This window comes from Buceros rhinoceros, unplaced genomic scaffold (assembly GCF_000710305.1).
Source record: "Buceros rhinoceros silvestris isolate BGI_N320 unplaced genomic scaffold, ASM71030v1 scaffold589, whole genome shotgun sequence".
Classification (NCBI taxonomy): Eukaryota; Metazoa; Chordata; class Aves; order Bucerotiformes; family Bucerotidae; genus Buceros; species Buceros rhinoceros.
Window position 1 is genome coordinate 3,759 of NW_010430735.1, and position 72,089 is coordinate 75,847.

At 41.2% G+C, this 72,089-nt stretch overlaps 1 protein-coding gene across 1 annotated transcript; it reads right to left on the reverse strand.

Annotated features, from left to right (window-relative positions):
* Nucleotides 1–2,001: 2,001 nt before the first annotated feature.
* ESR2 (estrogen receptor 2 (ER beta)) lies at nucleotides 2,002–45,019 on the reverse strand. Its single transcript, XM_010143122.1, has 9 exons — nucleotides 44,883–45,019; nucleotides 34,214–34,686; nucleotides 26,738–26,913; nucleotides 23,869–23,985; nucleotides 13,689–13,988; nucleotides 8,618–8,756; nucleotides 6,202–6,335; nucleotides 4,353–4,527; nucleotides 2,002–2,191 (listed from the first exon to the last, which is right to left on the reverse strand). Exons 2-9 carry the CDS (start codon nucleotides 34,645–34,647, stop codon nucleotides 2,002–2,004), a joined length of 1,665 nt encoding a protein of 554 aa, XP_010141424.1. The 5' UTR covers nucleotides 34,648–34,686; nucleotides 44,883–45,019.
* Between the last annotated feature and the right edge of the window lie 27,070 nt (nucleotides 45,020–72,089).

Consider the following 72,089-nt stretch of genomic DNA (forward strand, 5'->3'; position numbering starts at 1 on the left):
TTGCACATAAATTCAGCAGTTCTAAAGCAAAACGAATTAAAAAAATGACTTAAACATTTCTTTGAAAAACCATATTAGACAAGAAGATTACACGGGAAAATCAGAGCAAGAACAATACAACAGGCACTGAGGCCAGAACGTGATCAAGCCCGAGCAACACGGAAACGCGTCTGCTCCAAAACCTCCCTCAAAATGGAAGTACCAATGACTCCCAGACCGTGCTCACGTTCTTTCCCTCTGCTGTGGTAAGGAAAGGAGCACGCTTTTTTAGACGGGCACTGCTGTACGACAGTCTCTTAAAAACAATGAAAAGGTAGCTAGGAAAAAGTTAGACCATCAGCAGCAGCATCCGGTATAGTACAAGATCAGAACAAGACAAGAGAGTTGTGTAACTCACTGAAAACTCTTTATGCTCCTCCTATAAAAAGGACTTTTCATGGCTTCAAAAAACCACCAAGCTCAAAGGTTTGTCTAATATTCCAAGTATGCAAATGACAAACTAATCAAAGTCCCTAATCCAAAAGACCTGCTGGCTCAGGGCAGCTTTGTGGTGTGATCCCAATTCCATATCACCGTGCCTGAACCGCCCAGAACACGCACATTTTATGTATTTAGACAAATCCATTTGGAGCGATGGCAAGTCTAGCTCTCACAAAGTGCGACACGGGCAGCTGCCGGAACGAATGATGCCATCCTGCTCCTTGCTGAGGTCATCGCCAGGCTACTTCCTCAGGTTTCGGGGTTTTTTTTTTGCTTACAGCAGCTTAAACGCATGCAGAAATCAGCACAACGGGGGGTTAAACCTGCGTCTTCGGTGAAATTCAGACAAGCCATCGCAGGAAGCGCCAGGCCCACCAGCGCACCCTGCTCTTCGAGAGGTCCCCCACAAGATACAAAAACCACAGCATAAGGTGCCATGCGCTTGGAAAACAGGTAAGCAGCAAACCTGAGGGCAGCAGGTGAAAGCAGGTCCCAGCTGAGGTGCCGGCCCACCGCCTCGCCCCCTGCAAGATGCTGCAGGAGGTTTCAGGTGGGCAGGAGGTAATTCCACACCAGCCAAAAGGGGAGGGAAGATGCTGGTTTCACAAGCCCTGATCAGCAGATCGGATACAAATGCAAACAGTTAATGTTCACAGAGCAACCTCTTGTACCCAAATATTAGAATAGATTTAACATCATTAATAAATATATAAAACAACATGTTAGTCTCACAGACAAAACACATTTTGAAGGTCAGGGATGGCTGAAATACCCAGGCAGTTTGGTCATCGGTTAAAGCACTGAAGAATTAATTATACACAGAGAATAACGTGAGTGTTGAGAACAGGCTCACAAAATACAAACTTCAGCTCAGTTTAACGTTTCTGAAGAGGCTCTGAACTAGCCCTAGAAACTTTTCCGAGCAGCCTTCAGATGCCGGCCCTCGCAGCCGTTGCATATTTAAGGACAGAAGCAGCTCCTTTACACCGTTCACCTCTCGGCACTGTCCCTCCATCAGCTGCCAGGCTGGTATTCCCCAGGGACCAGCACACACAGGGAAGCGGATCTGTCCCAAACGACACGTTTCACACCAGCTCACACTGCAAAAGGGGATTGGCTAGTCAGTGCCTAAAAGCCTTTGTCTGGGAGACAGACACTCACTCCCAGCCCTGACACAGGCTTCTTCTGTCGTCTTAAACCAGTCCCTTTATCCCTCTGCCTCTGTCCAGCTGCCTCTGGAGAGGAGAGGCAGCAATCCCCCGTCTCGCAGTACTGTTCTGAGGCTTGATTTCGTAAGGTGCTTTTGAAGCATCTCAGAAAAGGCACTACGAAAGTGCGGCTATTTTAGTGTCAGAAACACAGACAGAGGTGTGCGTCCCACAAGCCTTTCCCAAGGTACCCACACGCAGATCTAGAAGAGCCAAGGCCTCTCGTTCGGTCATGCTTCAGCAGTCCCGTCACAGTAGCTTTGTTTCCTCACATACCTTTGAACAAGCTTCACATTTCCAGGTTTCCACAGAATCACTGGGCTGCCCCATTTCGCAGACTGTCTCCAGTCTCCATTTGTTCTAACGGGCCAAATTCCGGATGCGTGACCGGGGACTTCCTCTGCCCTCGGAGAGTGTGTGCGTTCAGCATCTCCAGCAGCAAGTCATACACTGGGACCACGTTTTTACACTTCATGCTGAGAAGATGCTCCATCCCCTTGTTACTGTGAAGGAGGACAAAAACCAAGTCAGTGATCTGGGTCCGATAATGCAAAGAAGGAAAACATGCTCATGGCTTCGAGAGAGTCCTTTCTTTATCAGGAGGTGCTGCTCTAGTCCCTGCGATCACCTACCACCGTCTACAGTCACCCCAATGCTTTAAAGCTGAGTGTTTCACTATTTAGAGAACCAGGATTAGCTTTATGCTGCACAGACAGACTTCAGAAAATAATGCAGATGTATCAACCCTATTGAAATGAAAAAGAAATGATGCTGTAAGCCTGGGAGGCTCACACACGAGAAGGGGAGTTTACAGTGTGCAGCTCTAGTGACTACCTGCCTCTCCTACCTCGGCAGACCAAACCATCCTGGCTAACTTCAGGCAGTTTGTTTCGTCTCTGCGTGTCCAGTGTCAGATCCTGCAGATAGCTACAGGCTTTAAAAGCAGGTTTTTTGTGGTTTTTTTGGTTTTGGTTATGCAGTAAGATGCAATGACACTTTGTTAGCTTGAGCACTCTGTGGCTGTATCACGATTTGGACTAACAGGAGATGTATGTGCACCTGCGATGTCCACAGCCACGTACTTCAGCTGCACTCAACATTCTGGAGCTGAAATCTGAGTGTGCTTGCTCAGCACCAAATTTATCACAGTGGAAACAGCAGCAGCCAGCCAGCAAAAAGGTGATCTGACTGGATTGAGATGGGGACAATGCTTCCAGAAAAATGAGGTTTTGCAGTGATTCAAGAGTTATAAATATGTAAATGACAAAGAAGAAGTTGCGACCCCCCTCCTACATGCAGCTCTTGAGAGTCCCGCCCGCACCATTTGGTAATCAAGGCTGAGAGCATCAATTATTTTTCAGAACAAGGTGTAATTGACTGACCAGTGCTAAGCAACATAAAGGAGACAGGTCACAACAAGTAGCCTCCAGACTTCGAGTGAGGCAGCACAGCAAAAATCCTCTTGTTTTAATAAGAAAATATAAAAAATTTGCAAAGATTCACATTTATTCACGCCATGCCAGAAGAAGAGCTCCTGCAACGCTCTGATGTGGTGTCACACCACAGTGAGCAACCCAGCTGACAGCAGTGCATCAGAGCTGTGAGCTGGGTTCAGCTCTGGCTGGCGCTGTAGCTTCTGGAGGACCAGCTCTCAAACTCACCCCCAGTTCACAGACCGGCTGTTAAAAGCTGCCTTTCAGCACAGTCTGGTCCCTGCTGCTGCCACCTGCTCTCCCAGGAAGCCTTTCCCAAGGGCGCCTGTCCCTCTTCCAGTGTCCCTACACAAAGCCCGATGTGCTCATCCCTCCTTTGCATGCTCCAGCCTGGTCCCAGGACCATCTTCCCTGCACACACAGTTCAAAGCCAAGTCATAAGACAGCTTTGTGAATAGCTGGTCACCGAGTAATAATTTAAAATGACCAACAGCCTGAAAATTAAAGCATCTGTCTGTAGGACCCTGTGTTTGAGTCTGCTGCGCTCCATCTTCCCTGCACACACAGTTCAAAGCCAAGTCATAAGACAGCTTTGTGAATAGCTGGTCACCGAGTAATAATTTAAAATGACCAACAGCCTGAAAATTAAAGCATCTGTCTGTAGGACCCTGTGCAAGCAGAGACGAGCAGCTCCAGGAAGTCCAGGAACCAGCAGGGAGCAGAGAAGCCGCTTCCCACAGGGAAAGCAGGAGTGTGGCACGCCTGTAGTGCAAGTCACCTGGCAAAAATCCTGTGGTTGCGAATCAAAGACCAAGATTCGGCCTGGGACAAACATGGCGCCCAAAGTACACTTTCCTCCAGCAAATCCCAGCCTGCAGATCAGCTTTGAAAGAAACTTTATTTTGGACAGAAGAGTTCTGGAGACGGTGGGGTTGCTTTGGAAAGGCTGAATTTGTGTGGTTATTGTTAAACATCCGGGGCAGATACATCCTGAACAGTCCAATGTAATAGGGTTAGGACAGCATTTTCATATCAACACCACATTTCTGAGTGCCATCAAGCACTTGACTCTGCTGTCTGCTCAGCCGCGCCAGGGAGGGAAGCCTAACGACGAACAGCGATGAAGAGCAGCACCAGGAGTCTCTCAGGAGTGCTCTGGAGTTCAAGCCTGCCTTTGTCGCTGTAATAAACACGAACACCTTAGGAGCTACACGCATTCTGTAAAATTTACCTCGCGTGTCTGACATGAGAGAGGAGCATCAACAAATTAGCCAGACGAGTTGTCTGCTGCTGTGACGGGATTCCGCTCTTCGCAATAACCCACACCAGAGCATCCGTGACTATGTTAAGCAGGTGGTGCAGTTTCCTGTTGCTTTCAGGTTCTTCTGCTGACAGGGGAAACATGCCTAGCCAGAGAAGAGAAAGAAATACTCCCTGCTCATGAGGAAGAAAAAAAAAGCTACAACTGTGGATTTTTTGGTGATATATTGTTTCAATAGGATTAGAAAAGATACACTTCCTGACACCCCCCCCAAGACTGTACAAATGGTGCTCCATGTGCCAAACCAAGCTCTCACACTCCTTTGCCAAAATTTGACAGCCACGTCATTTGTAAACTGAGTAACTCTCCCAAATCCTCCCAAGACAATGTGTTGAACATAGACCCTTTAGTCCAGAAAATGGATGTGCTCTCCATTCTTCAGGGTTTTTTTCCTTTGAATCACTCTGTACCTCATAGTTTCTCCTAGTTTAGTAACTGTTATGAATTACAGCATTGTGCTCGCCTGAATCCCTTCTTGCTGAAAAAACCCTTTTTCTCTGAGTATATCCTGAGGAGGGGAGGAGAACATGGTGAGGGACATTGCTCATGGACCCAGCCTGCCATGATCTCCCTCCAGCTCACTCAGGGTGCCGCGATACAGTGTTTGCCTACAGTGCGAGTTAGCAAAAACAGAGTTAGCCAAAACAGAGAAAGGGGGTGGGGATATGGGGAGGGAAGAGGAGAAATCACCACTGGAAAGGTCTGGAGCCACACATATACATTATTGATAGAGCAGAAGAGACCCGGGGGAGGAGAAATCTTCCCAAAGATACTTACAGAAGGACAGAGCTCCAGAACACATTGAAAACTAGGAGTAAAAGATTAAATTTGACAGGAAAAAAAGAGCAGGGAGAGGTGAAAGGAGAGGTGAGTCTTTGAAGAAAAGTGGGTGATGAACATGGGGTTTTTGTTGGGTTTTTGTTGGGTTTTTTGGATGTTTTGTTGGTTGTTGTGGATTTGTTTCGGTTTGGTTTTTTTTTTTTTAAGAAAAAAAAAAGAATCGCTTTTGTTGTCTGCTGAAATAATGGTATCCATCTATCAAAAAGTGGGATACCAGCTGGACTATTCCCCTGCAGAACTGGGCTGTGATCACGCAGCAGCTCCTTGCTAAAAACAGTACATGTAAAGAGCTGTTATCTTGTTGTTGGATTCTTTTGACAACGTTAACCACAAAATGTTCTGGGGAATAAAAACATTTTACTGCAGATTAAGCTAGCAAACACTCATTCCTCTAGCAAACACTCACTCCAGTTTGCCTCATGTAAAAGGATGCAAAGCAAAGCTCCTACCCTGAAATTCATCTTCAGAATTGTTGAGTACTCTCAGTCATTTCTACCAATTAATTACCATTTAATAGGAACATTTCAGGCCTATTAATCATCACTTGGATGAGTAACTAGTTTTACCAGGTCTAAGCGTTAAGGACAGCGTTAATTCATAGAGCAATTTTTACACATGACCAGGATCCACAGAGAGATGAGCAGAAGTTCTCACTGAAAAGGACATACCCCCCACCCTGTAAGAAGCTTTCAGACTTTGTTCTTACAACAGGACATAGACCCTAAATCTAGCAAATTATACAGCCCAGAAGTTTCCTGAGCAAAATCCTTACCACCTGACAGGGAGAAGTCCTTTCCATTGTTCTCTTTCAATGGGTTTATCTCATTTGGTATTTCTGTCATTTTTAGAGGCTGATTTCCCAGCCACCCTCAAAATAAGAAAACCATTTGGTGAGCGTCAGAGTCGACTGCATACTCACTGGAATTGAGGAGGATCATTGCCTTGACACACAGATACTCCTTGTGCTGCAGTTTCAGCTCTCGGAACCTCGAGGTCATGGCCAGGAGCATATCAAAGATCTCCAAAATCCCCTCTACGCATTTCCCCTCGTCCCTATGGAAACACATTTAAAACGTTACCGAAAATGTAGAATTAGGGAACTCTGATTCAGCCAGCTAACAGTCAAAGCACGAAGGAGGCAGCAAAAGGCCTCTCCATCTCATCTCTGGGAGAGTGCAAAAGGTTCTGCATGAAATCTAAAGTGAAAATTACGCTGGTGTAAGAGGTCATCACCTCTGAGGATCTGATTTTCTCTTTAAAGTGGCTGCAGGATTGGCTGCAGGCAGGTATGACCGGAGTTCTGTAAGGCGCTTTAACCTCACAGCCGGTGTAATTCTGGATAATCGGCCTGAAGCTCTGCAGTGCAGGGCACATCATTACCATCCTGAATTCTTTTTCAGATTTGTTTCACAAGGAGTTAAGTCACGACTGGTGACATCACTCTTTGTACCTGACAGCGGCCCCAGGACTTGGTGACTAAGAAAATCCCCCCTAAAATGAGTTTCTTGGAACAATAAGACGTTTTAAAAGAATAGAACAACATCTACCCCATTCCCAGCACCTTTTTATTTGAAGGTGTTTAAATGTAAATAGATTTTCAGGTTTTTGGTGGTTTTGTGGTTTGGTTGTTTGTATGTTGGCAAGTGCTTACTGAATGCAACTTTCTCCATGTTGGATATTAGAAATAGCCCCATTTTCTGATTAAAAAACAAAACAAAACAACCCAAACACACCTAAGCCATTCCAATGGGTTTAAAATTAAGCAGCAGCAAATTTTGAACCACTGAAGTTACTGTTCCTGTTTTTTTGTTAGTTTTTTAACAGATACTCACTAAAAAAGCAATTAAGCTCTAAGAGGATGCTTCTTGTACTATCTGTAATATGAGATTTTTTTTTCCTCTGTCATGTTTTTAAGATGAAGCAGATTTAATCACAGCAGTGCAGGGTTGCTAAAGAACTTTACTCTTCCACTGGATCTCAAGGGGAAGGTGCTGAGCCTTCAGGCAGCGAGGCAGCACAGGCAGATTACACCGGCCAGGGGCAGCAAGCGCTGCCTGCAGAAAGGCAGCTCCCCAAACACTGCCCCGTTTCCCAAGTGTCTGCAAATTTAAAGCTGTGGAGAAGGACAAGGCAGCTGCCAGTTTCAACATAAAGACAGAAGCATCACAAAGATTATGTGGGAAATGTATCTGAAGTTCAACTAGGATAAAAACAATCAAGTTACAAAACAGTTTCATCCACTTGTCTCAAAAAAAAAAAAAAAAGAATTACAGCCTGCCCAGCTGCTTGCTAGCTCCCACTTGGCTGTGTCTTGTGGAGACGAAGGAATGCATCAAATAAGCTCACTCTGCTCAGCACATATTAGCTCCTGAGGAACTGAATGTATTGCAAAACACAGGGTGTCCTTGCATTGAATTTTATATGAGCAAATAATCTATTTCGTATATTCTATAAATTAGATTTATCTCTCTTACTAAGACATGTTGCTTTCTGTATCTATGATGATGATTGTTATTATTGAGCTCAAGCCACAGAAGGGGTAGAGATCTGAATTTCCCCATCTGAAAAGGTTAAGAGACATTTTAAATCTACCCATGAAAGCAGGTTTTTTTCCCCGACTTTTTACCATTATGAAGCCCAGGTCAAATTCTTCTAAGGACCTGTAGAAAAACACCCTTACTAATCTGAATTCTTCCCTGCTGGTACATGATGTTACAGAGAAATAATTTTTAATCCTGCAAACACTCTGCTTTAGCTTTAAAAAAAAATACTTTCAGTATTAAAAAGCAAGCTATGGGGTTTTTAAAATCCCTTTTGACTAGTGCTGCAATGTTCATTATTACAGGTATTTATGAAATCTGCGCTGTGGGCAGGAAGAAAAACAGGTAGGAAAACTACTTTAAAAAAATTAAAATATGGCCTGACACAACACCTGCTTTTTTTTTTTTGTTTTTTGAGTGAGGCGGGGAAGAAAATCTATCAGCTGGAGGAAATTGATTGATAATGTGTTGATGTGCCTACAGTTTCAGCACCCAGAGACTCGGACCAAAAGGTATAAAACGAAAAAAAAGATGTGAAAAATACAGAGAAAGTTATTGTTGTGTGCTACAGGAATTAAGGACCTGGCAAGACTGACAATATGTTTATGCTTAGCATTCCTTAAAACCCTGTAAGGATGTGGAGCCTCAAGACATAATTGTTACAAATGCAAGTAAAGGATTTTGTCAGATGAACTATCAATAGCATCTCGCATACTCAATTCTCTTCCTCTTACCGTTCACCCCACCTCCAAACATGCCATCATGAAGCATTCTCAAGAAGTTTATTTCTCTTACCTGTCTAGTACGAGATCTGGTGCAAAAATTAGTTTGCCAGGATGGTCAATTGATCTCCACATCAAACCAATCATTAAAACTTCCATCCAGCAACTCTCCAAGAGTCTTACTTGGTCATAGAGGCTGAGATCAACGAAGCCTAAAATGATGAAGATAATATAAATCAATCTGTTTATTCCTCTGTTTTGATAAAGCAGACTGAGCATATGAGAAAAAAAATCAACAGAAAGAATTGTGGCTTGTGAAGAAAGCCAGAAAAGGGATCACCGACATCAGAAGGACCGTGCTGCCATCTCAAATAGTAACAGAAATATTTGGTATTATCACTGTCAAATCTTCCACAAACCATTTGAAATGAAGCAGTGATGTTCAAGGGCAATTACTCCCGTACAGTTGGTGAAACTCAAGTGACTGCAGAGGACCTGCCTCACGCTTAGCCACCTCTTCAGATGATGATCCCACGGCCTGCTGAGAAGCACCAGGGAATCACTTGCAAAACTTGCATTTGTCAGAGATGTTACTGCTCTGCAGAGGACCCCTGAGAAAACAGCGTGCTCTTTCTCTGGAACATGTGGTTGTCGCTTGCAGGGGTTTTTTTAATCTCATAAGACAGGCATGTTTCTGGGGTTGTTGGGTAACTGTGAAAGAACCCACAGCTTGGTGCCTCTGTGTTATCGCCCCCTTTTTACATGATACATGTTGACCCCATCCCATCCCTTTCCTGCTGCCTCCTTCTCTATGCACTAAACCAGAGAAGAAAAGACAAGGGGAGCTGGTGAAGGTAATAGTGTCCCCATTGCCTCCATACACAGCAGCCCAGAGGCAGAAAAAAAAAAAGTGATGATTGTGCATAAACCTGTTCCAGCATTTAGTTCTCTCCAGAACTTAGAGCAAGACATCAGCGAGCACTGCAGCACAGCCTGAAGCACACCCTTTCCCTTCCTCTGCAAAAATGACCAGGGAAAGAAATACGCGTAGAAGCCGAATAACGAGAAGTGAAGCGTATACAACCCAAACCAAAAGATCAGAAGCGTGAATTATCCAAACATAAGTGGGAAAGCAGCCTGCTCAGTCAAGGAGTAAAACCCAGATACAATGGAGACCAGTCCAGTGGTCAAAAACAAGATCAGGCCGCAGTTTTCGAAGCAGAGCTGCTTTAGATAAGTCCCTCAGCAAAGGCGCTCCACGCTCAGAGAAGCCGGCACCTGCAACTCTGCAGAGTGAAAAATCGGTACAGCCTGGCCACGGGAGACAGGTCCTCCTTAGTTCTTGCCAGTTGTCTGAGGTCTTAAAATACTCACAGTACGTTTGCGCTGTCAGAGAATCTGCATCAGTCATTTACACAAATGCTCCACATATTTTAATCATATTAAACTACTAGGCTGGAAGACAGTTGGTGACAGCCCCAGGTTGACATAAACTGGGTAATGTGCGTTTTCTCTTATCACTGTTAAAAGTGCTGCCTTTCGAAAGCGATAGCCTTGCTGCTTATTTTATGAGAAGGGTAAACAAGAGCCTCTGAGCAGTACCTTCCCTCCCGGATTTTGCTGTCACAGAATTTACTACAGAATCCACAGCCAACAGCAGATTATCTGCCAGACACACACTCATAATTTTAAAAGTGCTTTTAGAAAAACAATCATGGATGCATGAATAGCATAAACTGAGCGTGGCAGTTTCCTGGGAAACAACAGCCCAAAGACATTTCGGAAGTTTATTTAAATAAACATTTACACAGGCATGTGCTGATTTCTTTAGCACAAACAACCTGTTACTGGGTTTAAAAGCTACCTCAGTCGAGTGAGATGTCTGAACGAGTCCCAGCGTTCAGTCTGCAGATACTTAAAGCTCCAGATTTACCCCCGATGTCATCTGCTAAACTCACACTATCGGCACCAGCAGCATGGTTTATGAGCACAGCTATTGGAAGGGCTATGCCGGTCCTTTTCCTAACGATCGTGTGCTTTAGAGTCTGGGGACAACACAGCTTCCTCCACCACAGCTTCTACTGCACTGTCAGAAGTCCCATTTAATTTGCTGCACTGTACATTAAACTACTTATTTTTCTATGGCCGTAGTGCATATTCTTTAAATCAATCACATGATCTATACCTAATAATTTAACTATAAGTTACTAAGGCGGACAAGAGGCAGCTTGTGCTGCCTGTGTACTAAAGAGCGAATGACACACTGCTCTGCTCAGCCACACACTAGGTTGCATAATGAATCCAAATGTCAATATTATTACAACATCCGATTGATTAGCAACACAGGCTCAGCTATGAACCACGTTCGACTCTCTCAGGGCAGATCAACAAAGTAAAAGTCAGTTACAGAAGTTATGTTCTGCCATCTGACAACTCAGAATTAAAATACTTGGAATTCAGAAGGAAAAAAACCCAGGCATCAGCTTCTCTTCTACTGAGCAACATCAAAAATGCAATCCATTAAGCTGGAAGTACAGACAAAGGCACAGTCACAGAGTAAAACTCTTCACAAAAGAAGCTCATTAAATATTAAATATGAAAAAATATATTTCCTATTCAGGTAAAAAGGTACTGTTAACATCAGCATCCATAAGGAAAAACAAAAAAATATTTTCTTTCACTTTCGGTGAGTGTCAGAATAACAGCCAACAATAATTTAGAGGTGAAAATGGGCTTCTTACCCAGTACACAAATGCAAATATTCACCTTTGCAGCAAGTAAAATCAGTGTTCATTGGGCCATTAGTCAAGAAGTCTGTATTTTTTTTTCTAAGACCTTACCTCAAGGAAGCAGAGCGTGGATCTAGATTACTAACTTCAGTCAAGAATTTTTGAAAACTGAAATTCTACGTCCTAAGCTTTAGTCACCACAGTTACTTTAATGGAAAAAAAAAAAATCCACTTTCAAGTAAATGCTCTAACTACCACGTAACATGGCAATATTACTTATAATTAGGTGCATATTACACATCACACCTATTTTTGGCATTGTTCTGAAATGGTATTCTGTGTAACAGGAGTGATCAGAAAAAACAAACACACAGGATAAAATGTCGACATTCCCAGGAACTGTTTTGAAGCAGTTTGACTGCATCAGTGGGTTTTCTTCATACAGTCGAAAATAAACTAAAAGTGATCAACATAAAAATTAGGGTTGGTTTGGAAACTGATCTTTTGAAAAATGTAAAAAATTAATCTCAGCTGGCTGAGGTTTTGGATTTGTCGTTGGGTTTTTTTTTAAAAAGCTGATATAGTTAAAAAAAGAAGTTAAGAACAATCAGGAAATGGAAAAGGTTGGTTTGGGTGTTTTTTTCACATTCAAACGGTGCTTAAAATGGGGTAATTTTCTAAGATTTGCTCTGGTTTTCCTTCACAATTCACTTCCTACTGGATTAACATATCTATAGGGAGTCCTCTGAAATGGTACCTTTTAATGAAGTTTTTCTGATCAAACAAGAGATTATAGCAATAGACACCCGTTATGATTACTTACCTTACAGTTATGTTCAGAGTTTCTTATCTCAGGAAAAGTAAGGATTAAGGATTCAGGCTCTTGGTTTCAAACATTCCACCTTAACAACAAAACCACTGCCACTTTGCAAATGGCCAGCGTGGTTTACGAGGCTTGTGCTGTGCAGCCACCTCCTCCACGCTGCCTCAGCAGCTGACCCAGAATTGGCACACTAAAACCATCACACCTGAACCCTCCAACAGAGCCGCTGAGCCATGGAGACTGTAATCTGCAGCTAGGAGCTGGGTCCAGCAGCTGGAGTTAGTGGCACCTTCAGCCACTCCAGCTAGACCTGAAATGGGATAGGCTTCCCTTAATTCTTAGTTTAAGGATCACATGAACATCCTCCACCAAGCTTCTTCCCTGTACTGTACACACTCTGTTCATTTGTAGAGGTAAGGATTACTGTCACCTCTTCCTGCATGTGTATTCCAGCAGCGGCAAGTGCCGTTTACAGTGCACTAGTGTGACAAGTCCAGGGCGCACACCAGCACGCTCTGGTTGCCTTCAGCACGAGAGAAGCCATGGTGTGCTGGCTCCTCAGTCCTGACGACTGGTTAGGACTACCCGTCGCACTGCAGAACATACGAGCCATGCAAGGTAAACACAGCCACAGGGTTCCCTTCTAGCAGAGGAGGTTAAGCCCCCTGCTGCTCCACGTCTATCAATTATTTGATGCTTCTTCCAGGTCACTATTACTAGTTGGTCACCTCAGCCCTTGCTAAAGGGCCACAGTCTGCAGTTTAGTCTGTGCCAGCCAGCAAGTTCCTCTGCTCAACTTTGCCCACTATCTTTCCTGTGTGCTGGCTGCTTTTATTCTGGCTTTTAATCTCCATTGCAACTGTTTTAATCGTGGATGCTTCATGGAGAAGGAATCACAAGCGCTCATCACTTCGGGTTTGTAAGAACTGAGCAGTCCATTGCCATGATACTGTGGTCGCATCTGAGCCATCCAAGACAACAACACATGCGGTTGTACTTCAGTGCATGTTCTTTGTGTTGCCAACAACCAAAAGCATCTTCATTGATTTTTGTTTTGAAGGAGAGCACACAATAACTCCTAAATATATGCTACGCACCACTTTGCAATCTGAAGCTCTTGCATAGCAGCTCTGTCAAATGAAGCAATTGCAGATGCTCAGTGCTTGGACACACTTCAGTTTTCAACTGTATTAGAAATCTTTTAGCAGGATTCAAGGAAATAATTCAGTTTTCAATTATTTTTTATAGCAATCTAGTTAATACGCCTTTTAATGAACCTTCTAAATCAGTTTCATCAGGTATTTTTGACAAGGTAGAAATTACAGGCAACACCAACTATGCTTTTTAGCAACACGAACAGGTATTTGACTAACAGCAGACAGTAAATTACAGACTAGGTTGTTGTCTAAATCAAATCACATCCAGGTGAATCACTGAGAGCAAGGAATTGTCCATTACTTTGTAGAATAAAAAGCTTAAGACTTTCACGCTGCACATTTACTGTGCTGCGCTCTTATTTCAGGGTAGAGAATGACACATTGACTGTAAAAGCATTGACTAAAATAAACAAAAAACAAGACTGATATTCTTACCAGGAATTTTTTTGGCCCAACCAATCATGTGAACCAACTCTTTGTCTGCCAGTTTTGTCAAGGACATCATCATGGAGGCCTCCGTGAACGGTTTGCTGGGACGACTCACCAACACATTAGGAGGCTCCGCTTCAAGCAGCGATAAAACAAACTGCTCCGGACTGACCGCGCTGAGCAGGATCTCTTTTACGCGGGTTGCCGTCTCGCTGTATTTCTTAGCTTTGCCAATGCAATGCACCTGATCTTCTGCACTACGATGGCGGCGCAGGATCCGATACCCACAGCGTTCTCTTCTTGAGCCTGACACGAGAGACACATGATTGCACTGAAGTATTTTTCTCTGTGTTGCATTATGCAGATCCAAATGTTTGGGGACAAGAGGGAAAACCCTTTAATATTGGATGTAATTGAACATCTAATATTGAACATTAAGTTTCAGAATTGGTAGAGCATTCAGCATTGACTTTGTTTCCACTGACTTCAGCAGAGGGTTTTGTTTATTCTAAACAGAAAATAACGTTTAAAAAAGGTTTATTTTTCTCTTCAGTCAACTCACTTTAAAAGTCCATGGGAAAATTTCCATCGACATCAAAAAGAGATAAATCAGGTCTTTAAATGCAAATAAAGCTATCTGTTTCTAAATTCTGTTTTATATGTAAACTGGGTGAAGGAAAGTCTTCTGAAAGGCTGGGCCATGACACAGAGTAAATTAGTCAGCCAGAAGCACAGCTGGGCCTCACTGCGAGCTGGGTGTTCAAGGTAGGGACTTAATGAGATGCAACCCATTTTCCCCCTGCATTCCACTAAGCTGGCAGGAGCTTCCCCAAAACGAATTCAGACACCTACAACTAGAAGGAGCCAGCCCTTGTTTGGAGTCCCGCCTGCAGCTGCAAAGAGCAGTCCCTTAAATTTCTGGACTTAATATATTGCTCATTCTGACAACACCAATCATCTCCAATCCTCTGTCATGGTTATTGGAGGGACCACTGTTACCTGTTCTTGCATAACTGCCATGGAGAAAGTCTAAAAGCATTTCCAAAAACGTGGTATGGAAATTTGCTAAAACATTCAATCACGGCTTCTATTTCCCTCACCCCTTCAGCATACTCTGTAATATGCTGAATATTACCCTTCAGCATACTCTGTAATAAGGACTATGTTTACTCATTTACCAATAATCCTTCGTAAGGCTTGTGCAAGGCTACACCATATTAACGATCAGGATATTTAAAAATACTAAGTTACTGAAGAGATCCTTAGACTGGAATCCTCCAGCACTTAACATTTCTAATATCACAGCTAAATTGTCCTCTAAATCTTTTAGAAGTTAATTTTTTGTGCTGGTTATCACCACTTTTACTGACATATGAAACTCAAAGGTTGAATTTTCACAGATATGAAAATGCCTGTGCTAACATAAATCTAGACCAGACTAACATTTATTATTGCATACTTAGGCACCACGGAGTCTTAAAGCATAATAAGTTGTCTCATTTGGTTTCAGTCCCACAACACATTTGACAGAAGCATCCTTCCTGCTGCTGCTCGGCATTACTACATTTATGAAGTCCTTTTGGTGTGTTGCCTGAAGTCTTCTTGTCCTGATCCCAGACTCTGGTTCTTCTTCACTGGGGTATAAGATTAAAGACTTCATAAAGTGTGTGAAGACAAAGAAGCAAATGAATAATGAAGACAGAAGAATCCCAAGAACCTAAGGAGCGACAACAAGCACACTGGCCAGGGTACTCTGGGACAATGATCAGCCTGTGTTCTGGGCATGACACCCAGCAGATAAGTCAAAAGGAAAAGCTTTGCAGTTCACCTGGAAGAACCAGACATTCCAAGCCACCTCCTAGAAAGGCCAAAGGATCTGGGTGTCAGCTACTGGTAGGGTGATAAGTTCGGACCAGCTGCCAGAGTCCTGGTTTCTCACGTGTGTGTGTGCATGAGAGAGAGGGTTTGTGCACTAAGTACCTGGAAGAACAGAGGGGCCAGGGGCCAGCTGCTGGCTAACATTGACTGTCTGAATGCAGTTACTGGAGGGCTCCATCGCACATGTCTGTTTTGTGACCATCTGTGAGGGAGAAAGGCTGAGCAGCAGCAACTGGGGTGAGGCTGTAGAGCCAGAGGCCATCACTCGGAGGAGATATGGGGATCCGCAGGCCAACTATTTGACAGAGTGAGTGTCTAAACCCAGCTACTGGAAGGATCTATGTTGTATAACACTGCCTGTATTCACAGAGTGCTGTGTTTTCCGTCTGTGCTGATCTGTGTGGATACAGGTATCGTGTGTGTATGTACCTAACAACAATGCATGCTCAGACTTGCTAATGGACCTGAAGGACATGGCAATGTGGCGGTTTCCCTTGTCAAGCTACTATTCCTACCATTCTTCATCCATATCCGTCAGAGCTATACAGACCATTATGTAAATGCCAACCCGGCAATGCAATTCTCACCCTGGGTTTTAGTTAGCAAAGAGGCCCAGCCACAAGCCAAGTTAAAAATAAAGGCAGTGGGAGCACAAAAAAAAAAATTTCAGACACTGTTGACAAGGCTTTGTGTCGCTAAATAAGATGTTGGGTGAATGCAGGTTCGTGGTGGAGATTCCTCAGATGAGGTGGCTTTTCAGGTCATAGTCCTGTCTTGTCTTCAGCAGCTGCCAAGCACCATTTCAGTTAACCTGTGAGAACTATGGGATGCAAAGGTCAGTCAGGTACAACCTGAAGGCACTGAAAAGACTGGATAAGGGCTAAAAAAATTCTGCCAAGACTTTAAGGATGTGAAACCATGAACTGCAGATTGCTGTCATCCTCACTTGCTGCCTGTTCAGTAAATCACCACGGTTATAAAAGAGAACAGAATGACCATTAAAGAAGTTCCCAATATCAGAGAACACCTTCTAATTGAAAACCCAAGAGACTGAAAAAGACAAATAGGCAAAGCTGGTTCAATGGATAGTCCTCAGGCATGGAGGAATCCAAGTGGGAAAAGTCATTTGGAAATGGAAGTGTTACCAGCTAGAAGTCCAGCTTAAAGTCTGCAAGTGGCAAGGAAGGTTTTACATCCTTAAAAGGAACATTGGTTGAGTAGTGACAGGACATTTGCACAAATAATGGATTGAGGGAAAACAATCAATGATTTGCAGAACCAGATGCTTAGCTGAATGACATCCAGCTAGAAGTTGCCAGAGCAGCTGAACAGCAGTTAGGAAAGATAACTCACCAGCAGAGATAATCAGAGCTTGAGATATGCTAGACGGTAGATTCATGAAATCAGACTTGATGGGGATACCCCCCAAAAAAGGTTAACTGCAGAACTACACATGTCACAGAGCAATTTCTTCAACCATCTGTCTGGGCAAATCCTCTTTGGTTTTTTTTCCTGAGAGAGTCAGAGGACAGCAAGGCATAGAATAATTTCTACAAAGACCCTTGGATGATGTAGTGAACTCTGCTAATGCACGTTGGACTAATGCACAAAGGCCAAAATGAAAATCTTAAAGTGCTTTGTCAGCTTCAGAAAAACATTAGAATGACACAGTGGGCTGCAGACTGTTCTGAAGTCATGTCACGCACAGAAAGTATGTCAATATTTTCCATCAGGGAAGACAAGGAGGAAAGGTCGACAGTGAGCTAAGCAATTGGAACAAAAGTACAGCTGGACACAGATGGGGAAATGCCTAGTTACCAGAGTGCTCTGTCTACAGAGAGATCCATGGCTCTGATTTCTGTATGTATGTGCATGGTAGAGACCGTAACTGCCAGAAAAGATCTAAAGAAGCAACGCCACACATTGCTTCCACTATTTAGAAAGCTGAAGATCAGTGAACATGGACATCTTGAAGGAGAGAAGAAGAAAAATAGCAAAAAGGGACTAAAAGCCATAAAGAGATGCAGGCAGAGAAGAAGCTTTCTTGGGCTATCAAAAAATACCAGTTGCTCCATGACATGCATAGTTTTTCTTCTCCAGGACTCGGCAGAGCTGTGAAGCCACCAAAAAGAAGTCACGTGAACAGCAACAGTCTTTCCATTAAAAACATGGAAAAGTTGTTCAGTTAGGGACCATATCTAAATTTATGAAGTCAGAAAAACTACTGGTTTGAGACAGATCTGGGGAGAGGTGGAGATCCCCAATGACACAACAAGGAAGAAGTGCCAGCAGTTTGGACGGATCTGCCAGAAGCAATCTGTGGACAAGCAAGCCCTTGCAAGCAGCTCATTGACCCTAGTTCAGTTCCCGGCACTGAAGTGATCCAACCGCAGTCCTGTGGGATTCCACATCCTCCGATCAGCTGTCCTCAGCTCTCTTATACTGTCACCCAGGCTCCTCTGTGGCATGGGAAATATCAGGCCTTTGGTGCCAAGACCCAAGTTATCCTTTCCAATTCACTGCTGTAAAGATTTTTACATAACATTTTTGTAGCCTAAAATAAAAACTAAAATATCTAAAGTATCTAAAATAAAAACTGACTGTTAAGTGACCAGGTACTTTAATGAAAGAGAGCAAAGAAATCAGCAAAATTTAAAAAATATTAAAAAACGGTAGTCCAGCATCCTAACTGATACAACCTTGTACAGTTTTTATCTGTGCAGCTGCACTCCATGCTCCATCTTAAAATAATTCAGTCAGGTTGTGATACTTACTGATGGTACTGAAGATCTCCATACTTGTGGGGTTTCTTACTGGGAAATAACAAGCCCCTTTAAGTTACTTTATGTTATTTAACTAAATCAAGTCTCATATATAACCAGCACTTACTAAAAAATACCCCCTCCATTTAAAACATAAAAACAGTGCAAAAAGCCAACTAGGAGTGTTATGAGACTTCTGCATAAAAAACTTGTTAATAAAAAAAAATAGTTGGTGACATAAAATAAAGGGGAGGGGAGGAACAGGTTTTGAATTATTGTTTGTGTTTTTTAAATCGTGTTATATTGCCAAAGCAGGCGAAGGCCGATTCACTGAGCCATGTGCATAAAACACAGCTCATTAGTAATTAAAAGATATATAGCTTATTTCCACATTAAAATTTATTCTGCTTGTATTAAAACAAAAAGGAGTGCATTGTAATATTACACAATCAAGAAAACAACACTTAAGCTTATTAAGTCAATTGACACAAGAGAAAGTAGCAGTCTTTCCAATTAAAACAACACATTTCAAAAATGAAAGGAATTTCTGTGCTTTCTGTTCAAATCCAGAATTTATGCAGGACTGAGAAATTTTACCTGTATATCTGTTAACATCCACAGGCATGTATAAGTGTTTATAAAACTGTGTATTTTGACTATAGATCAGTTTAATGGTTGGCTTCACTAGACACAGGGACGTGGATCAATCTGTGTAAAGACGCAGCAATAAAATACTTGGAGCTTCCCAGATCAGGGACTATTTCTGACTTTACCACAAGCTCCCTAACTATACTTAATAGATAATATTCATTCAGATAAGGGTAATTTAGGCAATTGCAGAAGCACACAAGATGAGCAAACCCCTCATTCTTCCTACAGCACTCTCCTTATTTAGAGCTATTCTTTGCACAAGAAAATAGCTGTATTCAGCGGAGAACGCTGGACCCAGGGCAAGACCTTGAGCTACAGCACCGTAGATCACATGGGTAAATGATCACAAGATCATCGGAAATAAGGCACATTGGGGGGAAAAAAAAAGTAATTAAAATGAGCCTGTTGTTCACTCATGCACAATGCCACAACAGGTACTGGCAGCAAAACATGCTACTTTTAAAGCAACTCCTGCTTTATAAACTCTTTGAAAATGGCAAATGCCTCTGCTGCCTGACAATAGTGGGCAGTTACATGCCACGTTGCTCTTAATATTGATTTTGGTCCCTGGTAACTGCTTATAGTTCAGCACAACTGCAGATTCTACTGCTTGAATGTATTTTAATAACTTTTTGTAAGTGTCTGAGCTTAAAACTCACTCAAGTCTACATTGGTAAATCATTATCACTCCAGCCACTTTTGAAAGCAAATGCAAATGTTCTGGTGAGAACAGAGCAGACCTACTGACAAAGAAGCTGCCATCTGCCATACACACACGAGAACACGAGCTGAAATTACAGTAATTTTTATAATAGCTAAAATACAATTAATATATCTGATGTCCAGGGAAGGCCATGAAACATTTTTTTTCCCCACTTAGTCTTCTTTTCTATTTCTGAAAAAGTAAATTATGGTATTTCAAAGTGCTATCCAGAAACTGCGCACAGCAGCCACACACAGGAGAAAAAGAGGGACCCTGAACCACATCAGCCCAACGAAGAAGTCTGTTTTTCTTTCTGCAGGTCTGTGGAACAATGCCAGTATTCAAGGGCAGTATCTCTTCATCACTTTTTAGTATGGCCTCTGAGCCTCCTCATTTGGGGCACGGAGAGGGGAGAAAGGAGCTTTATCTTTGGAACATTTTCAACACGTTAAGAACTGGCACATGGGGATAAGATATAAGAGAGGGGCAAAGGAAGGGAATAAAAGGTAAGTCTAGTCCAGCAGGGAAACCGAAAACTCCTGGTGGAAGAAGGTCTGTCTGAGCCTCAGGAAAAGCAAAAAAATTTGAGCCTCAGGAAAAACAAAAAAGAAAAGCACGAGCATAGCTGCTCCCACAGCGGGTATAGCTAAGGATGAAGCAACCCCCCTCTTCTTTACTGCCTTTGGCAAACAGTCCAGTCCATTTCAGCTCCCCAGGTGAACACCAGAAAGCTCCAAGAGAAGATCAATTTTATCCCAGCCTGTTTTATTCGCGTTTGCTGGCAGACTTCACTGCAGAATTTCTGTTTCCTTGCTCCTGGTGACAGTGCTTTGCAATTATATTTCTACCTCTGCTAGTGCCAAAATTTAGCAGTAACTTCCTTGATTGGAACCGTAGGCAACACAGACATGCTACAGAGAAATTCGCAGATGCCATGCCTAAGACCCTCACTGGGCTTTTGGCGATGCCGGTAAGAAAATCCATTATCACTTTAATACAAAACACCTCCAAGCCTTCACTGAATTACCCACAGCTTGTTGGGTTGCGAACGTGATGACATCGAAGAGAATTTCAGACCAGGACGCTCCAAAGCAACACTTTCCTTCTGCCTCTTACTGCTTTAAAGATGGCATGTGCTGCCTGATCACATCTACACACAGAAACATGTGATATACATACACACACGTGTATTTTTTCTCAAGGTGTCTATTGATAATATGCAAAATGAGGATTTAAGGATTTGATGCAAACAGTGTAGAGTTTTTATGAAGAGCTTTCATAAACTACAAAGTCGTAAATGTGGTTCTTTTATCACTTCTGCTGGACAGCAAGTCTCCGCTGAGCAAAAATGCACTTACAAACCATTCTGTCCTATCCAGAGTTTTAGCAGATGCCAACCAATGCATTCACTAAGTGACCTGGGAGAGGAGGAGAGATGGTGAAAAGCTTTCATTAAAAGGAAAACATACTCTTTTATGGCTTCTACAGTAAAAAACCGGTATTAAAGCACAGCTCTAACAAGAAAAAACTTGAAAGATAATCACCCTGGTCTGCAGGAAATCACATTTACATTTCATGCAAGAAATACAGCCTTAAACTCTGTCTGGTTTAAATGTCTGTCACCATGTGTTCATGCATCAGCATTACTCACAGGTGCCTCTTAACTCATCAGGCAACTCAGACAATTGTGAGTAATTTTTATATTCCTTTTTCTGAACTTAAACTGTTGACTCTCAAATTCTCAAGAGTCTCAAATTTCAGTGCTACTATTTAGAGAACCTTATTTGTAGAAAATACAATTCCTGTTATTTTTCTGTTATAGTTTCAAAGTGTCATTTTTGGTCTGGCACAGCCATTAATGTCCTGTAAACATTCATTATTGTAAGAGAATATGTTTATGAATACGTGACAAGTTTTAAAAGGAACACAGGCTAAGACATAAGTACTTATTTATTACTTGTAATACCCTAATGCCTATGAGGTCTAATCAAACACCAAGACTTTCTGGGCAATTACAATAAAAGATTAATTTAAGGAAAGCATTAAGGTGGAGGAGCACCTTACATTATCAGAGTGGAATCAATCTTTACAGAAACTCTGCCACTCCAGAACCGGGGCTTGACAGAAACCCCTGCTGGAAAAACTTTAAGTAAAATTCTCAGTCATAAAGATGAACCAAAAGACAGTGACACTGTTCAGAAAGAAAGCTTTCAAAAGGAGTCTCATTTGCAGGAAGGCTTTCCTTTCTGGAGGCCAGACAGCAAAGGTAGCTAAGACCATAACAAAGAACACCACCAATAAAGTTGAGATGCACCATCAACACAGAACAAGGTATGAGCTTCATATAGAAAGAACTAGCTGACTTGAGCAACAGAAACTAAATGTAATGTACTTCAGGAGTATAAAAATACTACAAAGGACAATTGAGATTCGCGGCTCTAAACTGGGAGTTATCAGCTAGAAAGGAACCAGGAGGCTGCAATCACAACAGCTCATAGGATGATTATGAACTGCCAATGTGTTGCAACCATGAAAAAGACAGAGAAGAGCTCCCGCAGAACCCGATGTGTATTAATGCTATCACAGCGAGGAGAGTTCACAGGAATACTGTCCACGATGCTGGTCATCCAAGTGCAAAACAGACTATTTCTGCCTAAAGCAGGTTGAGGAACAAGCTACCTTGATGACTTCCAGATTTTGTCTACTTTCCTATTTTGCAAGAGGAGGAGATTTCTTGGTTTATGTAGCCTAATAAAACAAAAATTGTGAGGGGATATGTTGTAGTCCATAAATACAACTAGACTGTTAATAATAAAGAGAAAAGGAGCCTCTAAGCTACAAGACAATGTTGCCACAAGAACAAATCGGCATTAATGGTTCAGCAATAAATGCTGGCTGGAATTCTAAAGAATGTTCCTAATGAAAGAAATAATATTCTGCAAACAGCCTTCAGATCAAAGCAGTGGAAAGATGAAAACACCGCCTAGACTCGAAATAGAAATGGGTATCTACATTAAATGAGATGAAATGAGGTGCATGCCTGCAAATCACAGAAGACCAAGCACAGTGACCTTCTCCTTTCCACTCCAGTTTTCCTGCGTGATGTTTTCCCAGTCTATTTCTATCATGTACATTTGGGGAATCTACTAGAAACAACAATAAGCCATGACTGTGAAAGTATATTAGATGTTGAAATACATTCCATTTTCTTCTTAAGATTAACCTTAAAAATATAATCTCTCAATGTATAACAACATTAGAGTCACATGACTGTAAGTACAAGGTAGGAAGAGAAAAGCCTGGATAATTTTGTGTGGTGCAGTGACAAACAGTGGTTGTTCACTACTACTTTTGATGGAAATGTTGCAGGACATCATATGAAAATAGCCTGTTCGAAAAAAGGACAGCCTGCCCACTGCCTTCCCCTCGCTGCCCCACCAAAGCTCCACAAAAAAGCCCAGCAACCAGAGAGCTACTTTTCCACGTGACCGGTGGTCAAGCTGCTATGGGATGTTGTAGATGCCAAGACTTTACCGAATAAAAAAAGAGGAAAACTTGACATTCTGTTAATATATTAAGACATATTTAATACAAAAAAACCTCTTCTAGACCAGAAGTCCCCAACTGTTAATTTTTCAGAAGCTGAGAGTTGCCGGCAGTAGTTTCACTGAGGTGCTAGCTTCATTCTTATGCTCCTCCTGGGGCGTTCAACTCTTACTGCTGTTGGAGGCTGGATACTGGGTTAATGAACTACTGCTTTGATGCAGCTCTGCAATTCTTGCACTACATTCAACCACCAGAGCATCGTACAGCCTCATTTCCCCATAGTAGAGGGAATTTCAGCTTGGTTTAGGCTCAGGCAGCAACAGGTCTTGTGTTCCCATTCTGCAGAACACAGTGTGCAAGTAAACAGCCTTCCAGAGCTCTGCAGAGGCACTATGTTTTTCATGTGCTTAACCCACACCTTACTCCTTCCTACATGTTTTCTTCTGAAAACGAAAAGTCATCTTCTGCTTTAAAAATCGGTACATTCCTCCCTGTAAAACCAGATTAAACCTTGCCCTAATTGCCTGTTGTGCCTTTTTAGGATTCCAAGAGTAAAAAAAAAAAACTATACAGGATTGACCAAAGTGGGCGGGAGGGGGGGAAGCCAACAAAACCTAAGCAAACAACACAGACACGCAAAACTCACCACATTTCATCATTCCCACTTCGTAACATTTCCGTAGCCGGCATGCCTGGCAGCTTTTGCGCCTGTTTTTATCTATCGTGCATTGATTGGTAGCTGGGCAGATGTAATCGTTATGGCCTGCAGCAGAGTAAGAAGAGAAAATTTAACATCTCCCAACAGTCTCTCTTGGTCATTTCCCAAATAAGGACCTTCTTGACTTTAAGCATCTAAACTTTTTCACATGCGTGTGTCTGAGGTGTATTAATTTAACCGATGCAAAAACACGTACTTATCCTATACTGAAAACATCAATCTGTGGCCTCAGAAAGTAACTGGACAACATAGATCAGCTTTTAGTGATGACTGTGACGCTGTGATGCAGCCCCTTCTAATGCAACTCATTTTTGAAAACGGGAAATATGCTCTTGTGGAATTTTGTTCCCAGCCTCCAACTTTTTCCTGTATATTGGAACTCTACAGACAGCAGACAGTGGATGGTTTTTTTTCCTCAGCAGAGTTGAAAACAGCAGTGCATGCAGCTTCAGTCCTACAAAGATTTAAGTAAACTACAGCTCTATTTACTGAACTCTCTGACATGATGAGTTCAAGGAACGCAGAAGTCTTTAGAGGATTGACCCTGGACCAAAGTTAATAAAAAAAAGCAGCCCAAGAAAGAAAGAAGAACAGTATAAAGTAACACATATTGTATAGCATAAAGAAAAGCACAAGCAGAAGGTGCAACTATAAATACTGTGAACAAGTGTTTGTCTTATTTTCATCAGTTTCCACTAAAACCTCTTCTGTTCTCTTCTCCTTCTCTCCCACCTCACCTCGTGCCCATCCAAACCCCTTTACATTATTGTAGTTCATTAATCAATAATCTGGTCCAAAGGTTTATTACTGTAAACTGGACTTGAGTATGCTTTTGGTGTAAACTCAGTAGAGTCAACTCCTGCCGAATACCGGAAATCTCTCTTGCAGTAGTCACCAAAGGATGCAAAAAATATTCACTCATTCATTTCTTAATGTGTTTTCTCTCAGCTTGTTTTTAACTTATTTTTTAAAATGTTAAGAATAGATTAAGCAAAGATACAGCTACTGGAGGGTTTTTTTTTCTTGATGCATGTCCAAGAGTTCATGTCCTCAAGAGCAATTATTTAACTGAACCATTGTGACTATTTCCTTGCAAAATTAAAATAATTTTAACCTTGAATTTTTGAACCGACAATTTTAAAAAGAAGAGATCAGGTTACAGTTTGTCCCATTTCCTACTGGCTGAAAACGACTGAAAAACAAATTACTGTTTGTCACTCTTCACACAACATTGGGGGAAAGGAGGAGGAAGCTCTCTATTGCATTATAACCCAAGAACACAGGAATATGAAGAGGCTTAAAACCCCTCTGGCCTTGGAATAATTGAGCTTGCAGGCAGATGTTCAGAGATGTGGGATGAATACATTAGCTATGGACTTGGACAAGCAGAGGAGACCACACACAGTTGCTCAGTTATGCCATCTGATTTTAATTAGACATTAGCCCAACAATTTGGTCTATGGGAGGCCCAGAAGTTTTTAATTTTTATAAGCAATTCCTTCATAGTGGCAGTTGCGACTGAGTGCTTGATAGTGTTTTATACCAAAAAACTTATTTTCATTTATTTGAATTACAAAAAAACACCGGTAACCTGGCAGCGTACAATAAGGTGTACAAAAGGCCACAATGGATTACTTCTGCATGGCCAAACCCATGTGAGCAACACAGAGCAGGCAAATAATTTTCCTGACAAAAAACACTTTGAGGTCAAATTCAGTCTCCATTTGAGACAAACTGCAAAGTTCTCTTCCATTATTGCAGAAATCAAAAGTACTTGCACCAGTTTATAGAAATTGTTGTTCATCCATGCAGAACTTGCACAATAAATTGAAAAGGCAAACAAGTTTTGAATTAATTTTTCTTCTAATATTGACAGCAACTCTGCCATACTGAGCCAGAAGAAAATATCTCATGATTGCCAAAGGCTTTGTGTGCAGAAGAGGAAGGGAACATTACAGACCAAAAAATAACAGGATCTTCAGTTAGTATCTGCGTGGAGTACCCAATATCAATCCAAATGAGTTTCCACCATGAGGACCCAGAAGAAGCCAAAGATGATGCTAACTAGATTCAAGGTTAAAGAAATTAAGTGGTCCAAAGCTGCAATATGGTGCATAAGTCACTGCTCATAGGCTCTGATAACAAACACGGAGACCTGCATTTGCTTCATACTGCACCCACTCAGCAAACTTGAACCAAATACCAAATATTTAAGAATTCAAACACTGAAGCAAAAATCTTAGAGAGATCTGGCAGAGTAAGAAATACTGGAACATGGAGAGATGAGAAATAATAATCAGCTTTGTACCTAATACTTGCTACACGTATTTCTATATCTTACATACTGTGCAGAAATATTATATGCTCTGACTCAACAGCTCCAGGCGATATGCTCTTGTCAAGAGTAGTTCCTAGCAAGCAAGGGCTGCAGGCAATTACCTGCTCTAACTGTGTGTATTATAACAAACTCAGAATTACCGTGTCTGCTTTGGGACACAAACTGCAGACAGGTTCACAGGTCGGCAGTGCCATCCCACCGAGGCCTTTGCTGCAGGACCTTCCCACGCTGTGTATTCCAGTTCTCCTCTAAAGAAATCAGTTGCTTGCTTTGTAACATTTCCAGATCTTGAGAACTTAAGAGCAAAAAGATAAAGTAGCCGAATCATGTGTTGCTCTATTTTCAGCATTCAGCACCACACAGGATTCTAGATCAGCTCCTCACTAGATCAACCACTGCACAACCTGATCATACGAAACAACTTATTTGAGCAAAGTTATCCAAAGCTGATTCTCCTACCTTGAATGCTTCTTTTAAAGAATGCTTTGCAACCTTCACATGACCAGACCCCATAGTGGTATCCTGAAGCATAGTCACTGCAGACTGCGCAGAAGTGAGCATCCCTTTTTGAGACAGGATTATTTCCAATCGGGCTTGTGCAGTCATTGCCATTAGTTTTTCTTTTTAATGCTTCTCTGATAGAAAAGAAAAACATCTGTTATAAAAGAGAAAAAATTAATCTACCTTGCAAAGAGTTTCATTCTTTTCCATTGTCTTCTATTGTCTCTCTACAGTGTCTTACTACTGAACACAGCATAGTGTGAAACACTGTTACGCCTTTTCCTGATAAGGTTATTTAAGGCATATAGTCTGATTGCAGAGCTTTCAACGATGTCAGAATATAAAGTTGTAAAGTACTCAAAGGCATAAAACTGGACTGATGTATCATTCACATGGGAAAATCGTACGGAAAGCTAATGGATTTTGCAGAATTATTGGAAAAGTACAGGTCCAGGAACTTGTGAACCACATGGACTTTGCCTTTGAAAAGCTTTGCTTGGAAGATGCAAACTCAGACAGCTTGGACTGAGGTGATAAACACTACCATGAACAGAGCTGCAGTTACTTTGTACTACGAACGAGGCAAAATTCTAGACAGAGCAACACACATGTAGACTCAGGTATTTCATCCTTAAACAAGGCTTTGTTCACTCAGTGAGGTGCTTGAAACCAATACCTTGAGATGTGAATCTCAGCCTACAAGATTGACTCAATGTTTGACAAAGTTTTCTGTTCAAGGTGACAACCCACGTTGACCACCCTAATGCTAATTAAAAGGAAGTCTGAATACAAGAAGAATGGAGAAACACAATTAATAAAATACTTTCATACATGAAAAGCATTATTGCACCATATAAATTAGTAAGATATACACATTCCTAAAGCGCTGCAAATTTTTCAAACTTACTGGAACTATTCTTAGCAACTGGGTTAAAATTAGAACAGGATAAAAACATGAAATAACAGCCAATTCCTGACACCAAGATCCTGCAAACAAAGCAAGAGGACAGGAACTTAGATTATCAGCAAAGTGGTTTTTAGGTATAGAAAGTGCATCCATTGTGTACTTTTTCTCTGGACCTCATTTTCCCGGTGGTTTTAGCATGCCTGACCTTTATGGTCAATCCAATTTCTAGACAGAGATAAAATAGTGTCATGTGCAAACTCTCATCAGCAGTTTGACAAAAGGAAAGCTCTATAGTCAATTTATACTTATAAATTTAAGCACAGAGGGAGAAGTTAGAAACTGCAGAATTTTCCTCATCCCACCTTCCAGCAGGATTAGGGAGGAGAAGAAATATCAGCTGGGATGAGCAGGTAGCATGGTTTACAGCTTCTAAAGAACAAAGGTACGTTGTCAGGGCAGAAGAAACCTGTTCTGTTTAAACAGAACAGCAGAAACATGCTGAAAGTGCTGCCAAAGAGGCATTCACTAACATCTTAAAAATAGGCTTTGTGCTGGTTTCATGACAGGAGATAAGGACAAACACACCCACATGCCAACTAAAGATCATCAAGTTTATATGTATTTGAGGAGAATGTGCTTCAATTTCCTAGCAGACAATTTGCAAAGATAAAAATGTGGTTCTTCAAGAAAATTCCGAAACACAAAAATTAAGGAATTTGTTGTGCTATTAAGTTACTGCAAGCTTTTAAAAAAAATGTAAATTCATTCAGATATTGCAGGGCATAGATGTTTAGCAAGCCCAATCTTTGATTACACACACTGCCATTAGTGGACTGCTGCATCACTAAGTTATTTCCTCTTCTGCCATGTGGGGAAGACCTGGGGCAACTCTCCCTTAGAATAAAGGGGAGTATTACACACAGGTAATATGCTGCCTACACAAGGAGGAGAAGGCATTGCTATTCCTTCCTGTTCCTCTGTATTTGGAAGAAAAGTAATTTGGCATTTCACACTAGTAGAAGAGGTATACTTTTAAGCTCTACTTGGGAATCACGATCCAATTGTGAGAGTCAGAAGAGAATCAAAATCAGCTAGAGAGCACCTCAGTGACTGATTGATATGCTGTAGAAAGTGATGTTTATTTCCCTTGGTAAAGCACCAAGATGATATGGACAAAAAAAAAGAAGGAAAAAGCACTGTAACATCTCACTGAGTGTTGCTTTTTCCTTCCAGTCATGACAAGTGTTTTAAAAAACACTTTTTCTTTCCCTGCTTAAAAGTTTAACAACAGTGACTCTGCACACACACAAGCTGTGCGACTAGCGCAGACTGTGGCAATCAGCTCACACACAGAGACACAATCTGGAACGAATTCCTCCTGCAGGCATCAAACCTGCTCGTCTGCGACAGCCTTAGCAGTGCAGTGGGAGGTTCAAACCTAACCTTTCTGCTACTGTTGTCTCAATGGACAACAGAACGAGGAAACAGTCAAGAGCTTTAAGGTACACGGTCCTTAGCCTGAGAACCGCGCGATCAGACAGCACATCCGTACGAATGGCAAACCGGAGCGGGTAGCCCCGCACATGGCTAGAGACACCCTCCCCGAGCTCCTGGGACAGGTGCTCTCCAGCATGCTCAGCAGAGGAATGAGCTGCCAGGTCCTCTAGAAGAACTGCCTGTAGCTGGCTGGATGCCTGCAAAGCTCCTGCTCCAAAGGATGCAGGAAAATGGGGGATGTAACCTGGCTCCTATCAAGGAATCACATGGACAAAAATTTGTCACTTTTCACCTCCTAATAATCTGCTCTATTTTATGCTCATGGTTTCTGTATACAGATACTATGTTTCCATAAAAAGAATTAAGATGTTTTTGGAAGTAACAAGTCAGTGATTTTCTACGAGTCATCAACAGTGGCAAGATGATAAGCTTAAAGGAGAAGGAATTAACAAGACTATTTAGGTTATTCAGTGTCCATTGCATCTCCTAATTACCTCTAGCTTTGCCACAGCCAGTGTTTGATGCATATGCCACACCTGGCAAACTTGAACCTAAATTCAAGGAATTCAACTTTTTAATAAAAATTAAGGAGGGTGGCAAGGACTTGACCTAGAAAGTAGCAAGGTTTGCTCATGGCATTTGTTGTCTGTCAGGGTTTTTTTAAACCTCAGCTATTGTACATTATAAAAGGAGAGGGGGAAAAAAACTGAGAAAATATATTTTAAAAAAATCCATTCAGTCAAAATTAACAGTCCAGATTTTATAACTCTTCCCTCCCTCCCACAGGCCATTGGCTCGTTCAGCGCCTGGAGATAATTCAATCCTGTACAAGCGTAATGGATGAATCAGAGAATGACAGTCATTTTGGTTGGAAGAAGCCTTCAAGACCAAGTCCAACCATTAACCCATCACTGCCAGGTCACCACTAAGCCACCACTAAGTCACCAAGCACCACATCTATATGTCTCTTAAATACCTCCAGGGATGGTGATTCCACCACTTCCCTTGGCAGCCTGTTCCAATGCGTTACAACCCTTTCTGTAAAGAAATTTTCCCTCATATCCAACCTTAACTTCCCCTGGTGCAGCTTGAGGCCATTTCCTTGTCTGGTCACTCATTACTTGGACGAACAGACCAACTGCCACCTCACTACAACCTCCTTTCAAGGAGCTGTAGAGAGCGATGAGGTCATCCCTGAGTCATTTTTGAAAGGCTAAACAACCCCAGTTCCCTCAGCTGCTCCTCGTAAGACTTGCTCTCCAGACCATTTACCAGCTTTGTTGTCCTCCTTTGGACACGCTCCAGCACCTCAGTGTAGTGAGGGGTCAAAAACTGGACGCAGTGCTCAAGGTGTGGCCTCACCAGTGCCAAGTACAGGGGGACAATCACTTCCCTGCTCCTGCTGGCCACACTAGTGCTGATACAAGCCAGGACGCCATTGGCCTTCTTGGCCACCCGGGCACACTGCTGGCTCCTGTTCAGCTGCTGGTGACCAACACCCCCAGGTCCTTTTCCACTGAGCTGTTTCCAGTCACTCTTCCCCAAGCCTGTAGCGTTGCAGGGGGCTGTTGTGACCCAAGTGCAGGACCCGGCACTTGGCCTTGTGGAACCTCATACAATTGGCCTCGACCCACTGACCCACTGTTTAGATCCCTGTATAGAGCCTCCCTGTCCTCCAGCAGATCAACATTCCCGCTTAATTTGGGTGCCATCTGCAAATTTACTGAGGGTGCGCTCCATCTCCTCATCCAGATAACAATAAAGATATTATAAAAATATTTAAAAGTACAGGCCCCCAAAAGAGGACTGTACTCTTTAATGAAGATGACTCTTCCTTTCTCCCCCAGAATGTGTACAAGATGATGGGCAAAAATCAGTCAAAGAATACTTTTCTATCTTAATCTTCCTCATTTTCTAGAGAATCCCTCTACTATAACCTCTGGAATTATTAATACCACACAACTGCCCATATTTATGTCTCCAAAGCACAAGTTCTGCTATTCTCCAAACATTAATATGCTGAAAATCATGTCATAGATATTTCAAAACTAAGAGACACATTTTTGCTTAATCTCTGTAACTACTCCATAATAAAACGGAGATGCCAACCCATCACCTCCGAGAGACTTTAAGATATGTTTAAGTGTTCTACAGAATGAGCACAATAAAAAAAGTATAGGAGAATAATGCAAATAATGACAGCTTCAGAGCAGAGTTTATGCAATGTATAAATATATTAGCACGCAGTGAACAAGACAACAGCACTAAATAATTTCTAATTGAGTGAGCATTGCCAGCTACTGTACCTAAAAACCTTTACCTACACACTCGACCTGCAAATAGTCGGAAGCACAAGGAAAATAATAGAAAAGAAGAAAAAATTAAATTCCAGAAACATCGATCTAGCAACTTCATTAATGTTTCCTAGTGCATTTTAGAAAGTAATGATCTGTTCATTTTGAAAATAAATCTGTCTCTTTAATTAAAATACTTCTATTTAAGGGAGAAAACAGAAGTCAATTTCAGATTATTGTTAAATATAATTACACTGTCACATTCCTTCGAATACAAATTGAGCGGTCCTGTACCAACAAAATTTATGAGACTATTGCTATTGTCTTCACTAGGTACAGGACCGATAATGCCAATAAATACACCAGAGTGTTTATCACCAAATTACTGCCATTTCTAAAAATTCACATCTTCTTTTACATGAAATACAATTAATTTTTGTTGAATTTTTGGTGCAGAGTAACACTACACTGCACAACATTTGCATTTAACAACGTTAGATAAGTTTCTTCTATATTCATATCAGGAACCTATTCATGAGGAAGGGGAATGCAGAGAATTCAGGTTCCTTATTTTAAGCTGATCTATGAAAAGATAGAAATTACACAGTGATCAGCTTTAGCAAAGTGGACCTCATTTGTTTAGCTAATGTTAATGGAAATTTACACCCCGGGGAAAATAAACCACTCTCACAGAGAGACTGTTGCTCTGTTTTGAAAGGTAAAACAAACTGTGTAACAGGCCTAAATACGTAGTAATGCCCTCTTACTCATCTTTTACACAAAACCCCATTTCTCAGACTAGAACACTGTTTAAAATTACTTTATAGCATTGGTGTCTCCCTTCCCCCAGAGCTATTCCCTTAAATTTCAATCCCAAGAACTCTTCCTTCAAGGTATAATCTACAAATCTGTAGTGTCACACTCATTGTTCCCATGGCAATAAATATAATGTTCATGACGTTAATTTAAGTCCTCAGCAAAGGATAAGGCAAAAGCAAACAGACAGCTTTTTAGGTTTTATTTCTTGTTTCAGGACAGATATCCACAATAAAGGAATTACAGCTCTTGATTTTTGTGTTTGCATGTCAAATTACTTTTTATTTCAACAACTTCTATACACAAAGCAGGCTGTTTTAATGTGTCATACTGAGACAACCACTGAGAAGGTCCAGCTACCAACGAACACAGTGATGAACAAAAAAGATTATCCATAAATTCAGACTCCAGATTTCATTGATTTCTCCTCTTTAAGTTAGGTCATGATCATCATCAGCTACAGGAGCAATAGTCTGTATGAATCTATACATATGGCAGAAGATTTCTTAACTTAAACTCCAGGATGGCAGGTTTGGCTTCCCTTCCATCTATGTAGGGAGCACACTGCAGAGCATCAGGTGGGGTGCTAGGGTTATTCCAGCTGCTGTCCTGCCATCTGGACAGCTTTAAACACTAACCTACAGCAGCCTTCCCAGGGCAGTCGAAGTTTTGAAACATTAAGCAAAGTGGGAGCAGTTCGGATGCCAGCCCTATACACATTAGACCTGGTTGGGAATTCTTCTGTATGTAAGTGCTACCCAAACAGCCTCACCCAATCCTCACACCCACACTTTAAGCAGAATCGCACTCCAGAACTGCCTGCTGCTGTCTGTGACTCCAAACAGAGACCAGTCAGGAGGCCAGGTGGAAGATCTGTGCAGCCTGCAAGTCTGAAGAAGACGCAGATCTCATGCTTTAGCCCTGTGCAGTCAACATAAGGTTCACACATTGCAGAAGGAACGTGGGTAGTCTCAAAAATAGCACAAATCTTTTATTAACAACTGAACTAAACCTGTTGCCAGGACACACTATTGTTCATACTGACAATGACTGGTGCAGTTAAATAAGGAGCCCTATGAATAAACATACAGCTGCTAAAACAGGAACAGCACCTGCAACACCCTGAGCTTTTACCCATCCAAGAACTGCTGTGCCCATGAATGGAGTCATATCATCAGCTGATGATCTACACGCTGCTTATGGTTTGTAACATGAGTAAACGTGCAGAATGAGAACACGCTTTTGCAGATAGTTTCTTTACAGCCAAAGAACTAGCCCATCAATCTGCTGTGCACAACACCTTCGTAAGGTCAGTTGAGAACAGCAGCAAGAAACTGTCAGGCTTCTCAGTAGCAGCACCCTTCAGAACATGATGCATGCTGCTGTATGACTGTTAATACTAAAGCCAAAAAACAAAGATAACATTTCCTTTGGATTCTAAGTTCATGAAAAGCCTTCACAGCTATTAGATGCAGAAAAAAAGAGAAAAATCCAGACAAAATGGAATTCAAACGTTGTATGAAAAAGAAAAATGAATGAACCCTTATTTCCTTCACTCAGAGTTAATTCGCCAGAGCAAAAATTATTTTCATTACACAAAGTAGTACCTAGCAGTCTTGAACTTCTATATGTACAGTAAACAGTTCCCACACTGAAGACACTTGTAGTGCTTTGTGTTGGTGTATAGTTCTCTAACAAGCTACTGAAAAAGAAATCCTATTTCAGAAGTTACATAAAAAAAAAAAACCACCAAAACCCACAAAACCCAGGACTGATTTGGTGTTCAATGGAGGTTTTTCGGTTTTGTTTTGTTTTTCAGAGAGACCAAAGAAGTCAAATGTAAAAAGAAAAGCCTTAAAAAAACCTAAAGAAACTGTAAATAATTTGCAGCAAAGTTTTAAGGCACTGAGTAGTACTAACCTGGTCACAGGTAGCACTGGCTCCATCGGTCTTGCTTCGCACCACGGACTCTTTGGTTGCTCTGCATACAGAAGCGATGACTGACAGTGCAGTGTCAGAGGGGAGAGGTGCCCAGGAGCAGACCATAACGCACTGGGGCTTGACGTTTGCCTCACAGATGCACTCTCTGAATCACCAAAATTGCTGGTGATGCCGTAATTCATCACAGCAGGACTGCAGAAAGCCATTGCTGAATAATCATGTCTGTTTTCCATGTACGATGAGGGGATATAGACTGGGCTGTGTTCTGCTGTCAGTGTGGACTGATTACAGCTGTAGGGAACTGGAGAGACGATACCAGCGGGTGAGTTTTTAATTTCTGTTTTATTGCATCCAATATCCTGAAGTGGCAGCAACTGAGAAAAGTCCTTGTGAGAAGATGCACACAGGGACATTTTGAAGCAAGACTGAAGACTGCTGTTTAAACATTCATCCTAAGATGGTAAGGTATAAGAAAAGCTGAATTAAAAAGTAAGAAATTTCTGAATGAAGTCTTTTCTATAAAAGAAAAAAAGGAATCAGTAAAACAGAAAATATGAAAATATCCTGTTATAACAGATTACGCAACAAATGCACTTAAACAGTCAGTGTACACGTTTACTACCTTTAGGCTAAGATACACGTTGAGTTTAGACTCCTTTAGAAATAGCAATGAAAAAAAAAATCAATCACTTGAAGTCTGAAACAAAGATGCCAGAGACAACTTGGATCTTAACAAAAGTAACTTGTTACAATCACAATAAAATTGCTCAGTGTCAGAGGCAAAATTACCATGGAGTGAGTGCCCTGAGAAATGAATTCTCTTCATAAAGACTCGCCACCTCCTCCTCCTGCTGCTGTAAGTGTACTGCCTCAGCCTTCTCTTCAACACAAACATGGAACAGCAGGTATTTTGAACACATGCTCAGCTGTACACAACTTCATCACCGAGAGGTCCCTGGATATGGCACCTCCGAACAGAGCCATTACAGAAGTCAGAAAATGCAGGTATTTTCAAACCTGACAACACAGAACTCGAGTGATTTCATAACGTCTGGAAGTTTCCTGCCACTCTCCAACACCATTCCAACAACTCTCCAACCCTCCTCCCACCTGAATCAACAATTAAATCAGAGAATGCTAATCTGCCCACAGTAAACCCTTTTAGGTTTATACAAATTATTTAAGGGAGAAATATTTTTGAAAAGAAAAAAAAATCCTTCTGAGACACAACCCCTATCCTGTAAGCATTGCTTTTACAGTAGCATTTAAAATTGTCTTTTTTATTCTTTACTATGGGTTTCATCCGCAGCTCATTCCAGCTTTGCAGACAGACATGCAACTGTCTTTCAGCTTGCAAACAAAACCAATTTTGATTCCAAAACAGCACATTCCGGTCCCCAGAAATGATACTATAGTGTACTTTTACACTGGTAGTAAGATCTTAACATGAAAATCACAGGATAATTAAAAAGTCACCCAAGCTTTGCTATTCCAGAAGTGGCCAAAGTATTGACACTAAATATTCTTACCTCTTTTCAATCACACAGACCATAAAGCAAGATGAAGAAGATTCAAACACAGGTTTGCTGAAGTACCAGCAACTTCCTGTCCCCAAAATTCTCCGCCAGGTAGCATTTCTAGTCTGCCACCTTGGGGCATTGACATGTTTTTCTCATCTAGGGTCAGGGCTGAGGGTAGAAGCATTACAAAAAATGAAAGAAATACTCTTTTTGAGTGAAACGGACAGTTTAGGGTCCATTCTTCCTTCTCACTTTGCACTCTGTTGATGAAACTGAAAGTATCTGTAGAAATCACGAGGAACTCATTTAAATCATCTCGGGCAGTTCAGTCCCAGCTGCTGTTTTTTCCCTTTGTGGAAAACAGGAAAATGAGATCTCTCAGCAGCTGTTTATGTCCAGCAGTTGTTGCACTGGAACTCAGATGCAGCCAAAGTAGGAGAATCTGACCTCACTCCTCACACAATCTACACGCATCATTTGCCTCAGCCAGATGCTTCCCAGTCTCTAAGAGAAACCAACATCATTCAATTTTCACTGCCAAAAGCACTGCAAATCCCACAGGCACTTTCACTCCCAGAGGATGGACTGAGTATACCAAATAATTTTTAAGCAGCAGATGACAGAACTAAGAAATCACCTTAAGGCTGTTCTCAGTGGTGACTACGAATGGGCCCAGTCAACACAGTGAGTTCAAAATGCATTGGAAGATTCTGTGTGGGTAAAGCTCTACACTATTTGCAATCTCAGAGCCTGTGCGTACTCACAGTGTGCGCAGACAGTCCGCAGGAGTGTCAGCAATGTCCAGCAAGAGCTGACTGTGCTAACTGCATCCCTCTGCACAGAGGGCACACCGCACAGGGCAACCCCAAAACCTCCCGAGAGAAGGACCTGAAAGGCATTACCATGAAAGCTGTTGTACTCAGCTTTGGACATTCTGGTATGATCCTTTGATAGTTTTTGCAGAAGGCAACGGGCTGTGTAGCTTCCCTCAGACATTTGGGAACTATATGCAAGTACACTGCAGAAGCAGAGCTGGTACCACACAATTTCATGAACTGAAATCAGCTGAGCTCTAAGTCCTCTTTTTCTGGAGAGGTAATCCAGTAGCGTGGTATGCAGGATAACCTCTTGTTTAGCGGAAGACGTGTTCTCTCCAAAGGTCAACACATGGTATTTAGAAACATACGCAGAAGTTACTAGAAGCAAGAGTGAAGTTTGTTTCAGAGGGAGGAGTCCATGCAGGCATGAGAAGTCAGCCTTCCTCACAAACAGACTGCTCATGACTTATTTACAGGAGAAGGGACTCAGAGTTCAGGAGGTTAAAGGAAACTGTACGCACGGTCTTCAGCAGACTGCAATATAGTGAAAAAATAACAGCATTGGCTTAAGATGATTAACTTGGGTCAGAGAAATAGTTTAGCCCCAGTAGACTATGGATCTACATAAGATTCCCTTGTTCACAGGTCCTTACAACTAAAGAATTTAGAATGGGAAGTCCAGAGCCTCACAAATAGAGTGAAGACGCAGAAATTGCTCACAAGGTCCTAAAACCTGACTGCTGGACTTTGAAGTTCAAAGGACTGTGAAGTTAAAGGACTGAAGTTTCAGGAAACAAGATCTTAAGATTTAAGGCTAGAGAAAACAAACTCCCCTAACACCAATACCTCAGAAGGAAGCGCGACCACATTTAAGCCAAGGATTACAGTAAGCAGTGCTACAGGCTAATACATTTGTTCCATCTCACTATAATGTCCTCATACCTTAAGCACCATTCATTAAACAAAAATCAACTCCTGCATAAAGCGAACTCTCATTCCAACATCTCCTTTTTTAAAAAAAAGCAATATTCAATTGTAAAGTACATTATTTAGATCTAATTTATCAGCGCTGCACTAGATCTGCACCAGACCCGGAAACAAACCAGGTATCTGTTATTTTTATACTACTCATCTGGGAGACTGCAAATGTTTCAGTCCACTTAAGTCACTGTAGCTTAGCAAGATACGCAACAACTGAAATGCCATTATTAAGTAAACAGCCGTTTTGTCTGATTCCTTGAGTAACACTTACCGATCACAAATCTAAGTCACTAAGGGCAGGGTTCACATCTGGCAAAAGAGAAAATAGTTCCATTGGCTCCAGCACACAGATTATGACACCTCTATCCGTGAGGATGCAGGAACAAAAATGTGACGTTATTGTGTTCTTCATTAAAAAAAAAAAAAAAGAGGTTTCTGGTCTTTAAACAGTTTTACGTATTGAACTGGATGTATCTTGAGAGTCACCATGCAAGGCACTCGAGATCAGCCACAAGCACTGGTTTAGATGACACAGGCAAACAGATACACGGGTAAATAATTAAGCCATCTGACCTATCTGAACAAAGTCAAAAGCCAGTTATTGTTGGGCACATTACCTATACCAAGCATCTGTTTAAAAGCCTTGTATGAAATTTTTTTTTAAAGGCTTGAAAATAGGAAGAGAGGGCAGACTGCCATGTTTTAGAGCCTGCTTGTAAACATAGTATAATAGACTTTCTCAGAAAAACACAACCGTCTGCAAAAAGCAATAGAGTGATGGAAGTTCTCAGGCACCACTCTGTCAACGTACACTACAACATGCGTGGAATTTTACAGGCAAGTAATATATTTTGAGCAAAGACATTTTTGCAATAGAGAATTAGGATGATCTTTTTCTCTGCTAGGCTTAAATTAAAGAGCAATCATTCTTCCTTTCCCTTTAATAGAGGTGATTCAGCAAGCCTGCATTCCACTACCCCACAGGCTAAGCCCCTCTTGCAAAGCATTCTATCAATATTCTGCCAAGTTAAACTTTACACAACTCAGCACAACAATGAACTCAACCATTTTCTCAAAAACTGATCATTAAAAATGAGAAAGTCATTCCTGATGCATAAAATGGCACTTGTGCTTCAAGTTTTGTGAAAAACTTATTAAGCACAGCAGTGTCAGATCCTGCCAACAGAAGGCATGTAAGTAAACAAGTTTATTATCACCTGAGAAGGACTAGATGCAGCAAGTACAGATAGGGAAGCAAAACAAAAATAAAGCTATCTGTCCAGACCTCAGATGTTGTACTCATTCCTGCAAAATTAATAGCCTGTTCTCGATGAGACCAAGACCTCTTCTGAAGAAAATCCTGCAGATTAAAAGCATGCAGGCAGGAATACTTTGAAATGCTCAAGCAAAATGAGCACTCTTTGCCCTATTTTAGCCTTTGTGTACCACTAACAACTTCTAGGTTATTCTAAGCATTCATAAATACCTTGCAGGGCTCAATGCATATGACATACACGGAGGCACCGAGGGAACTGGGTTTGTTCCACCAGAGGAAACAAGAGTGCAGGAGGGTCTAACTACAGTCTTCTACTCCCTGGGGAAGAGTTACAAAGACAACAAAGCCAGACTCTTTTCAGAAAAAGTGCACAAGCCGGGACAAGAGACTACAGGCACAAGTCAGTGCAAGGGAAATTCCAGTTGGACATAAATTCTCCACAGTGAGAATTAAGTACAAGAACAGAACACTCAGAAAAGCTATGAAACCTCCAGCTTTGGAGATACATATAAGAAAAAAACCTGACTGAAAAAGGCCCTGAGCAACCTGACCTCACTTTGAGCAGGATACTGGGTTAGTTGCTCTCCAGATTCCCTTCCCACCAGAATGTTTTTATCACTCTATTAATCCACTATGGGAGACATTCATAGCAGAGGAAATTCCGTTCTACCTGTACTCGAATTTACACAGTGAAAGAGTCTAGTGGTCTTATTATTGATCATTAATTACCCTGGACAACGGCCACCTTATCAACTTTGTTCAAGAAGGTAAGAGCTGTGGGCCTTGTCCAAAGGCAACCAGCATTCAACACTTCATGGTACACGGAAACAGCTGTCCTGCACGTACTGCAGTGGGACTAGTTCACTACACAGACAAGTGGAAAAGATTTTCAGATCTCAGTTCAAACTGGAGTTAAGACTGATTACTAGCCTTCAGTTTGTAGACCCTTAAGATGTTATTAGGCCTCAGAATGGATTTAAGCTTTCTATAATTTGCATTTCTTACATACATTTCATAGACATAAGGATCCAGAGACCAGAATTGGAAAGCCACTGTCCTGCTCAAGAATACAAATGCAAACTGAGAGACTTCAGCATCTTTACTCTCTGTGTTATTACTTCAAAGTACAGCTTGGGCACCCAAAACATATTCCATCAAAAAGAATATTTGATTTTCAACAGGAAAAATTAATTACATTCTATAGAAAAGATACATCTATTAAACTATCACACTAGTAGCACTTACAAGGATCTGTCAGAAGATTCTGTAACCACACTTCAATATACAGTATCATGGCAGAAGCCAGTACACAGAATATCATCCTCGTCCAGTAGGAACTTTATTATGAAAAGAAAGCATCTCCCTCTGATGCAAGGAAGTACAGGGAAGAGCCGTACAGGCCTGCCTACACCTGGGACTCAGGGTTTCACAGAACTGTGATGTGATCTGTATCCAGCATCTCTGAAGCACACTTCATTCTCTCAGGACAGGTTAATTAATTAAGCTGATTTTTAAGAAGTTATTTCTGAGAAGTTAATTCTTGGTTCGATGATCAGAACACAGCTCTGTACCAACATCAGGGAACGCGCCAGTTCCTTGGATCCAGGAGGAATTGATGCCTTCAACCACCATTTCTCACTTAATGACAGTGCCCTAGAATAAGTGTGTAGGAGTCTTCCTCCACCCCATTAATTTCTAGCCATTAGAAAAGGCTGTACTGAGGGCCATCTTTAATTTGTATGGCTCTGCTGAAAAACAGCGTGCCATGCTCAATTATCTGGCATCAAAAAGGGCTAATACATATGGATAAATAGCCACATTTTGCCCAGTAGGACATTTACAGAGCTTGGAGGGTTTCTGAATAACTGCCTCTTAGTCATTGGCGTGGTGTAGACATCAGCTGTCACGGGGGCTGAGATTCTTTGTCTCGAGTCAAGTTCTTTCTGTTTACTCTTATGACAACTCAGTGTCCTGGGTTCACTCAGTATCTCCAATATTAGAAATAAATACACTGATATCTGAAAATACAACTGCATTTATTCCTTGTTCCCCCACACTAGCCTGTGAGGATATACAGCAGGCACACACAGAGCAGTGCCAGCAGCAATGCACTCATGCCAGCCAGAAATTTAAGAGAGAAAAGGGAGGGGGGGGGAAAAGTCAGTATGTGAAGAAAACCAACTCAATCAGGCAAAAGGAACAGAGCAGGAATTGAAACTTCCTATTCTCTCAGGGAGAGAGACTGTCTTGCTTCCCGAGGAAAGCAAAGATGAGATATTTTCCCTGGCAGCAGCTATCCATCACTAGGCATAAAAGCCTCTGATGAGATTAAGAGCCCTTTGGACAGTGGACAATAGAGTAAGGTCGTAACTGCCCCTAAACCTCGACCGCAGCAAGATTAGACAGTGGGGTAGACACAGAGGACATATCCCCAAATTACATGAACTGATTTATTTTTGCAGCACATGCTATACCACCTGAGGATTTGACCTGCCATAGCTCCAAAACATGGGCTGGGAGTTTCTGTTTGGCATTTATGTCACTGAAAACAGGATTTAATTTTTCCTGGCTAAGCAGAACATGATGCACTGGCTGTTCCCTTGAGCATGCCATGCCTCACCTCAGGCTCCTCAAATGACCTCTTGCTTTATGAGGCTGAGAAGCAACAGTCTGTCTGTGGCATAAGAAAACCTTCCGTGCAAACATGCTGTCAGGGAATAACTTCTCGCTATCTAGGTGACCTGAAGAGTGGAGAAAAACCAGCAGACCTCTTCCTGTCAGACCAATGTGCAGTATTCCTTATCCCACTCTCTCCTACCCCAAATAAAATGATCCCATATACTGTGTTTTTTCCAGACAGCCTCTTTACTATGCAAATTATTTATGCTGTAAGACTAATTTAGGTATGGAAAGAGTCTAGAGGTCTTATTAAGCAAGGAGCTCAAAGCCTTTTCAACTAACAGCACTTGTCAGCACTGTTTTCAAGACAGCCCATTGTATCTGCCCAAGAAAAACATGCCATATGCAAGATTTCCATCACTACCACTCTGGCAGCCACTAACGCTGCGGAGTTGAACTGTACTTTGGGAGACACTGAGGGACTTGCTTCACGTGTGCGAATACGAGAGCAAGCGCTGTCCAGGTTGCATCTTGCTCTACTCAGTATCCAAACAACACACCTCATAAATAGGTGGCTGCCTTACCTAACACGTGGTTGCTTTCCTTTCTCTGCACAAAGCAAACTTTTGCCTTTTTAGTCATAAAACTTCAATAACCAAGCTTTTCTACAACAGGATAGAAATTAAATACATGTATGAAATGCAATACAGTTTTAGCTGCTTCTCTGGGTTCAGCTCTAAGTCTAGCCATTTCCTTATTGGAATTTATGTAAAATACTATTTCACTTGTATCCATTTTATTATGCATCTTCACAGGAACAGAAAATTCAAGACTGAATATTTTTGCCCCTGCAATTTTATTCTACCTTCTTTCTAAAAAGAAGTTTTTCCAATGGAATTATCTGATTTCCAATTTTCATGATTTAAAGACTTGCAACTCCCTGACAAATCAGTAATTATGCCGTAACTTTTCCCTCATCATCACTAATTCACTGAAATAACACAGAAACCAAGGTATTCCTTATTCTAGTTTTTCAAGCTATAAAACACTGGTATAATGCTACATGAAATCCTACATCAGATATGTTTAACATTATGCACAGGTAACAAGTTTGGGTATAGGTTTTTAGACCCTCAAACAAACAAACAAAAGAGCTGTTCTAGATTTGTCTCATCATTAGCCTGGACAGGAAAACCTGTCTTTCACTGGGAGTAAAATCCTGTCTCAACTGAGTCAGAATTTTGTTGCTGATTCACACAGGTGGACTTTCGTCTGATTAATTAAGACAAAACTTTAATGTCCTCCTTGTCTTATTAAAAAGAAATCTGAGAAATTATTCTGGGATTTCTGTTCTCTGAGCATCATATTTCCTGTCTCTGGGGGAATGGACCAGCAAACTCTTCTATGTGAGTATTTCTTGCTGCTAGCAAAAGCATGTTGCAGATAACTGAAGAAAAGCACAATACCACAGTCAATAGAAAAATCTCTTCAGCCCCTTGGATCAGCGTCCCTTTTCACTTTAAGCCAATATGCAAAAACCAGAACTAAAACTAAGTGTATTTAAAGAGATCATATACTAACATGGCTTCATAGTGGTTTTAATGCATACATTTTAATCCATTCTTTATCAGATATCATCATAGACACTCACAGTGGCTGACTCCTATTGAAGGTAATCCTGCAATTGCAACATTTTAAGATTACCTCTAAAACTATGGGTATTTGTGACATTTTATGTTCATCAGGTTACCAATAGAAAAAAAAAATCACTGGGATACAAAATAATTTTTGTGATTCCACTTTCTCCAGCAATACTTGAAGCCCTGATTCTCATAGTTTGCAGCACTTAGAGATAAGCTGTAAAGAAGTGTCAGATTTAGTCCATCCCTTCAGACCTAAGATTTTTATTGTTATTTCTCCTTTGAAAGTCCGAGGAAGATGAACTGTTTTCTTGCACATACCCACCCCCCCACACCCCCCCCTCCAGAGTTACCAGTCTGAGAACGGAGACGCTAAAGCTGTATTTCTCTAACACTGCGTCTGCAAAATGTAAGTTACATCTTGCTTAAGAATGTATATAAAAGTTAAGAAAGGAAAGCAAAAAGGAGGGCAACAGAGGGGTGATTCTATGTTTAAATTTTGTTCACAAACATAAAGAGGAATTTTGATAAAGTTCTGAAATAGCAAATAAAAGTTCTAAAGCTTTATATTAGAAATACAAGATGTATTTTCTGTTTCAGTAAAGGCACCATACTTTGTTCTTAGATTTCTTCCCCTCTTGGGGGGACAACACATGAGCAAGGAATTTCAAGGATACGGATGAGGAAACATTGCTGGTAATACTCAGCACATCAGAATCAAATGCTAAACAACTTTATGTTCAAAAGTGGCTTCTCATGCTACTCATAACCATATCAAAACTTTCTCTGCACATAAATGGTAATTGTGCATCATTCTCCATATGACAGGGCTGAACCTTTTCTCAAAAAGAAATAGCACATTTATCAGCCATTCCAAGGTCTAAATTGCATCATCTGCTGTTTATCCCATCCTCTCTCCAGACTGAAATTTATTTTCTCTAATAAAACCTCACTTATAAAACCTCCAAGATAAAGACCAAATCACTCCTGTCATTGCTAGCCAGAAGTCTTTACCAGCATTCAGGCAGAGGTTCTGATGGGTTTGACAAAGATTTACGCATGTGCTGTCTGATGTTTAGATATTGTTAAACACACCTTTCAGCATTGCCAAAAGCAAATTTAAGAAACAGGCTTGCACCTTCTCCTCTAATTAGGAAGATTCTTTTCAAAAGTGAAGTTCTCATTAAAAGAATGTAAACCTTTATCACCAACTTTAATATGGAAAAACTACTTAGGTAGACACAGCAAATGTAAGAATAAAACCTGAGATATTTATTAGTATGAGACTTGGAATTTGAAAAGCCTGATCCAAAGTCCAGTCAAGTCAATGAGAAAACTTCCAATAACTCCAATTTGCTTCAGATCAAGTCCTAAAAAGCACTATGATGCTAAGAAGTGGCTTCTACCGTCTATAAGGTAATATTCATTGCAGTTTTCCAAAAACCTTAAAAAACCCAAACCCCTAATGTATGTTCAAAAACACTGCTGCTGCTTGAGTGCAGCAATCCCACTCTAATTAGATTCTTAAGGCAAAGTCTTAAAAATACAGCAAACTTCCACAATTTTCTCTGAATCCTCACAGAATCTCTAAAACACAAAAACCTGTTGAAAGATCAGTTAATCTGCATACACAGTTAGACTTTAAGAACAAATGTGCACTGGAACCAAAACAAAAACTCTCGATAATTTAACTATCCCATTTCACTGATAGAGGTTATCTTTCATAAATCCAGAGGCTATCAATTGCAGAGCTTTGGCAACATTTAAAATAATAAATATTTCAATAGCACGTACCTGATTGACACTGAATGGGGTTTCTGCTCTTTATAAATATTCTGACAGCATTACATGTCAGCAAGGATTTCACATAGCAATTCTGGATTTGTTTTCCTTCTTTCCGTTATCTCTGATTCTAAAGCAGCTGTGCCCACCACCACTTAGTCATCACATCTCAAATATGAATCTGTTCAAAGCAATGTGATGCTCATCAGTGCAAGATTACACAGATACTATCAGTGTTTCCTTTCCCTGTGAAGGCAAGACCTAAACAGAAGTTCCTCCTCCTCCTTTCTGACATAACAAGCTTCTGAATTTGTCGTTCACTGCAGTTAAAGCTCTTACATGACTGAATCATTTTATAAGCCAAGCATTCTCATGTTTAGCACAGAAATACAAATGATTAACTAAGCAGCAATTCTGGAAGCAAATACCAAGCTTTCAAAAAGCTAAATCAAACTTTTTATATCTTTGTCACAGGAAAACCTGAAACATAATTAACATTTGCTCTGAACCATCAATGTACTCATCTTAGACATTTTGAGCAACATAATTAATAAACTACTGTGAGATTGTTTTTAAACACCAGATGCACAAACACAGACAAGGAGGCATTTTTTAAACATAACTACATTGTTTTTCAAACAAAGCAAATTAACTGGAAGCCCTTTAAGGTAACATCTTTAATCTACAGAGTTAATCCTTATGAAAATAATATAAAACTGAAAACATAGTGAGGTCCAATTGTCAATTATACATTGGGATTCCTTTCAAAATGGTTGATTAGTTGCACAGCATTAACCTCCTTTACTCAAAGGAAGCTGACACGCTTGTAAATTTGCTTGAATAAAGCCTCACGTTATTCGTTCTTGCATTTTAGATTCCAAAATACCTCCAAGTTTACACAACAACCTTCTGAAATCTCCTCTGAATTAGGAGATTCGACAGCTGTCAACACATACAGCTGAAATAGTCCTGCCCCCTGTGCTATCAACAGCTTCTCTGCATGCACAGCCAGGACCAAACCAAGGTGGTATTACTATCTGCTCAGTCAGATGTTCCCATAATTACTTTATGCTAATACAATTTTTCTGAGCATCATATTTGCCTTTCTACCTTGTTTTTATGCTCTTTTCCTTCAGCCTCCCCCCATCTCTTCTCATTACTGTTTTGCAAGTCCAAACACAGCTGCTTTTAATCTGAAATTCCTTTTGTTTTAATAGATAAAGCCTTTTGCATACTGCAGGGTACATACTGCCAGCATGTTTTGATGATTAGTTCTTATATGGAGTCGGACCGGTGTCTATCCAATGCTATTTATGCCTGTGGTAACCCTTAAGCACTGTTTAAGGGCAAGGTCACGTTCCCTACCATTCTCAGTACTACTGGGATAGGAACATGAAGGTTTACTGCTAAATACGACAGAAATGCACCTCAGCTATTAGCACACGTAAGGGCTGCTTCTCCCTCACGTCCCAGCATAGCCCCTAAACCATCTGTACCAGGCCCCGATCCTGCAAGTCCCTTGAGTCTAAATATCTCACTGTTCCCAAAGCTCCCCTCTATTTTTAGCAACTGTCCTCCTGCCTCTATCTCAAGACAGCAACATAGCCTCCTGCCAAAGGGCCCCTTATTTTCCACAAATGGACAGCAAAAACTTTCAAACCCAGGAAGGACAGAGGGGTCACTACCCATAGGTGTCAGCAGAAAAAAAGACTTGTGAGGACATCAGTGGGGTCAAGAGATCCTTATGGCTGTCTTTTCCCCATGAAGTCCAGGAGAAGTCAACTAGTAAAACAGACACCTGCTTTTTTGTGGGTAAATCTACCAGAAACTACAGCCATCAGTCTGCAGAAACCTGCAGTCCAGGTTTCTGCAGAAGAAAACTGTTCTGGTTTTGCCTGTTTCCAGTAACTTCAGGATGTATTGTCACAGGAATATCTAAGAGCCAAAGTACGTGTTCTGCCTGGCAGATAGCCCTGACTAAGATCAAAGTAATACATGTGCACCTCTGCAGAAGTGACCACAAAATGCGCATCGAAGAGGGGAAAGGGGAACAAGGACTATGGATACCAAATAAGCATTAAGTAGTTACCTGTGAATTGTATCTTTCCTCTCCATTCAGATCTCTCAGTTTGGAGCCACAGCTATTTTGAGCAATATAAAGAAAAAACTTCAATCAAGGCAAATTAAGACTCTATTAAGGATTTTATGCGATAGATATCCAGATGGAATAAGGAGTAACTAGATTAACAGGAACAGGTGGCAGTAGACAAAGAAAAATATAGCAAGTTCTCTTCTCTCTCTTTTAAACATATAATGTAACAATGTTTCCTAAAAAATTTAAAACAAGAAGACCTTTAATTAACGTATTTTCCCCATAGTTTTTCGGGTGGTGAGTGTCAAGGCAGGAGTTTCCATGCATAGAAAGGGATGATTAGACACTGAGCTACAGCGGTTTGTAGCTGGAACAGCACCTGTCTAGCAGACATGTGGGGCAGCTACAAAGAGCCTTGAGACAGAACACAAGACAAAAATAAACCAAGTAAGAGATGTAGCTCAGGATGGTACGCTCCCCTGTGTGTACAAGTGCATGAAGGAGAACAACATTAGTACCAACAGATTCAAAAAGCAGTTATTTTAGACAAAGGTGTTGTACTGAATAAAACAGGTAAATTTACCTGCCGGACAACCCAGACTCGTTACTCATGAATGGATAAATTTTGTCTTGTCCCAGACACAGTTATGTATATCATCATCACCTAAAATTATTGCAGGCTGAGCAGCTCCTGGAACCACAGGATTCTCGTGTCCATTGCATGGTGTATACTGCCTGTATACTTGCCAAGTAAAGTACCAAGTGTTCCTCTCAGCATTCCCACTATATCTAACACTCCAGGTCTCGCAGTCACTACTGGGCTTTCTAGAAAAATCACGCTATTTAATCAATTTGAAGAGTGGTTTGACTTGAGGATTCACCTAACAAAGAACTTTTTTCCCACCTCCCACAAGTTTTAAGGGTGTTACAGTAAAAGGATCACATTGAAGGAGGAGTGAAGAAAAAGAGCCAGGACAGTAGTGCAGAGACAATCCTTTTGGACAATGTTCATCAGTGGTTACATGTTCTTTCATGCCTATTATTAAATTGCTGTGGCAATCTCCTTAAGGGCACCTGCTGATAGCTGTAAAAAAACTCCAAACCAAGGCAATTTCATTGCAGTATCTCACATATCCATAAAAAGAATTAAGCTTTAAGGAAAAGCAGGATGCAAGATTAAATCTGCAAAAATAGATACCACATTTATGCCTGAAAGTATTTGAAGGAAGCTACCTAACCTTGTATTTTCTTGGGCAAAGATATATTCTCCTCCTCACCTGCAAGTATCCAGGGGGTGAATACCTTGCATTGTTACCACAGCTTCTATTCCAGCACCAAACACTTCATTCCATAACTATTACCAAAATAACTTAAAAATCACTATCACGAGGGAAGGCTTATTTCTGCTCCATACAGAGAAGCTTCTGTGAAAAATTACATTTTAAATACAGCCACCTGATTCACAGCACCTCCAAATCTGATAAAGTTTTCAGCCACCATTCTATGTCCACTCCTTAAGGCTCCTAGCTTCAAGCTGGGCAGGAACATGTATGGATGCTGTGATACGTTCAGACAGCATCCAATGCTAGTTGAAGGTTCTGAAGGTCCACTCTTGAAACTAAGCAGCTCTGACATTGCACTAGGGAGAGACTAAGAGTCCACACTGCTAAGGATTCATTCTTGCTTGCATTCCAAGGAATCCTTATCTTTCCATTTTTATCCAGGCTTCTCATCAGCTGAGAGAGTAGAGTTACCTACTTACACATACTGGGCAGTGGACATAAAACGTGAACCATGCAGTTGCAGAAGATTAACAATGGCTATGAAGGACAGGACTGATGTCATACACTCAACCTAAGCTTGCAAATGATTGCTGCTTCCGTCTTTGCTAGGATTTTACAAGAAAGTAGGCAACAGGAAGAGGAAGAATAGTTGGGCTAGACAGAGAAGGCCTGCTAGCTCAGATCGATCACTAATGAAGTGGCTTTGGCATGGGGATGAAATGTAATTGGTCACACCCACTGCTCTCCAATCACTTTTTCAACAGACATCAAGAACAGCTGTCCTTAATTCAAAGTCTCTCTCACAATACAGCTAATATACTCAAGCAAACTGATATCTATTTTCTCCCCTCAGCAGACAACCTGAATCTAACTAGCAAAGCAAAGTTCAAGATGAAGAAGATAATGCTAGTGGAAGAACAAGAGAAGACAGAGAGTTACAAAGCCACCTGAAGTGGCTGAAAGATTCCCAAAGTATTTACAACAATTGCAGAAACTCAGCTTTATTCTTTGATCAAAGCAAACACTTCAAAACAACTTGCCCTTTAAGGGTTCTCTTTAAAAAGAAATTAAACCACTAAAAACACCACAGTGGTGAAAACTCCTGTTTCTCTTTTCAATGTCACCACAAAAAAGAAGTAGATAGAAAAAATTGTAACTCTTCCTATATATCTTTCTAATTCATGGTTTTCTGAATCAGACCTCATTTTGCAGCATTTTGAAGTTTAGTTCAACTTCCTCTTCAAAACTCATCAGTCTTCGTTGGCAGCAGCTACTGGCTGAGGTCAGATTGGGTCACCTCCTCTTGTCTGACAGCCTGCTGCCATCACAAGCAGCAGCGTCTCTCTCTTGCATTCTCAGAACCACATCATGCCTCCCTGACTCTTGTGCTGGCTCTGGAGCTCACCTGACCCAGAAAAAGTCACTTCAGCTTACGAAGTTCACAGAAAGCTATCCCAGCAAATAAGGGGAGGGAGAGACGGAGTTTCTTTTTTTTTTCCTTTCTTTTTTCACCTCACTGCTGGGCTAGTAAGATCAATCTACACCTCAAGAGGTCAGACAAATGGCAAACCAAAAGAAAGGCAGGGCTGCACAGGCAGGACTGGGGGAAGAACGACTGCTGCTTTGCCTGACTGCACACTGTTAGATCAGATCGGTTCCTTTCTTCCTGCAAGGTGGACTTCTAGCTAGAGCTGAGGCACTGATTTCATAAAATTAGAGTCACGTCGGGCCGCACATCCTCTATGCACCCCTTTTCCCCCACAAACTCCTCAAACTGTGGAGGAGTCAGCCTTCTGCCCAAACTCACTAAGAACCATCAGGTATCCCTCTTCCCTTTGCTCCACAAGCAAACTCTCCTTTGCCACCCAGGGAAGTAAAGCTACAAGTAAGAACAAGCAAAAGTGCAGGATGATGGATGGGCAGCAGGAGGCAGCAGGAGACGTCACAAAAAACCACACCGGGGTATGCATTACAGGGGGGTGCACTAGGTGACCTCTAAAGGTCCTTTCCAACCCAAACAATTCTATGATTCTGTGATTCTATGACTGTGTTCTCTGAAGCTTGGAAGGCCCCGCTGCCGCACTGTGCTGGTGTGGTGTTCTCCCACAGCACGCTCCTGCACTCACTTCAGTTTAGCTCTACACCAGCCTTATCCCACTTCCCAAACCACATCCCTTTCCTATCTCTCCAGCCAGCTGATCCACAACCAACATCCACCCTCCCACTTCTTTTGAGAGGGTGGATGTTGGTCCTTCTATTTCTTTTCTTTCTATTCCCATTTTCTCATAGCACAGAGAAAGGATCTAGATTAAAATTTAGATGGTGGGGAAAAGAATCAAAACCAATTAAAAAAGCCATAAATTTCCTAAGGAATCCAACAAATATAATTCTAAACTAAAAGAATTCTCCATAATAAATGCAGTAATAAAACATAAACATCATATTCAGTGGAGTCATGAAACACCAGCATCTTATGTTTCACTGAGAAGCTTTAGAGCTGAGGTTCTCTGATGCAGAGTCAGAACATTCTGGAAGAGTTTAAATTCCTGTGATGCGGATGTGACTTCTGCATTCTCCCAGGAAAGCAGCTCCAGATTTTCAGCCAGGATAACTCTTGAGGGACAGAGGACCCAGTATATCCCAAGACTAATCAAATTTGTTCTGCATCCAGAATCACTAAGAATTTAGGCAATGTCTTAAATACAAATAGGCTTTAAATGTAATAGAAGTTTAGAGAAAATTTGCTGCACATGTTCTTTTCACCTATCACCTTTCTAAAGCAAACATAATGGCAGAAAGGGAAGTAGCAGAGTCTGATTTGCTTGAACTGTTGAAAAAAAAACCTTCAAGAAAAAAAACAAGGCATCTCAAAGTCTGGCTATCCAGTTGAGAGGATCAACAAGAATAATCAGCAGGGTGACTGGCTGTGGTTTCACGCTTGCTTTGTTGAACTCTGCCCTGTCTCTTACCTGGTTTCTCATAGGTGGCAGGACCGGACTTAGATTCCCTACTAGAGGTGGGATAGCAATGGAGAAAGACAGTAGCAGTATAAGCAACTGGACCACTCTAATTTGACAAATCACCTACCGCTACATAATAACATACAGGCAGAAAATATTTCAGTCTTTGGAGTGATTTGACTTAACTGTTTCATCCTACTGTGCAGAAAGAGCCTGTTTGTTAGGCTTTAGCATGTAAACTGAGTAAGGTATGGAGCCAGACCATGACGGGAACTGCATCTTTCAGCACTCCTCCTGTATTCATTCCTGGAGAACAGTTCAAGGAGAGGACTATGTGGCTTAGTACAGCTTTAGTAAGTTAAACAGAGAAGATACACAGCACCTAAGTGAAGACTGTCCTGGTGAGCTCATCTGCAGAACTTCCAAACTACCAAGCACCTAACATCTTTAATCTAAGTGCTCATTAAGCAATTTTGTTGTGTTTCTGGTCAACCTCTGTTCTAAGCCCACGCTTTTATACTATGTGAGGTCTGCAGTCATTTCTCCTTGACTGTTTATTTGGAGAATACATATAAAACACTGCTTTTCTGATCAGGGCAGCAATCAATCAGAAGTTCTTTTTACTCTTCCAGACATATTCTGTGCAAAAAGCTCCAAGCAATTTTTGTTTGTCTCTCAAGCTCATACTAGAAGCACTTCTCTTTTCAGTTGCCTCCTTTCTTGCTTACTTTTAAACACACAGATCTAAACTTCCCAGCCTGTACTTGCATTCAGAGTGGTCTCAGAAGTAGCTTCCCATGTTCCAATTATCGTTAAACAAAGGGGCACATCGTTGTTCCCACTTTCAGCCAGAATGGAAAGCAACTAGCACACCCATCAGCTTCAAGGAGATTTTTACCCAGCCTTGAAGGATGTGAAAAGCAAGAAGCAACAATAGTTAGCATTCAAAGGGCAGCTTCCATCTAAAAGTCCAATAATGCAGAATGCACTTGGAAGGATCAGGACCTGGACACATAAAATCAGCACCCAGAATTGAGAGAAACCTGACATTTTAACCTTAATCTCTTTCTGCCAGTTTCCTCATCTGCAAGATGAAGGACAGAGCTCTGAGAGACCTTCACATGAAACCAGGAGGCAGAAAGAAAGATAGGAAAGGACATTCACAAAATCCACAGGATTGTGAACACTGAAAACAGCAGAGACTGCAGTCATTTACTTCTGCAGCACCAGTTATGAGTGTAATAAAGGGGGTGTTAGGACTAGCAAGAGCAGCTCTAGTTGAGCACAAACAGCATTCCTCTGACCTCTTAAAGCTATTTTAACAGCAGAAAGTTTCATGAACATTAGAGACACTTCACCAATTAATTTCCTATTTTGGCAATCTCTGCCTGGACAGCATTACAAAGAGATGTGGGAATAGCAATGGTAGGAATTGGGAAGGAATAGAACAGGCCTCTGAATAGAGGCCTGAACAAATCTAACACATGAAATAACGACTATTCAGTCGAAATAGGGAATCTTTGTAATATGCAAACTACAGGCATCTGGCTAGTACATCTCTTTCGAGAGATTTAGAAAAAAGAGTAAGAAAAGTGTATGCACAAAGATGCAGTCAAAAGAAAGAAGATATGAAACCATATCGAGTCTGGGGCTAACAGGGAAATTGCCAAGAAGACAAGAGTCCACTGCCTGAAGAAGGAAGTAAAACATCAGAAATGGATTAGGGGGAGAAATATGGGGATAAAAGGCACAGATTTCGTGTGAATTTTTCTTGTCTGATTCTGTGCGTGAATGAGAAAACGAAACTGTCTTTACTTCTCCTGTCTCCCCCTTCCCTACTGCAGCATCCTCAAATTTACTCCAAACTCTCTACTTATATATACGGATTTAGATATATAATTTTAAATTGTTTCTGGCAACATTTCTATCTTGTGGGCACTGAATGCACTTAAAAGAGACCCGCAACCATTTATTGTCCAAACGTATTTAGAACTGACCATATAGTCCCAGCTTGTTTTATATCAGAAAAGACCTTTGGGCTTCTGCACAGCCCGTCTCACATCCTTACTCCACTGAAAGAGAATGATTCCATGCAATTACAAAGCCCACCACCAAGCAGAAGAAAGCTTCAACCGATTCTCACAAGGGTGGTCCATGTGAGATGAGAACAAAGGAAAAATTTTCTCTTCCTGGCAGGAAGCAGAAAGCCTGCAAGAATCTGCATTTCATGACCTTTCACCTCATTTTCTCATCACATCTCTCACAGGATGATACTAGAGGGGCACCACCTAGTAAAGCTGAAATAGGATCAGTATTTACCAGCACTCATTAGGTTTTTTGGGAAGTTAAACTTGAACACGTCCTTTAACTATTGGAATTACATATCTTCAAAACTAAAGCTAAACAGATTCTAGGAGCTGTGAAGTTTTAACGGCGGCAGCATTTAGGACAACTGAAGTAGATTTATAAAGAAGGAAGCTGAAGGGAAACTACTCTCTCTTATACTCTGCAACATGTTTCATGTTACAGAACTGAGGAGCAGCTGCAGCTACCTGTATATCTCTAAGTGACAGCCACCCACCTCCTGGGACCACAGATAAAATCTGGAAGCAACAGTAGTTTGCATCCTGTCGCATCTTTGCCATGCTGCTTTCTACTTCAACCAGACACTATGTCTGCTGGAAGATGGTGGCATTTACCCAACTGCTGAGATGCAAATAGGAGAATGCTTTATTCCATCTTTGTTTTGCCTCTGTGTTCGCTACTGAAATTTCAGCAGGTGCAAGAACCTGGAGATCTGTCGTTGGCACTTGCTGAACTGCTGTTGTTGCTGTAATGCACTAGCCACAAATTCAAACAAGAAGCCACACCAGGGCTAGTGCGTTTCAAGCAGACTCTGGCAGGCCAAGGCAGAAGACTGTCCCTATGAATGCTGTGAGAGATACGAGCCAATCTTGGTAGCCACCCTTCAAGGCTGATGACTCTTGTGGAGGTTCCAGGAGGAATTGAGTGAATACTGCTGGCTAATCCGCTCTCCTCCAAATGTTAAACTAGATTTTTTTTTTAAAGTGTGTTCAGCACTGAAAGAAGAGCCTGTAATTCTGAAGCAGACAAATTTCTACACAATGTATTTGAGATGTTCAAATTATTTCTCCTAATGCTTTTTGCATTCTTGGAAGAAAGAGGAAGCCAGCACAATGAAGGATGCTTTTGTGTCATTTACATTCTGGTTGATATTTAAACTATTTCTTGCACATGCATTGAATATTCTGCATCAATGACCAGCAAATTGCATTCAGCATCTAATTTGTTAAATGGTTTCCTCTGTCAGGAGAATGTTCCCACTGTAATAGTGATATTTTATCTTGTCAAAAAAATGATCAGGCTAAAACATCTTAGTAAATACATCTTAGTAACTACCCAATAACATAAAAAATTGAAGATGTACAAAGGCTACCCAATTACTCAGGAAACTTCTAAATTTTCAGGTAACAGAACTCATTTTCTGCTTGAATGAGTAATCAAAGAAAAATCATTTTCTTTTATATTGATCATGATATAAGGCACAGCCTAAGGACAGGAGCATAAAATGGTCTATTACATTTTCTTTATTAGTGTTAGAAAATCATTTTCAAAACTATTTCACTGATTTTTTTCTGGGAAAGGAAACTCCTTTCTAGACATTTTTATGACCTGTCTCCAAATTCTTAGCTATGTGAAACTGTCTCCGGTGAAAGGGCATGGTCTCTCTGAGAAGTTCTGTCCTTGCTGAATTCAGTGGAAGTCTTGCCATTAAATTCACCAGGGCCAGGATCTTCACTTCCAAATGGGATTAGCCTGCAGGAAAATTAGCATTCAAAATCCAGAATAATCCCAAGGCTTCATTTGCTAGGCTTTACGTGCATACTGTGCCAAAAATAACCAAAGAGCAAGCACAAACAGCATACTCAGGTTCCCAGCATCTAAATGTCCTGAAGCTGGTTAGCTGAGCTCCCCGAAACAAATGAGATTTTACATCACCATAAGAGGTTTTGATCTGAAAGCTGCCTGAGAGCACTTCTGTGCCTCGGGGGAACTAAAACCACTGCAGGATGCTAGAGGGCTGTGAAGAACAGCCCTAGCAGTGCTAACCATCTTCTTTCCCTTGGCTGCACCCACTTGCCAAGATTGACTCGTGTCACAGGGTGAGTGCCTCTGTTACTCCAAATTCCACTCTCAGTAGTGAAACAGCCTTGATTAAACACGTCTTCCAAAGCTGGGATACACTACTAATATATATAATCAGAAACACATCAGCTTGGAGGTGATCCAAGGGTAGTAAAATTTTTTCCCCAGAAGTCACAATTCATAGTTTCAGGGAAACAAACTGTTCTACCATGACGCAGCATGCAGTAAGACTGGACTTGCCTACTATTCCTGAGGTGCATTTTGGGGAAGAAAAAATACATGCATTAGGCCAAAATGTAATAGACCTAATTATCTGATGACTCTCACCCACAAGCAGGGCCAGAATGAGGATTTGGGGGAACTACAGGCCTGTCAGTCCGATCTTGGTGCCAAGAAAGGTTATGGAGCAGATCATCTTGAGTGCAATCCCGTGGCATGGTCAGGACAACCACGCAATCCAGCCCTGTCAGCATGGGTTGATGAAAGGCAGGTCCTGCTTGATTCACCTGATTTCCTTCTATGACAAGGTGATTCACCTAGTGGCTGAGAGAAAGGCTGTGGATGTTGTTTACCTGGACTTCAGTAAAGACTTTGATACCACTTCCCACGCTGTTCTCCTGGAGAAACTGGCTGCTGATGGCTTGGATGGGTCTACTGTTTGCTGGGTAAAATCCCGTGGCATGGTCAGGACAACCACGCAATCCAGCCCTGTCAGCATGGGTTGATGAAAGGCAGGTCCTGCTTGATTCACCTGATTTCCTTCTATGACAAGGCGATTCACCTAGTGGCTGAGAGAAAGGCTGTGGATGTTGTTTACCTGGACTTCAGTAAAGACTTTGATACCACTTCCCACGCTGTTCTCCTGGAGAAACTGGCTGCTGATGGCTTGGATGGGTCTACTGTTTGCTGGGTAAAAAACTGTCTGGATGTCCAGGCCCAAAGAGTGAACGTGAAGGGAGTTAAATCCAGTTGGTGGCCAGTCACAAATGGTGTTCCCCAGGGCTCAGTATTGGGGCCTGTTCACTTTAACATCTTTATCAATATCTGGATGAGGAGATCGAGCGCGCCCTCAGTAAATTTGCAGATGGCACCCAAATTAAGCGGGAATGTTGATCTGCTGGAGGACAGGGAGGCTCTATACAGGGATCTAAACAGTGGATCAGTGGGTCGAGGCCAATCGTATGAGGTTCCACAAGGCCAAGTGCTGGTCCTGCACTTGGGTCACAACAGCCCCCTGCAGCGTTACAGGCTTGGGGAAGAGTGACTGGAAACAGCTCAGTGGAAAAGGACCTGGGGGTGTTGGTCACCAGCAGCTGAACAGGAGCCAGCAGTGTGCCCAGGTGGCCAAGAAGGCCAATGGCGTCCTGGCTTGTATCAGCACTAGTGTGGCCAGCAGGAGCAGGGAAGTGATTGTCCCCCTGTACTCGGCACTGGTGAGGCCACACCTTGAGCACCGTGTCCAGTTTTGGGCCCCCCACTACAAGAAGGACATTGAGGTGCTGGAGCGTGTCCAGAGAAGGAAAATGAAGCTGGTGAAGGATTTAGAGAGCACCAGTCTTACGAGAGTGGCTGAGGGAACTGGGGTTGTTTCGCCTTTCAAAAAGGATGCTCAGGAGAGACCTCATCACGCTCTACAACTCCCTGACAGAAGGTTGTAGTGAGGTGCAGGTTGGTCTGTTCTCCCAAGTAACAAGCAATAGCATGAGAGGAAATGGCCTCAAGTTGCACCAGGGGAAGTTGAGACTGGATGTTAAGAAAAATTTCTTCACCAAAAGTGTTGTCAAGTACTGGAACAGGAGGTATTTAAAAGACATGTAGATGTGGTGCTGAGGGACATGGTTTAGTGGTGACTTGACGTGCTGGGTTTACAGCGGGACTTGATGATCTTAAAGGTCTTTTCCAACATAAATGATTCTATGATTCTATCTCCTGTCTCCAACTTGCACACATTTTGATTTTTACTTCATTTTAGTTCCTTCCTACACTGTGAAATGTGGATTAGGCTATTAGGACAACTTATACAATCTTAATTGGAAAAGCACACTGTAAATACTTGCCATGTTATAGAACATGAAATGTTTAATTTAGATACAAGTTTGTTTAAATGACTTTCTAACCTGTGAGTGCTTGTTTCCTGCCTTCTACGTGATCCTAAAATATTTCACACAGTTTGTAATCCCAAGGTTTCTCTCATGAAAAGCCTATGCTATATTCCTAAATAAAAATGCTTTTCCAGTGGACAAGAAGACAATAGCTGTCAATATCAAGTGAGAACCTGCCCAGAGTCTAATAGCTCCTGTTTTTCCTTTCTTCTCCTAATAATAAATTCGAAGTTCTTTGGTACATTTGCAATTAGAGTAACTGGATATTTTTCATCCAACAGGTCATTTCCCAGTATATAAATGGAACAAAACAAAAGGCATCCACCCAGGTGTTTCTCCAAGATTTTGGATCACTTGTCATAATTTATTCTTCTGCTGCTCCTATTCAGACACAATGGAGTGGGAGTCACAAAAATGTGCAGATAAACAGGCAAGAAGAGGGGGCCTTCTTTCTGAATACTGCTCACTTCTTTAACATCCAGCCTCCCAAAGGAAGATGGAAGAACTCAATTAAGGGACCAAAGACAATAAGCATGTGAGTAAAAGGAGAGTACTTCAAAATAAATCTCTGAAACTATATCTAGATGAGATTAGCATTGCAATTCTAGAAGTGCTATCAAGCAACCAATCATGCCTCTCACATTTTGTCCTTTAAATGATCTATGGACAATAAATACCCTGATTTTGTAATATGCTTTGAATTATATATTTTTTAAAATTTGTCACACATGGAAATAATGCCATTATTGATGAATGCATTACATTTAGCTGAGCTGCTGGAATAAAGTCTACCAGGAACTGCTGGAAGTCCAAAGGCTGGACATTCATTAAATTTAAAGCATGAGAAAAATACATGTAGTTCTTCAGCAGTTACATCACATGAAGCTTACCAAGCACAATTTCTCTCATGAAATTTGACATTCACTTGCTTGTATTACCCTGGATCAAAATAAATACACAAGAATACACAAGAAGAACTAACAAATAGTTCTTATACTATGAGTTATGTTAACCACCACTGCAGATAACAAAGGCGTATATTCTTGAGGCCTCAGAAATGCCTAATTTGGTCCAGATATTTGAGCCAGAGACCAGAGAACTGGAAGTAGTGTGGAGACTACCTAATACATGTTTCTAAGATGGGAGTGCAGCAGACTTGGAGGATTTCTGCAAGATAACTGGTCAGTGAAGGTTAGTGTCCGAAAGTTAATTGGAATGTAATTAGAACTCAGAGTTCCCGATGTTAATTCCTCTCTTTAGGGCTTATGCATATTCTTTCATCAGGTTTGAACAATGAGAACATATGTGATGGAATTAACCACTTTAAGAGATTTTTTTTCCCAGGTGAGCAGCTGCTCTTCTGGAATCTATTCTTTTTCTTTCTCTGTAAGATTCACCTGCAATAGGAATGAACCTCACTGACTCCCTGGCAATTTTAAAGGAAGCTGTAGACTTTGAGAAGACATTGATGCAGACCATAATATCACTGCTGGTGGTACATGCATGTTGAGGTCTCTCTTAAAAATTAGACCTGGGCAGTCAGACAGAAGGAAAAGTTTGGCAAAAAAATGTGGCACAATTACTTAATTTCTTGGGGTTTGAGTTCCCTTCTGCGTTTTATCCTCTAGAACACCTCCTCTGACCACATGCACAAGTACACCTATTTATTTTATCATATCTTTTCTGTAGGTTTACTTCTTAACTATGCTCACAAGATACATATTGTGAGAAGGATGAATGTCAGAAAGGTGTCACAGCAATGGGCACTGGTATAGAAAAATTGTAAGACTGAACTGGGGCAGAGCAGTGAGAAGAAGAGAGTTGTTTAAAAGATAAGCAAACATAATTATAGAGACATTCTGATACTCCTTCTCCTAAATTGTACCTATTTACCAAACCTTTGGTCAGTCTTCATCTCTCTATATTCCATATGAAAAGAACCTGTTTTGTCTTTAGCTTAAAACGTCCACGATATTCTGAACACCCACAGACTCAATATAAATAAATAGAAAGGCAATGGGAAGGAGAGCCACTCTGTGTATTGCAAATAAGGACAAAGCCATGCAGAGAATCCGGTCTCATATTTTGATCACTTGAAACTACTGCCCATATTCTCATTTTACTGAACATATTTCCTGACATACACGTTGCTCTGATGCTAAAAAAAGCAACAGTTTGGATGTTCTGATTCATTCTTTAAGTAACTTCAACAGTAATTCTGCTTGTCTAATGTTTTCATCCAGTACAACCGATGCATTTATATTAAAGCACATTATCTTTGTAACATACTCTGTGAAGCCAGCAAGCTGTAGTGAACCAGTGAATGTGGCTACCTGCACAGCAATGTGCTGATAATAGTAGTGGTATAGAAGCAATGAGACTGTTAATAGAGCGATTTCTCATAAAAGATCAAGACTGTTCTTAATTAAACATCTAAAATCATTCTTTGCTCATTTTTTAGAACTCTAGATAAACCAATTCATGATTGCCTTTTAAAGGAACAATACAGTTCTTGTGGCTCCTCTCCTACAAACAGTATTTTTCTTCTGCAATGTATTGTATCTCTTTTTGTGACAAAAATCATTCTTTCAGGTTGCTGAAGAAGTCTCTTAAGAACTCCTTAAGCTACCATCATACGAACAGAGAGTCAACCTGTATTCGCTAGAGCACCCAAAAACGCTTTAATAAGCTTTTAAAGAGTCTCTTAAGAGACCTTAATGATTTGCTTTAATAGCAATACAGAGAAAAAAAAGTACCTGGCTCTTTTTTTTTTTTCCTCGTCTTGCTATTTCTTCAAGTGCTCTTTTGGCTGAGTGCACCTCATTAGTGACAGCTTCCAGCATATGCTGTCTCAGTCTTTCTCTATTTCATAGTCAGTGGAGACTTGTTCTGTTTTCAAACTGACCACCTTTCCAGATACTTCTTTTTCTCTAGTCTTCAAAAATCCTTCCAAAATATTTAGGTTTCTGCTGTAATTTTTCTTCTGAAAAATATATTTCATAGAGACAGGAAATAAATCAGAAACTGCATTCAAACATTCAAATTGTGATCAAGGAGCTAAATACCCCAAACTAACGAATGGCTTTGTCAGACACATCTTTGGTGTAATTAATCCAATAAGCAGTTTAAAGTGGAAAGAATAAGACAGGACAAATCTTCAAATGATTACCTAAATTTTGAGATATATGCAGGTGCTAGAAGCAACAGAGGCACCTACTGATTTGCCTGAAGCATCTATGGTCAAACGGAGACATCTTGTTCCAGCTGATACAGATTTGGGTTAAAATGTTAAAAGCTGATCGTTTTTGTTCACTGCTGTAACTTGGCTAACATTGTGCTCAGTCATCTGACTTGAAAAGAGCTGCCTAAAATTGTCTGCCTTGGTGCTGCTGTGTTAGCAGTCTGCAGCAGTGTCCTCTGCCTGCTCAGTAAAATAGGATTGCTGTACTTAATGTTCCTACTGTAAATTGAGCCTCTAGCTGTTGATTTGGCATCTTCCTTTCATTGAGCTGTTCCTGAAGTTTCTCAGCACCATGGTGAGTTTTGAGATTCTGACAAATGTGTTGCCCTTCATCTTTCTCAGGCTGCTTAAATCTCCTCTTGTATTTGTTTATTTGCTGCTCTGCATGTTTATTTCCACCCCTTTAGAAACCTCAACCGTATTATGAGAATTAATTTTATTCAGTATGTACTATGAAAATCTAGAATTTTCCCTGTTAACATTTGACATCTCTTTCCTAAAACAAAGACAACCTGATGAGCAGGTTTGAATGAAAGGGCAAGATGACACAGTTGCTTCTCAACATTCATATCTTATTATTCCCAAGTGCTTTCATGCATTTATGAATTTACTATTTTAGTAACAGTTAATGGCTTATATGATGTTTGAGAAGTAAACTAGAATTGTTTCTAAGCACTGAATACGTCCTAGTAATGCAGCAATCTGAGGTAGAAAAGCTGTCTGCTTCTCTTATAAAACAGCAGGAAGATCCAACTTCATTTCATGATGAGGCTCACCAGGAAAATACCACCAAAGACCTGCGTGAGATTCATGTGTGATGTGCTCTCTCTCTACTCTCAGATAAGATTACCAAAGACAGAGTCTTTCTTCAACTCTACTGATCAGATTTTCCATCTGAAGATGACTTCAAGAAAACTTGTCTTAATCTATGGGACAGGTTTGCCTTTTAAGTTGTACTGTGTGACGCAATATTGTAGCTGAAGTACTTGCAGATTAAAGTTACAGATTTCTTTGTCCTGTAGGAATGGTTTGTAATTGAAAGGGGAATATATGTTTGTATTTTTAATTTTAACTGATGAGTATTCATTAGATTCATAATCCAGTCCTCCATTTATTACCTTCCTGCTCGTCAAGTACCTATGTGGTTTCCCATGGAATCACAGCAACTGACACAAGGCTACCGCAACCTGGTAATATTGATTTGCCACTCGAAGACGGGAGGAATCAATCAGACTGGGTTTTGCATGTGAAATTGAAAATTTACACTGACTTTCCCTGTAGGTTAGATATGCAATTTGAACTGGCAGAAACAGTCTGGTCTTGCTCCTTGAGCTGCTCCACTTGAGCTCCTCTACTTTTCCCCAGAATGCAGTAAGAATCCAGAGTTCTCTTAAACTAAACACCCTTCAGCATCCTCTTTTCTCCTGTGCTGAAAATCTGACAGTAAACAACATTAAATAAATTCCACCATTGTTCTAGCCAAGACTACCATGAAATCAGCTATCAGTCTCTATCTTTTAGAAAACTGCTTAGCATTTTCCCTCCTTTGTGAATCTCCTTGTCTTTAAGGGGATATTATCTCAGATTTTATGCAAAGACGCTGATTGTAATGTATCTATAAGAAATATCATCAAAGATTTAACCCCAAAGCATCATGCTAGAAATGGAAATACCTCGATTCTATCTGATTATTCAGTTAAATCGAGTTAAGAGATGTACCTAGGCATAGGGAATGTAATCGCATGTTCCTTTATAATATGCACAGCAGCAAAGGGACCAGAGAAGATGGATGCAGGCAGAAGGACCCCGAAATCAACATAAGTACCATGTGTACTTACTCCTTAGCTTCTTACGGACCCACATGTAACACCCTACAAAAAATATATGTGTGTAATTGCATGAAGCATCAGAGAAAGTAACAGGCAAGAGAAATTAGAAGTCATGAACAATAATGAAAAAAAAGCACTAAGGGGGAAAAAGTAGTGAAAGGGAAGTGAAACAGAGCTCCCAGTTCATTCGCTCACTGGGGCTCTTCTTTTGCTTTGTCAAAACCTGCCACTTCTCCCTGGAAGTGTTGAGTGTTTTAAAACCCCTATGAAATCCGAGAGTTGCCAGTGCCTTCAGAGCTGGTCCCCTCCTGCTTCATACCCAGTGCCGCAGCCTCATCAAGGCAGTGTAAATTAGTCAGCAGGATGTCAGAGCTGCTCCTGCCAGAATTAGACAGAGGCTTTAATGAGGTCCACTGTTCTTTCTTCCGAATCTTGTTCTCTCTGTATACAAACTTTGCTCATCAAGCTTTTTTTCTTAAAATTTTCAAATTTTTTAAGTACATCTCTGGCTTTACAAGTTGTCCTTAGAGCCTTGTGGTAGGAATCTCACTGCTATTCTAGACAACAGGTTAGTGGTGGAATTTTTGTAGAATAACTGAATAATTTAGGTCAACTAGTCCAACTCCACTGCTCAAAGCAGGCTCCTCTGAGTTATAGTAGGTTGCTCAGGGCAGTCAAATTCTAAGTAACTTCAAGACCGAGGTTCCAGAACCCTCTGGGCTCCTTGTAACAGTGCTGGTTCAGTTTCATGGTGAAGAATTATTCTCCTTATATCTGACTGGCATTTTCTTCGCTGCAATTTGTTTCTGTTGTTTTGTGTCCTTTCATTGTTCACAGAATGGAGAGTCCAGCTGGGTTTTCTAGCCGGTGTTTATAGCTGTGTTTGAATTAGATTAATTCTCTTCTTCAGGCTGAAAAAAACCTGCTCAGTCACTTCTTGTGTGTCATTTGCCCCAACCCTCTAGTCAATTTGGTGGCTATTTGCTGGACTCAATGCTGAGTTTCTGGAGGGATGCTACAATTCATCAGCTCTCTCTGGTACGGGACACAACGGTTCCTTCATGGCAGGAAGGAGAAGAGGTGAAGAGCCTGAAAGAGCCTTTACAGACTATTTTCCTTGTAAGCACATCCATGCAGGAAAAGTGGAGGGCAGCAAGAGCTATCATGGAAGCTTTTTGCCACCACTGATAATGTTACAACAGGGTAGTGCAGAGGATGCTCTGCAGGAGGTCACACCCATGTGTGCCTGCATTCGGTTTTTGTTTACAAAACCAGACAATTCAATGAACAAGGGATCGCAGTGCTTGCCAGTTAACTAATTATTCCCCACTTGAGACCATATTTCATCAGGCAATTCAGTAGCCATTTGCTTCCAGACTCTCAATTAACAGCAAAGTGAGAATGGTGCCCTGCAAAAACACCAGATAGAAGAGCTGTGCTCTGCCTTTATTAATCTGCATTTGCTGTGTGGGGAGGTGAATACCCAGGATGCTCCTATATCGCTCCAGAAGTCAAGTTGTTCAAGAACAGTGGTGTGCAGTAGCCAGGGAAATCAACTACCCGTTTTGTTACTTGTTTTACCTCTTGTCAAAACAGTCATCGCTAGATAAAAGAGTAAGCTTGTACTATAGAGATATTCTAGATATCTTTACTAAGCGCAAGTTCCAGGAGCATCTAACTGTGACAACTTTGTGTTTCACACACCCTTAATTTCTCTACCAAGAAGTTCTTACCTCTGTGATGCCATGACTAGTTGGCTTTCAGTAGGTCTATATGAACCTGTCATCTCCAACACAGACAAACACTGAGGAAAATAAATCCATTCATAATGTTTCAGCCTACGTGTCCAATATTAAACAGTACTGCCAGTATCTTCCTGGTTACCAGCAACAATTGTCAATTCTGTAGACTGTGTAATTGTTTTTAATGAAGGATAGCAGATGCTATGCTAATTCGTGTAAACTGCATTTTATTTTAAAATTTTACAGAAAACTGGCCGTAAGCATGTTTTTAATTAGAAATTTTTGAGAACAAAAGTAAATGAAATAGATTAAAAGGCAAAAATATTGCTAAATGTCTTATTAGCTCTAGTACAGTTTCATCAAAATTATATTACATAATTACTCATCTGCTTCTTTTATAAAACAATGAGGAAGAGAAGGGGGAAAACTCCAAAAATCATTGAGAAAAATGTTAAGTATGTTACTTTAAGTACTTTCAGGAACAATATAATTAATGAAGGCATGCATCTTTTCACAATCTGATAGAACTAAAATAAAATCAGTGACCTTTCACCAGCTGTGAACTTCATTATTCCAGTCACAAATAAAATAGTTTGTCAAAAGACATTTGTAATTCGAACCAAAGTAATTCCATTATATTCTTATGCCCATCCTTTGCCTTATCTAAGGAATATGCTATTTGAGAGCAAACAGTATCTGTACTGACCCTGTGATCACATTCCACCAACCGTTTGTAGTCCAAAAAACTACAAGGAAAAGGAATAAGGTACTTTTTTGAGGACACAACAGGAAAGCAGCAGAAGGGGAAAGACTGATAGTGAGAAGGGAGAGAAAGGAAATTTCCTGACTTCAAGGAAGAAGCAAGAAGACAGAATGGTTTCCTGTGAAAGAGCAAAATGAGGAAATTCAAGAGATCATGTGTGAAACCACGAAGATACATGTATTATTACCTGAGTTTGTAGTGTGTCTTGCTACAACCCTGGCCATAGTGATCATCATTGTTTCCGAGGAAGCTGATCCACTGCAGGTGTGGGATATACACCTGGGAAAAGGAGTAAGCATCCTGCCAGCCAGAAAACCTGCAGTGCCCTGGGAAGCAGGCTAGAGTAAGGGCGAAGGAAATTTTCAGCTCTCCACTTCCTGACCCCTCAGGAATGAGTGCCTCTGAGACTGGCCTTTGCCATCAAGACAAAGCAGCTTGCTTGTCCAGCAAATTTAGTGGAGAGTTACGAGGCTTGCAAGGACTTGCCATACAAATGGCGTGCACGGCAGGATGGCCTGCCCAAAAGTGTTGTAGCTGTGGGGGACAGCAGGCTTGTGTGACATGGTCCTATCAAAACACAGTGTGAATATCAGAGGCAAGAAACAGAAAGGACACAGTTGGCTTGAACTACTTGGCTCTGTGAACCCATATCCAGGTTTGGGCTCAGTTACGGAAGAGAGTGGAAAGTGATTCCAGAATTCTCTAGTTTGAGCTCCTTCCAGTGCAGATAAAAAAAATTCAGAAAAACACTCTCACTTCTTGTCTGCTGGAAGTACATACCGATGAAAAGGGAACATCTTTAATACAAGACCGCTTCCCATAATAGAGCTAACTCACACAAAAAATACTATAGAGGCTACAAATGTCTGGAAATTTTGTATTAACATTTTGCTATAAATTGCATTGGTTTGGGGGTTTGCATTGGTTTGTATTGGTTTTCTAAAATAGAGATGGGGAAATATATGTCCAAAGAACACTGATTTATTGTAATAATTTTAGCAAGAGTTTTCAGGGAAAACTCATCCTTCTTACCTGTTCTTCATAATCTGTGAAGTTTCACTATAGATGAATTAAGCCCATTGCCATTTTCGGTTATTCCAAAAGCTAACAGGGCAGACATTTGGAGACAAAGCATTTTTCAACACCATCATATATCATGCAGGATATATTGCTTTCAGATTTATCAGAAAGGCTGAAAAGCAGCAGGGATGTCTGCCACAACCATACAAAGTCATTATGTTCAATCCAAATCTCATATGTGGAGAAAAAGCAAATAACAGCACTGTTGTAGCAGGGATAAGGGAAGCCTGAAAAGGTAGAAAGCTTCACTGAAGTAAACCTCATGTATTCTACTCAAACCCTCCCTTCAGTTCTTCTCAAATGCGCCGGGATAAAAAGCAGTCTGTACCTGCCCAAACGCTTGCATATTTTCATGATGCTGAAGCGAAGGAGAAAACAGAAACAAAGACGTTTTTAGAAAAATGCATGCAGACCTGTATGTCATAATTTGCCATCTGATGTAACAGCAACATTTCAAATCCTTCTACTGGAAGTGATTGATACTGCAGAACTGCAGAAAAGTGATGTACCCAGTGTTAAAATGGAAGATACAAAGATCTACATTTGAGGACTTACTACAAATCCTAAAGGAAACAGCAATTTAAGTTAGAGAGCTCCATCTTGCACATTTCTGGAATCTTCATTGCCACAGATCTCTTATATCACTTTTTTGGCTGGTTTTGTCTCAATCGGTCACACAGCTATTGCTCAGGAATGTGCTCAAACGAGGTGGGCTCTGGGTAGTTTTAGTCTTGTCCTTGGAGGCAAACAGAGTTTTAACTTAGTGCTTTTTTTTCCTCTTTATGTGGAAGTTTGTGGAATTAGACCTTGGCAATATTCTACTGTCTCTAGGAAAATATTATTGTTCTTTTCAGTATTTTACATGGTCAGTGCAGCCTCATCTCTGACAACAGCACCAAATTACATTAAGGCATTGCTTCTCAGGCTATGAAGATGGTCACAACACCAGCCTCACTCAGAAAAACAGCAATCCTTTTCTCCTGGCTATTGAACAGTGTACGTTACTGATGTTTTCTAAAAGAAAGACTGTGACTCTGTTGCATTTTTTGCTATATCTTTTTATGATTCCTAAATACACCAGAATTCCCATAGTGCAATTTTCATAGGAAGGTACTCCCTTTCCTTGCAAGTTGTACCTCTCCAAAAAGGATAAAAATAATTTTTATATATGTAAGTATTATTACTAAAAATAAATATATATTTCTTTTATATTTCACTACCTTTTGGGGCTTTTATTTTATAGGACAAAACCATAATGGTTTGTTCATGCCTGAGGCAAGGACAGCACATGTACTTTGTGTTCTTTACTGCAGGATTAATTTCAAGACCTTCCTGCATCATCTAGTACCCTTAAAACTTTTTTAACTGGGAATTATCTGGGTACTAAAGCCCAGCAACAAGTGAAAGTGACCTACTGCTGAACTTGAGAACAGCAAGTACTATGCCCTAGATAAGTACTTCCTTGAGCATCAACAGGTAGCAGTTCAAGGTACCATAAATTAATACTGTTTTTCTCACAAGGTAAAAAGGGCATCGTCTGTTCCTTTTTTGCTAAATAACATAGCTCTTCACATTGACGGGAGCCAACTGATAGTTATCAGGAGAGGTAAATAAGAATTTCCTACCTTTTCTTGCTGTCACTTGTTGTTCAGTGAAGCCAGCTGCTGCTGTATGTTCCCTTTACTGTATTTCTCAAAGTCACTTTATCTTCCCTACTAATTTTAAATTTAATTTCCTGAGCAGTCAATGCCTTTTCAAGAGTGCAGTGCTGGCCTTCCCCAGGCAATGTTCTTCCAAGGTATTGCGAAACATGTAGTTTAAAAAGGCAAATGCCCAAAGAAAGTGCTACGTTTTGCTGTCCTACTTATGGCTCAAGACAGGGAATGAAAGTAATATTGAACAGTATATAATGCAACATGGGAACACCAAAGTCATTCAACAGCAAACACCTTTCATTATTCACACAAACCTTTTATCTACTTGTGGATATACCAAGAGAATGGCAAATCACAAAGGAGTTATTTCGCACCTCTGAGATGTCATTGATTACTCTGACCTGGAGCATCTCACATGTTTCTTCTAGGCACATTCCACCAGCTGGAAATTGCTGCACAGAAACATGTTGGTTAGTGAGGAATCCAAGTATATCAAAGTACTTCAAAATACTTCAATCCAAGAACTTCAAAGAGAGCGCCATCTCTCCCTAGAACCTTTTCTTCCAGCACAAAAATGTGTACCATGAATGCTCTGCCAGCACTGTCCTATCACTATTGGTTTTAGCGAGAATTCACCTCAGGCAGGAATGGAGAGAGACAAATTACTCCAAATTTATAGAGGAGATACTACTGGTTTCTCTTAGACGAGCTGTTGATGTGCATCACATCCACTGAGGTCTTGGTCCCAGACACAGCATGTCTGCTAATACACTGCATGTACAAAAAGACTCAGTGTGCTACTTCACAGCTAGATTCACTTGTGCCCTTTCAGAAAGTACTGGTCTCAGGTGGGAGTTGGTGCTAATAGTTGAGAGATTATTACGAGCATCTTTTTACATTTCCGTTCAGCTATTACTGGCTATGGATATGTTTACTGAACATCAGGACAAACCTGGAACATGAATGTCACTCACAGCTGGGTATCACAACTTACCTTTCTAATGGTTAAGCCGCTAGACTTCATAACCACACAGCAGGGAGTGCGTAGTCGGTCTTTGCCACCCTGAAGGACTATTACCTCAGCCAAAAATCAATTGCATCCAATCACAAAGAGATACACTCCACATGCACCACAGTTTCTGAGCTGAGCTCAAAAGCTGCCGCGCCATCTCCTGTTGAATGAGTACTGGTGGATCTGACCAGAGGCAACAACAAAAGCCAGTGCCCCCACTGGGGAGAGTTTTACAACAGACAAAAGATTATTTCCTTTGGCAGCATGGAGGAGCATAGCCATGAAAACTGTACCATGGCAGGTCACTGTGATGATTCCCTTCATAATCTCTGCAAATAAAAAGGACATTGAATACCCTCACCTTTATTAGCAGAAATCCCAGCAGATGCTCTCACCATTAACACTGAACAAGAGGACAACCTGTCTCTGACCTCTCAGATTCTTCTCTAGGCTGTTCCTGCTCTTCTTTCTCTCCTTCTATAGAGACATCCAGAATAAAATGGGAATGAGCACTCTTCAGTACAAAATTGGCTGAGATTGTATCTAGGGATAAGCAATTATCAAGAAAGTTAAGACTGCACATATCTCGTGGATATTTCTTGGCTTCTGTGGCTAAAGAAAGCTGATTTAAGCTAGGAAAACTTTTCAAGGAATAGTTACTTGTGTTTACAGCAAGCTGCAGCACTACGTATGTGTGAAGGCTAGAGTATCTCTCCAGCTAGATTTTCACAGACCTTGGATGCTCTTATATATTGGACACTGGACTATATATGGCAGTCTGTAATAGTTTGGGGGTTTTTTTAACATGTGAAAATACAGGGTAAGACATAGTTTCAGCGTAGTGTCCAGATTTTAACATTGCTGTTCAAATCGCAGCTCCTTAGAGGAAGCAGTAAATTACATCATTCACATACTGTTCTCACAGTCAGTACTACTACTGAGAGGCAATCCACTGATATTTTGGTACCATCACACTTCTTAAAGGCACATGACAGCAAACTACCAAAAATTATGAAGAATCCATACTCCGATGGTGTTTGAAACAGTATTCTTATGTACACTTGTACTGCCTTCCACAGGAAGAGTCCCAGACTCCTACTGAAAGAGAATTTTCCAACCCACCACATTTGCACTGAAACCTGCCTAGTGGCACTGTGACACTTTTTATCATGGAAGAATAAAAATGTCACTGAACATCACTAGTACTCGTGGCATTCAAGCCAGCAATTAGACGAAAAGCCTGGACGATCCACATCTTGTAGCTCCAGGGGTAACCACACTCCAAATCCCACCACTCTGCACAGCCCTTGGCTACTCCATGCAGTCCCACAACACATACGCTGTGACTGAGTGATGCCTGAACTCCCTCCTAACTCCTGGCAGATACATCACAGGTGCCCTGGATCCAGACAGGCTATCGTGGTTCCCTTTCATTTAGAGCATCACGTGCCACCACTGCTACAGTCAAATTGTTAACAACCATAACAGCCGCAAAACTGACACTTTCGAAAAGGATTTGGAATTCTCCTTCAGACACTTTTTCAATCCTCAGACTCTTCATTCTCCCTACTGAGTATATAAATACTGATCTTTAACTATGACTCTACAGTGGTTACATAGGCAGCAATTTCCTTCAGTGACTTGACATGAGCTTTCAAGGATGAGCTTCCAAGGACTGAATGTGAGATGATTGCCAAGAATGATCTTTTTTCATAGATTCCTAATTCTGAGTTTATTCTTTGTAAAGGTGACTCTTCAGTCAGCTGGCTTTGCAGAAACCACACCACAGAAACAAAATGAAAAGAAGTACCTGTATTTGCAGGGGACAGAATCACAGAATGGTTGAGGCAGGAAGGGACCTCTGGAAATCATCCAAACCAGCCCCCCTGCTCAAAGTAAGATCAGGTACAGCAGGTTGCTCAGAGCAGTGGCCAGTTGGGTTTTGAGTATCACCAGGAATGGTGATTCTACAACCACTCTGATCCATCTTTTCCAGTGTTTGACCACCCTCACAGTTAAACAGATTATTACATTTAAGTAGAATTTCCTATATTTCAGTTTGTGTCCATTGCTTCTTGTCTTTTCACTGAGCACAGCTGAGTCTGGCGCTGCCTTTACACCCTCCCATCAGGTATGTATATACACTGGTAGGATCCCTCCGAGCCTCTTCTTGACAATGCTAAACCATCCCAGCTCTTCCTGCCTTTCCTCATATGGCAGATGCTCCAGTACCTTCGGTGAACTCAATCCAGTATGTCCATGTCTCTCCTGTGCTAGAGTGTCCAGCACTGGCCCAGCATCCCAGATGTTGCCTCATCCGTGCTGAGAAGAGCACAAGATCACGTTCCTTGACCTGCTGACAGTAGTTCTCCTAAGGCAGCCCAGAGTGCTGCTGATTTTCTTTGCTGCAGGAGCACATTTCTGGCTCATGGGCAGCTTGCTGTCCACCATGACCCCATGGGCTTTTCCTGCCAGTAGGCCCCCAGATTGTACTACTGCAATCACTAGGAGTGGGATTTTGTGTTGTCCCTTGTTGAATTTCGTAAGGTTGCTCTTTGCCAATTCTCCAGTCTGTTGAGGTCCCTCTAAATGGTGGCCCAGTTTTTGACATCTGCGTATTTGCTGGGGGTGCACTCTATCCCATCATCCAGGTCAGTAATGAAGATGCTGCACAGTACTGGGCCCAGTACTGACTCTTGGAACACACCAGCTGGTCCAGCTGGACCAGTCTTTGTTCACAATTTCTGAGACAATGTATGACTGTTGTTCAGGCTACTTATCTAACCTGTATTTCATCAGTTTATCTGTGAGGATGTTATGGGAGACAGTGTCAAAAGCTTTGTCTAAAGTCCAAATAAACACTCTTCAGCCCTTATTCACCAAGCGTGTCATTTCACCATAGAAGGCTATCAGGTTGAACAGCCCTTTGCTGTGGATATATCTGCATAAATCCTTCTTGTTGCCTTTCACTTCCCCAACCAAATTAATTTCCAAGTAGGCTTTGGCTTTCCTAATCTCATTTCTGTACACTTACAGAGTCACTATATTCCTCCCAGGTCGCCTGTCCCTGTTTCCATAGCTCTTTATGCATGTTTGAGTTTACTCAGGAGATTCTTCTTCATCCCTGTTGGCCTTGTGCCACCTTTGCTTGATTCCGTGCACGTGGATGGACCATTTTTGGCAGTCTTTGAAAATCAGCCAGCTGTCCTGGGCCATTCTTCTTTCCAAGATCATACACTATGGGAGTCTTCCAAGCAAACTCTCTGAAAAGGCCAAAATCTGCTCTTCTGAAG

Bases quoted from the DNA above. Each gene is read 5' to 3' on its own strand.
- ESR2 (XM_010143122.1), bottom strand. From the start codon at position 34,647: ATGTCCCTGTGTGCATCTTCTCACAAGGACTTTTCTCAGTTGCTGCCA. The intron at 26,914-34,213 runs GTTAGTACTACT...CTTTTCTATCAG, and splicing joins CCAGTGCTACCTGTGACCAG to AGAAGCATTAAAAAGAAAAA. The intron at 23,986-26,737 runs GTAGGAGAATCA...ACTCTGCTGCAG, and splicing joins CTTTAAAAGAAGCATTCAAG to GCCATAACGATTACATCTGC.